Here is a 72,089-nt window from a genome sequence, read left to right on the forward strand (position 1 = left end):
CCCTCCATGTTAGAAGCAACTTACGTCCACCCCATTTTGATAATGCTTGTACCCTGTTTTGTTGCTTTATAACCCTTATGGTTTTTAACATCTGTTGGCAAATCCATATTCAAAAAGAAGTTGTCAGGATAAGTTTTGTTCTTCAACACAATCAGTATTCCATTAATGATGGACAAGGATGCCTCCGCACTTGGTTTGAAGTATTGGATACTACTCTTCCCTCTAACCCAGTCATAGGGGTGCAACTTGGGCGGGCCCAGCCAGAGCCTAAACCAATTCATCTCAAAACTTTAAATGGGTTGGGCTTGGATTTTCAGTCCTCGGGCCAGGTTGATCCCAAGAAGTCCAGCTTTTTAATTTTTTGGGTTGGGCCCGGGCCTAGCCCTTAGGTGATCCAAACTCGGCCCAACTATACATATTCACACATACATATATATACAAATTTTACATACATATTTACATATATACATAAATATGTGTCCATACATATATATACATGCGGTTTTATTGACCAACCTGACCCAGGCCCAAGCCCAACCCGAATGCATCAATCTCCTGGGGTTCCAGATCAAGAATTGTAGGAAATAATGCTTTGGAAATACCCAAATAAGCACAATCTCCTGGTGTTCTAGAAACTGCATAAGCTGTTTCAACTCTGTTCACAGAAAGAGCATAATAACACCATGTAATGATGCTGTGACTAAGAGTAGACTTTTCCGGATCAGGTGCGCAGACCAGAACCTCGTAGATATTGGTGGAGAACAAGACCTAAACAAGAGCTCTTAAGCCAAGACTCCGAGAGCATCAATCACATCATCGATGATTACCATGATTATCGGTCGAGTACTGGAGCCCTGGAGCACTGAACACCCTCCATTTCCGTTTAGAAGGAATCTCGATCATAATTGTAAGGTTAGATGAGAAACGGGAAAGGAAACCGCCTACCTCAAAGACTGGAGACTGGAGAAGATGCGGTGGGAAGAAAGAGCGTCAATTTTGTAATAGTTTTGGTGTGAATTATAGAAGCGAAGACTGGGGAAGCCATGGCCATTGAAAGCTTCAGAAGAAAGGAGAGAAATGGTGAACCAAGGAAGTTTCTTAAGCTATTGAAGATTATTTGTCTAGGTGCCTCGCCGAGCTCAAGGTCAGAAAGGGAAGAAGAACGGCAGTAACCATGAAGAAGAAAATTTGAAAAATAAAAGAGGGAAAATTTGACTAAAAAGGATAATATTAGGTTTTAAAAAATTATAAACGTCACGTAGTATCACATGTTAACGGATTGTGATCGAACATTAACAGACACTAACAGCAGAGGATGATTTAGTCAATTATTAGAAAACTTAGGAATACTCTAAGACAATAAGTAAACAGTAAGGGTAGAGTTAGTTAATTTCCTAAAACTTATGAATACTTTAATAAAATTTCTCAAAAATATCACCCCAATCAGACATTAAAACACAAGTTATGGCCTCCAAGTTCACATATACATTTATCATCTGATTTTCTAAAACCGGGACTGAATCATCAATTTTTCGGATTCTAAAATCAGAATTTAGGAGAGAAGGTTCTAGGTTCCAACATTTTAGTCAATCTTTTTTTTTTCTCTCCTCTACAAACATACTTTTGGCTCTCTCATCTTACATGTTCCACTAAATTAGTGACACAAAAAGGAATACACTTTTTAGTGAATTTCAATAAAATTCTTATGGGCAATAACAAGGAATTTTTATCTCATGAGACCAAGAGATGAGGGCGAACGGAGACTAGGAAAACTTTTCTATAGTGCACCTGCAGGAAGTTTGGTTTGAAAATTTCTCTTAATGTTAATGTTAAAAAACATGAATCCTATTTAAATTCCGATTGGATTAAGATTGAGGCAGTGAATTGGCCTAAAAAATAATGAATTAGGTTAAAATTAGAATCGGGGTTTCAACAAGTCGAATTTTATCGAGGCTGACACTGCCCCCACCTAGTAACATTTTTTCTCAAAATGTTTGGAGAACCAAGGCCCCCCCAATCCAATAACTTGCTTCACTCTTACTCATAACTTACGGCTTTATAAATTGCACCTAACTACTGGCAAATTTACAATTTAGGCCCTATTTATTCTAGGGTAAATTTCTAAAACTTCCTCTAAAGTTTTTGATTGTTGCTGAAACCTCTCTTAAAATTTGAAATTTGTAATCACCTTCCTTAAGCAAATCTTCTTTTGTTAAAATCCTTTAAAAAAAAAGACATGGAAATGTCTAAAATACCCATACAGGTACTTTTCACCAATATATTCGTTTTTCAAAATTTCTCTTCACATGAATCACTAGCCCTAACTTTGTGGCATAATCCTGCATGTACTTTTTTTTTTCTGCAACCATGCAAGAGCCACCTGGTTCAGTAGCTTTTTAAATGTCAAAACAGAAAATTTTGGTGAAATTGATAACTTTGTTGCGTGATTTTGGTACGACTTTTGTCATAGCTTGGGGCATGGAAAAGAAGAGGTTCTTGGGTTTTCTTGCTATTGACTTTAGATCAAATGGAAAAACAGGAACAGATTTATATTTGAAAATATAGATCCTGACCCTGGTTTGGCACTTTCATGTGTTCACAGCAAGATGAAGGAGAGGAATCTGACTTCCCCTCTAGGCTGGCAGCTTTCATCAAGTTTTTTGGACAGCTCCAATTTTTTTTTTTTTTGGAGACGGGTAAGGCTGGATTTGGAGCAATCATTAGGGACTCACAGGGCTTGGCATTGGTAGCATCTTTTGGTCAAGCTTCAGTCTCTTCTCCAATCCAAGCGGAGGCAATGGCCTTGATTAGGGTCTAGAGCTCTTAAGGTGTTTGAATTGGTCTAACGCTATATTGGAAAGTGATTGTGCAAACTTTTTTTTTTTTCGGGTTCTATTATCAATTCAAAGCTTGTATATCAGAATAATCTAGAACATGGTGTCTTTCTGTTTCTCCATGAAAACAAGTTTTTTTGCCGGTTCTATTATCAATTCAAAGCTTTGTATGCTACGAGAGATATATACAAATTCTATTGATTGGAAGTGTTGTGTCATGACTTGTTCAAGCTCTTAAGTCTGGTAGAAAGGGCCTTGTAAAATCTGGTTTTTGTTGGAAGCTGCCCCTCAATGGCTCAAGGAACTAGCTCGAAGGGACACTGTTGGAACTGTGTAATTCCAGTCTATATCTCTTGTGCTCCTTTTATTTTATGCATCTTTTACTACCAAAAAAAACCCCTTATTATCTCTCTTCTAAAAATGATTTATTTTTCAAATTTGCCCTCCATATCAATCATTCAGAGGTAAAGTTGCAATTTTATATTCTCTTTTGGACATTTTTTCGTGCCTGTTGTTACTTGTTAGCACATTCTAATAAAGGGGGTCTACTTGCAACTGTATTAATCTGTCAAAAAATTTAGGGGAAATGAATGCAATTATCAAACTTTAGGGGAAGTTTCAGTAATGATCAAAAACTTTAGAGGAGATTCTAGAAGTTTACCCTTTTATTGTCCAACGCTCATTTCTAATTGACTTATGAAAATAAATTTCTAGAATGATGTTTGGTTGAACCTTCAAGTTTATTTTTATCCGGAGTTGAGCAAGAAACAAAACCTATTTCTTGTCCAAATGCAACATGCCCAAAGATCTGGCATATACTAGTGGGGCCCTCTGCATTTGTAAAGAAAAATTAAAGGGAACCATACGACATTCCAAATGGGCATGTCATATCATATCTTTAATTCATTGATATACTTTATTTAAATAATTTGATAATTTAATGGTTTTAAATGCAAAATGGATGATTTGGTTATTCTCTTATCACCTTTTCAAAAAAATATATATGATGATGCACGATCTGATCCTTGTTGGCAAATAACTTGGACATCGGATTGAATAGGTTGCTTGGTTGAGCTACAAGAAAGTGATTATCTAAGTGTTCGGGTAGCTTGACTAGGGGTGGGCATTCCGATGCTTAAGTTAGCGAGCCGGTAGATGTTTGCAAGAAAGCAAGAGAGCTAAAGAATTGTAAGAGCTAAATCGCGCGTACCTTATGAGGTTGGAGGTAAGGCCCTTGTATAGGCAAGCTGCCTTGAGCCTCACGAAACGCATTTAGGATTTCTGGCATATCTAGTTCGGAGGTGGTTTCACGCCTGGAGGTGGACTCTACGTAAGTGGGTAACGTTTGTTCAATCCTACTCGAAGCAAGCGGGGTGATAACTGGTTCTTTCGATATGGCATCGTGATCCCAAGGAATCCGGAGGCGATAGCCCACTTAAGGGGGAGGTTGCTCAATACGTCAGGCAGGTCGCTAATCGGAACTGGGTCAGATCAGCGGAAGTAGGTCGCCACTTATGTTGACCCGAGGTCTTGCTTGGTTGTTCACAGTTCGGCCTACCAGAGTAGTGCCAAGGTCATCAAGGTGATTGTGAAGTGTCTAAAGTACTCTTAGGGTCTGCTTACGTGGTGTCAAGATGTCACTCTACTCTTCTGCAATGCCACACGTCATAATATCAATGGAGGACCAAATAACCTCTCATCAATATATTGGTATTGAGAACCATGATTTTGTCTAGCTGATTGAATCGGAAATAAGTTGTAATGAGAGCAACCAATTTCCTCCTATTGTATTCCTTAGACTCACCTAAATTACCAAAACTATGAAAATTGATTACCTTAATTTTTCAAACAAACAAAATTACAATAGTTAAATTATGAAAAATTACCAACATTACCAAAATTTATTTACCAAAAATAAAAAAATAGGAAATTACAAAATGAATCACAAATTTAATCTCCCATATAACAAAATTAATCTGCAAAAATTACCAAAATTACTTCACTTTCGGAAATTAACAATTCACCAAACTAACAAAATTACCAAAATTAATAAACTAATAATTTAATAAAGCTACCAAAATTATTCATTCATAAATTAGAAAAAGCTAATTTTTAATTTACCAAACTAAATCAAAATTAATTTAGTGAAATATATTTTTTGGAATATACCAAAATTTAAAAAAAAATCCAAAACTAGTTTACCTTAATTACCAAAATTACAATAATTATATTCCTAAAAATAACCAACATTACCAAAATTTATTTACCAAAAATTAAAACTTTTAGGAAAATTAATATACAAAATTACCACAATTAATACAAAAAATGAATAATAAATTTGTATTTCCATACAACAGAACTAATCACCAAAATTAACAAATTTAAAGTACAAAAATTACCAAAATTACTTCACTTTTATAAATTAATAATTCAAAAAATAAGCAAAATTACCAAAATTAATGAATTAATAATATTGTATTGGTTTGTTCAATCCATCCAAAATGATTTTGATTTGGATGGGCTTCAACCCAAAACCGGTCCAGTAACACCCTAATTGTCGTAGTTTTTATGGTTTTTATTTTTATTTTTCTATTTTTAGTGTTTGCGTTGTATGTTATGGTTTTCTAAGAATATCTAATATATTTCTGCAGTTTTTTTTTGTATTTTCTATTTTTTATAGGTTTTTATTTTATGTTTCATTCAATATGGACTGGATTGGACCCCACCCAATCCATTTGTGTTTCAATTGGATCAGTTTGGATTTAGACTGGATTGGGTCCAATCCATTTGTAAATGGATTCATGTTGGACCGGATGGCATTGGACCAAATCCAATATAATTTACACCCCTATATATCTTCAAGCTAGGATCATAATAAACTCCTTTGAGGTTTCACTTTAACAAAAGCACGCAGTTACCTCTCTTCAATCTTTGTCTTACTAATATTGAATTCAAAGTTACGAAATTATCCTTGGGAATCTTTCAATATAATTAAAATGTCATATTTGTCCTTCTAAATTTTACTAGACCTACCGTTTTTTATAGAGTAAATTTACTTTTACTCTTTTCAATCTAGCCAATGTTTTACGTCCACAACAATAAGTCAATAAGGTGGTAATTGCATTTTTTTTCAATATTATATGGGAGGTTTTGTGAAAATGAAATATCAGGGGAAGTTTTTATGATTGTAATAATTAAGTCTTTTTTATTTGTCCTAAAAAACATTCTTTTAACGTCATCATCCTTGCAAAATGCCTGTTCACTAAAATTCTTAATACATGGGAAAATTCTCAATTATTATCCTGTAATTTGGGCCTAGTATCACTTTGGTCTTCAAACTTTAAATTATCAATTTAGGCCCAGTATCACTTTGGTCTTCAAATTTTAAAATGTGATAATTTAGTATTTGAACTTTTAAAACGTGCCAATTTATTAATCAACTAATAAGTGGCATTTAAAAAGATATATATGTCGTTTTTGTCTCATCTAATTTTCTTTCTTAAACATTGATGAAAAATGAATAGTCTCAAATTTTTTAATAAAAGAGACAAAGATTTAGGATGATTCATTTTTTTTTTTCAATTTTGGAAGATTGATAAATGGCACTATTCCTGTCTACAAGCACCTCAGAAACTTGCTGATTTTGTTTTACCAAAAATAAATAAACTTTCTGCATTTGAATTCTTGAGCGATCAGCCGATCACATCCACACTCATCTCAATCATCGGCGCATCACTTTGAACCGTACCCACGGCCACGAGTATAGAAGGGAGGATTCATTAACTTCATCACAGCAGAGATTATGGTTTCTTCTCAAGAAAAGTTACGCAGTGATTTTGCTGAATTAAATCAATGAATGTCATTTACCGGAAAAATGAAAGTCGTGTTTTTGGCTTTGGTCTCAAGTCTGAACTCTGAACTTCGTAGCTTTCGTTTCCGACTCTCCGACCAGCTTGGTTTTTTTTTTCTTTTTTCTTCATTCTGTCTTATTTCAAAACTCAAAAGCAGCATTCATTGCCTGGATAGCGAGAGGCGGCCCCATCAATTTTTTACTTCCAGTTATGGATGTCAACTGATGCATGCTTGCCTGGGTTTGCCTGATAACCTTCTCGTGTTCTCAATTTCTTCTCCTGTCTTGTTTTGTCTCTTTCGGGATAGCCAGAGGGATAAGAGATGGGAAAATGGCAAACGTTCCTCACATGTCTTCCATTCGTTCCTCCCATCCAGTTTTCATGGTCCTGGAAGCACCAACTATCCTCATTCGCAGTTTCTCCACCTCAAAATTGCCCTTCCCTATAAACCCTTATCGTCTTCTTCTTCACTCTCATATCTCTTCCCTGCTGCAACCAGAACCTTCAACTCCACAAAAGACATTATCTTTTTTTATCTTTTCCGCTTTATCTTCATCTTCAATGGCCGCGGAGTTCTCCGGTGGGAGGAGGAATTCCAATACCCAACTCCTTGAAGAACTCGAGGCATTAAGCCAATCCCTCTATCAATCCCATATCTCCACCACTCGAAGAACCGCTTCCCTCGCCCTTCCCCGGACTTCAGTTCCTCCTATTTCATCTGCCGACGTTGCTAAACATGAGGAGAAGCTCGACACCAGACCCCGCTCCAGGCGCATGTCCCTGTCACCATGGCGTTCTCGGCCGAAGCTCGACGACAACGAGAAGAATGACCACGGAGACAGGGCTAGAGTTTTGCAGCCTGCCAAGAAGATGGACGACAAGGCAGTTTCTGCCGAGAAGAAAGGGATTTGGAATTGGAAGCCTATTCGAGCTCTTGCCCACATCGGTATGCAGAAGCTGAGCTGTTTGTTATCGGTTGAAGTTGTAACTGTCCAAGGTTTACCGGCATCCATGAATGGTCTTCGGCTTTCTGTTTGCGTCAGGAAGAAGGAGACTAAAGACGGAGCGGTGCAGACGATGCCATCTAGAGTTTTGCAGGGAGCGGCGGACTTCGAAGAGACTATGTTTGTCAAGTGTCATATCTATTGCACCAGTGGCAGTGGAAAACAGCTAAGGTTCGAACCTCGTCCTTTCCTGATTTACGTGATCGCAGTTGATGCAGAGGAGCTTGATTTTGGAAGGAGTTCTGTGGATGTGAGTCTTCTGGTCCAGGAATCTATGGAGAAGAGTCTTCAGGGGACACGAGTTCGGCAATGGGATATGAGTTTCGATCTGTCCGGAAAGGCAAAAGGAGGAGAACTAGTTCTGAAGTTAGGCTTTCAAATTATGGAGAAGGACGGTGGAATGGGGATTTATAGTCAGGCTGTGGGGCTGCTGGGTCAAAGTAGAGACTCCTCATCTTCATTTGCTCGCAAGCAATCAAAATCTTCTTTCAGTATTCCCAGTCCAAGGATGTCGAGCAGAATGGAAGCCTTGACTCCTTCCAAGGCTGGGACATCAGTAGATTTTCAGGGAATTGAGGACTTAAATCTTGATGAGCCAGCTCCGGTTCCTTCAACTCCTCCATCTGTTCAGAAGTCTGAAGTTTTGGAGCCTAAGGTCGAAGACCTTGATCTTCCAGAATTTGAAGTCGTGGATAAAGGAGTTGAGATTCAAGACAAGAATGGTGCAGCAGAAGTAAAATCTGAAGAAGCTCTAGACGAGAGGTCAGTTTCGAGTGAAGTTGTTAAGGAAGTCGTGCAAGATCAAGTCCATCTAACAAGATTAACAGAACTTGATTCCATTGCCCAGCAAATCAAAGCTCTTGAATCTATGATGGGAGATGATAATGTTAAAGCAGAGGATGAAACTGAATCACAAAGATTAGATGCAGAAGAAGAAACAGTGACACGGGAATTTCTTCAGATGCTTGAGGACGAAGAGGCTAAGGAGTTTCAACTTGATCAAGCCGATATTCCACCTTTCAAGTTAGGGGGAGCTGAAGAAGATAGTGAGGCTGAATCCAAGGTTTTCTTGCCTGATCTTGGAAAGGGCCTGGGTTCTGTCGTTCAAACAAGAGACGGTGGTTACTTAGCTGCCGTGAACCCTCTAGACATTGAGGTGTCAAGAAAAGAAACCCCAAAACTTGCAATGCAGATCTCAAAACCATTGATTCTTCCCTCGCACAAATCCTTGAGTGGGTTTGAGGTCTTTCAGAGGATGGCAGCCATTGGTGTTGAAGAACTAAGTTCTGAAATCTTATCTTCAATGCAAATGGATGAATTGATTGGTAAAACTGCAGAACAGGTAGCTTTTGAAGGAATAGCTTCAGCAATCATCCATGGGAGGAATAAAGAAGGTGCTAGCTCAAGTGCTGCTCGTACCATTGCTGCAGTGAAATCTATGGCAACTGCAATGAGTACAGGTAGGAAAGAGAGAATTGCAACAGGGATTTGGAATGTGAATGAGGAACCAGTGACTGTGGATGAGATTCTGGCATTTTCAATGCAAAAGATTGAGTCTATGACAGTTGAAGCTCTAAGGATTCAGGCAGAGATGGCTGAAGATGCTCCCTTTGATGTTTCTCCAGTTGTTGGGAAGCCAGGTGCAGTTGTTGGGGAAGATCCAAATCGCCCATTGTCCTCTGCCATTCGGATTGAGGATTGGCTCAGAAATGGGGGCCTGATCATCTCAGAAGGTGACCAGGGTATCCCTGCAACAATTACTCTAGCAGTTGTTGTCCAGCTAAGAGACCCAATTAGGAGATATGAGTCAGTAGGTGGTCCAATGGTTGCATTGATTCAGGCCACACATGCAGATACCAAAGGTGCAAAAGATGAGGATGAGCAGAGGTTCAAAGTGGCAAGTTTGCATGTTGGAGGTTTGAAGGTGAAGGCAGGCGGGAAGCGGCATGTATGGGATGCTGAGAAGCAGCGATTGACTGCAATGCAATGGTTGGTGGCATATGGATTGGGTAAGGTGGGAAGGAAAAACAAACATTCTCAGCCAAAGGGACTAGATTTATTATGGAGCATTTCATCTCGCATAATGGCAGATATGTGGCTAAAGTCAATAAGAAATCCAGATATAAGGTTTCCCAAGCTGCAATGGGTGTGAGGTCACTTTACCCTACACAATGTTTCCAGCATGTGTAGATATGTACTTGTTGATATAATTTTATTCATTTTGTAAGATTCTGTCTTGCTAGATTTTGTTGACAAAATAAAAAGGATAACGCTTTGTTCTACATAACCGTTAATGTTGCTATTTTGTCTCTCTGGAAAAAGCATAACACCATTCCTTAATAGGGTTGGACAGGAATGGTGATATGGGAAATGGCTGAGAGGTAACTAACTGTTTGGATGAACATGGCAGCAGTGGGTCACGGGCCTATAAGATTCCTTTTCAGGGAGACTAGAGAATTAGCTTCCTACCTGAAATTGAATATCACATTCAGGTGGGTTTCCAGATCTGCTAATGCCCTAGCTGATTTACTTGTTAGCAATGGAGCTGGAAGGCCTGTGGTACTTTGAGGAACCCCAGAACTTGGGTTATGTTATGACAATCAAAACTAAAGGTGGTCAAGCTTCTATGCATCTGTCAGTAGTTGGATGCATTATTTCAAATGTAATGGCAATTGAATCTGGCATTCGTGCTCCTTGTTTCTGTTCCTAAGGTTCCATTGTTCCTTGCTGTTAATTTCATACAGAGGATTCCTTAGTTCTTAACAAAATCCTCTGATTTTTGTTGCTGATAAAAATTAAAGGAAAAAAAAAAAAAAGCATTCCTTAGTTCTAGTAGGAATGTAGGATTTGCAACCCCTAGAGTGTCTTGTACACGTGTCTCTTTCTGTGTTTATTGTTACAAAAACATGCTGAATGATATGGAAGTGGACTTTAAGTTTGTGAGAAAGCTGCCCATCCCAATCCCACATCAATTTGGTGTCAGAGCATTTTGTTCTTTTGTTCCCCGTCACTGAGTCCAATTTTTGTTTTCTAGGCTCAGTTTGGAAGGAGTACAAATACATACAAAATACAAGGTTTTGCTTTTGCACTCCACATATTTGTATTTGTACTCCTTCCAAATTGAGCCCTAGTTTTTTATTATTTTTCATTCTTTATGCAGTCACATCTCCAGTCATCTTTGGTGGTTTTTTTGAGCTTAATAGATAGATGGTTTTGATTGCATTTATGATGAAAACAAGGTCCTGGAAGCTGATATTCAATGAGGTGAGATTGTTGCAAGTTTTGCAGTAAGGAATTGTTCAAACTCCCATTTCTGTTCCATTGATTTCTTTACTATTGTTTTTCCTTCTGGAAAGTTTTGAAACCCTTTGTTACACTACAGATCCTCTTTTATCTTATTGATGCATGTGTTGTAACAGGACGTGTAGGGAACTTTTCCAGTATTTGATTTCTGATCCGCAATTTTCTCTCTAAGGGGCTGTTTGCAGTTGTATCTGTAATTGCGATAATCAGTAACTTGTTGCAGGGGTGAAATCAACATCATCATCCATGCCTTATCCCAAGTATATGGGGTCGGCTACATGAATCTTCTTAATGCAAAGATTATGGGTATTGGCCCATCATGTTACTTTTTTCTTTAGTTTTTCTTCTGTTGGAAACTTTTCTGTTATATTGTTTTTAAATTCTTATTAATGTTAATCATGAATCAAGTAGATTGAGAAACCAAAGTTGATGTGGCATAATCCGGCTGCTCCTGTTGGAGACGATTTGGCTGTCAGCAACGACGAGAACTGGGGTTCCTACAAGAAAGGAGTCAGAGATCCCAGGGTGGCTTACCCAGTGGGGACACTCCGATGGCTAAGTTAGCACTTAATAGTAGAGAGCTTAAAGATGATATCAGAGAGTTAGAGTGCTAGAGAGCAAAGATTACGCATCATACCTTCGCCCCTGGGGGGTGAGGTCCTTATATATCGGAGTCTGCACGGGTTTGATAGAGTGGTTCCTGGATCCTCACTGTGATGGGATCTGTTTCCGTGTTAGGTGGGGATAACACCACCAACCGGTAAAGTTACCCATTTCTGCCTGAATCGGGAGTGGGTGAGCTAATATAGTCGTTACAAGGTACAACCCCATAAGATGCAGAGTATGGTGACGAGATCTCCGGGCTTGCAATGCGATGGTCGGTCTGACTAGGAGGCGAGCTACCCGTAAGGTGCCAGGCTGCCTGGTGGCGAGCTTCCTGAGCTCGTGCTCCTTAGATCCGACCTTATATGAATGCCAAAGTGCGAGGTAGTCCTGGATCGAGGTAGGCTTGTCTCAAGGTGGATTCTTTCTGAAGTGGTCCATCTGTCTGGGTTCGATCTGTAGCGGACTTGATATCGTTATCCTAGTTGCAATCTGATACCGGAGTGACTTCAGTTCGAGGTATCAGGGTACCCGAGGTTGCTTTGTAACAAACTGATCTGTCACTTGTGTCGAGTCACGTCCACATGCCGATCTGATCATGTTGAATTATCACTTATGCCGAGTCACGTCCACATGTCTCCCTGTTACGAGGTTGGACCAAATTTCCCTTCATCAAAAGTGTTGTGGACCTGAACCATCCTCACCACAAGGGCTACAATTGAAGGCAGTTGGGTAAAATTATGATCTATTTTTCTTTGGAAATCGAAATGTTTCTGTTTAAGTAGTACCCAAAATACAAAGATTACAAGGTTCCCATTATCCGTTAGCAAATTTCAGTTGTTTCATTCATTCTGTATTAATTAAAAGAAAAAAGGTGCAGAATTCTGATGCGAAGGAATACATTTTCAATCATCTTTTTGAAGTGAAATCTATGAAAAGATTTGATTTAGCAAAAGATGGAAAGATTTTGGAAACAACTTAAGATACAGGGTGGAGAAGTACCCGGTAAAATACCTTAGCATATTTCTGGGAGAAAATCCGTGAATTTCTGGGACATATTTCTCAAAATCACTAGCTTTCTTCTTCCTTAACTGTTTTTTAACATAAAATGCATACATCCATCCCACGGGCTCAGTTTGAAAACAGTACAAATACAAATATGTAGAGTACAAAACCTTATATTCTGTATGTATTTGATCTGTACTCTTTCTAAACTGAAAGTTGACATCAATTCTAGGTTTTGCCCGTTAAAAAACCGCATCTCTCTAGTCTACATAGATGGACTCATGGACTGTTTGGACTTTGGATCGATAAACAGTTAAACAGTATTCAAATACCACTCCCCAAGTGTATGCCAGTCTTCATCTTCAAATTGATTATCTTGTCTGCCATATCCTTTCGGCTGCCAGTAAAGTAGTAAACAAGTTAAGGAATGACCTTGATGCAGTTTCACACACTCATTTACCAGTTTTGAGTCCCCATTCCTCCAGATAGTTGCAGTTTCCTTTTCTCTTGTCATGATGATAGCGTCAATCTTGCTGAGCACTAACTTGATATCCAAGCATATAAAGCATACAAGATGCAGATATTTATCCTTCCCAACCTAACCCAACTTAATGTCAATGGGTTAGGATTGGTATGGGTCTCTTGTTCTGAACCAATTGTAACCGTACTTGGGTGAGAATAGGTTGACATAAATTCGGCCCAGTTAGACCACATGCCCAACCATGGCGCGGCTACAAAGGACAAATATGTTTGTGTTGCATCATCAAATCATCTCATTGGACTGTTCAATTTGATTGCTCTCTTGATGGATGAAGAAAATGGAATGCATTAATGGATGATTGACAAGGTTCAGAGTATGTATTGATTTGATGGAACAGAAAGATTAGGATAAGATGCATGAATATGCCGGGGGAATCTAATAAAAAAATGCATAATTATATCAATGACATAAGATTTAAGATTCAATTTATTATAAATTAAGATCTAAAGACAAAAAAGGCACAGTTTAGTAGTTTATGTGAAGTGTGTATGGCAGAGGAACTGAAATATGCATGTATAACTTTAACTCAAGAACATAAAAAACAAAAGTGTCATTAATACTTAAAATATTCATGTCAATTCTAATAATATCATTAATAATTAAAACACTAATTCAAATAATCAATTAATTATTATTATTATTATTTTTTTTGTCTAATCAAATGTATCAATCATCTGGTAGCCGTGGTATGTGCATCACAACCACGCAAACTCTATAATTGCAATAAAACATGGACATGGTTGTAATTTGCAAAAGGGACGGCTTTAAGCTCCTCTTTTCTTGTTACTTGGTTGCATTCGATGCATTTTCATTTGTTTACTGGTTATTTTGATTCAAGTTGCGCCCTTTAATTATTTTTTTGAGATTGATGAGTAAATAGGAAACCAGAGCATTGTTTTTGTCGCAATTCAAAACAAACCCTAATTGAAATGATAGAAACGAAGCTGAGACCGTAGGTTTTCCGTGGTATGGCCATGTTGTCCCAATTCCTCTGGAACACTGTAATCTGTGTAGTATGGTAACATCCAACCAAAAAAAATGATGAATTAAGGATAGAAACGATACTTCTGGTCGTATGGGTGTTTTTTGTATTTTTAAAATATCTACTTTCACCGAAGGGAATCAAGAAGGCAAAGCTTGGTGGGTCTCAAGCAATAATGGAGATTTCAGCATTACTTCGTGAATTGGATACAAATAGATTTACCCAATGAAAGATGATGAAAGTATGATGGAGATTTCAGTATTACTTCGTGAGTTGGTTTGGAGTATATTAATAGGATTGCTCTCCCTATGATAGGGACCCATAGAATAACAAATAGACACTATGTTCATTCGGGTGACTGAAAATACTTTATAAATAGAATGGTGGTCAACCCAGTAATATATAACAATACAATTATAATTTTCAGTCTGTCTTATTTTCTTGGGCATTCTCTTTGGTGGTTTGGTGGTTAACAAAGGTTTGTTAAGCGAGTGCATGCATATCAGTAACCTGTGGGCTATTTTATCTTGACAATTGATTTGCACTCGCCCAATTGCACCATAAAGGGCAAATGTGGTTTTAAGAAGAGTGACCAAGTTATGCCATTGAGCCCGTTTTGACACATCTTTCTCAGCTTTTCAATTCTATATCTATAACAACAGTGCTCTTTGGGTTTGGAAAGTGTTGATTGATAAGTTCCATTCTATCCTCTTTTATTATTATTTACAACACTATCTCCTTGTATTGGTGTCATCTCTACATTCAATAATAACATGTAAGAGGATGAGATATTCCCCATGTGTGGCTACAATGTTATGTGAATAGGTGTGGGTCTATTGTCATGGGCAGGAAATCTGGACTAAAAAATGACATGATAAGCTGCCCACATAGCATGCCCCAACATGAGGAGATATTCCCAATGCACAGAGGGGATGGGATGTGGGGCATAATTTGTGGGCAGCCAATCCGATCATGAAACCTAATCCACTGCAAGAGTGGTGGAAAATTTATCCCAAAATCTAAAAAAGTAACAAGAAACCCAAGAGCCTTAGTTTTAGAAACCAAGAACAAAGAATTTGTTCTTGTTCGTTAGAAGCTACTCCACTTGCATCAAATAAAAATAAAATTTGATGCTCCGCAATTCATGAAGGAGAGGCTGCTGCCACTGCATGCAGTGGGTGACTAGGGATGGCTTTGGTAGAACCATTAGTCTCTTCTCAAAAATATAGGTACAAGCACTATCTCTACATACTACAGCAGAAGCGTACTGGGCAGCAAATGAAGCAGTTCCATGGGCAGTGGAGTTTCAAAATGTGCAGAAGTCAGTATTGAGTATGTGTTTGGTTCAGTTTACGTTTATTGAGTAAACGCTGCCACATAAGTGCACCATCAGCAAACGCCTCATTATGTGCATCCGTAAGTATTTCTGCGTTCTTCTCCTGAAGAAACTTCATTTTGGAGCTTCCTGAAACGGATAAATATTTATTGGCACTTTGCTGATGTAGTGCCTAATAACGTCTGTGTCATAAATGCCTCTATTAATTGTTTTTCTTGATTTTCCAATCACACAAATACAAAACGTTTACTCAATAAACTTAAGTGGAACCAAACACCCTCTGAGTGAGATTCACTTCTGACAATATGTTGCATAAGAACATCATCATCATCGACATTCAAGAGATGACCGGAGGAAGCTGCAAAAGATTGGTGGCAAAGCTTAGTCACTCAAGCAATGGAGCTGATTCAGTTAATCAATATATACATCTTTTAGAGAAAATTTGTGGGGCTGCACTACCCCAAAGTGTTGTTGGTGCTCACTCTATGTTTACCTGAAAAAAAAAAAAACTACTTTTTCGCTTATGATTAAAGATGCTTCCTTCGTTGAAAAGTAACTTAATGAACTGTACTCACTACTCAGTACAAAGGAACCACAAATTCCTTTAAAACCTCTTAAAAGCCTTTGCGTTTTCGTCAGGATTCAGGAAATTTTAATTTGGATAAACTTTTACTTTTTACCTTTCGGATGTGCAAGAGAAAAATTGAGCTAGCCAAAAGCATCATTTGTAAGAAATGCTTTCAAAAACATAACAATATGAAAAGTGAATACACTTTTAAGCCTAAAATTTGGTTTCCATGCTTTTGTGCTTTAAAATCACAAATCCTGAAGTTATCTAAATGCAATCAAGTTAAATTCCTTCTGGGTATTACATAATACAAAATTCAGGAGAATCCGAGGTAGGGAGAGCCTACATTTCTGCAATTTTGATCCCACACCTGCACCTCGATTTGTGGAAGTACACTGAGTGATCAACTCCACTACTGGGTCATAGGCAGTTAAATTCCTTCTATGAGTTAGAGCCTGGCTGGCCACATTTTTGGAAGATAAGTCCCTGTGTTGGGGGATTTTGCTTTGGGAGGTGAAATGGTTTATTGTCCCCTGCTCTAAAATCTAAAATCATTTCTCCTTGGGGGTTCTCAATCTCTGCTTCCCTTTCCTTGAGAACGGTAGGTGGGTTTCTTGTTCAACTAAAAACAGAAAAAATGGTCTTATCATATGAAAATTTCCTCTACCTGCATTCCCTTCAACCAAGATTTTCAAAATGGGCTCGCTCATCCATTAATTAAAATGAACCCTTAGTATTGATGGGTGAATTACATGGTTGGCGAGTTGGTGAGTTGTGAAATGAACGAATATAAAGCAGGAGAATTATTGTCATATCAAAAGTGATTGATATGGTACACTGGTCTGTTAGAATTAGTATTGTTAATAATGGGTGCATGTGGACCACTTCTATCTATCATATCATCAATATCATTGACTTGACAATAAAAGAGTAAATTACAAACCGTAAAGACCCCTTTCAGCACTTTTGTCTATGGCTGCCAATGGATCAGGTCTATTCCATAAAACCAAACTAATCAAACTAAATATATTGATTTCGATTCTGTGATTTTGTTCTGGGTCGAAGTCGGCCCTAATGTTAGAAAATCTCTTTTTTTTTTGTAACTTTTATTATATTTTATATCTAAAAGAGTGAATTTCGTAAACAGTACAGTACATAGATAATTATGGTTAAAAACCCATATTTTATCAATGGATAAATAATTTATCATTCGTAATTAGTAATTATAGGCGCCAATATTGTTTTTTAAGGAAGCGCCATATATAATTGGGTTAGGCCCAGTTGTTCCGATTAATAATTGGTTTGATTCTGGGTCTTTCATATTGTCTTGATTAATAATCGGAAGGAACTAGTGTACCTTGTCACAAACCACACCTGATCCATTGATAGTGTTACTTTTGCCCCCTCCATTAACGGGGTTGATGATAGAGGGTAAATTACTAAATTGTCCACTTGAGACAATAATGGGCTGAGATTAAAAAAGCCATCAAAATGAAGATTATGGTCACGCCTCTTTTGAATTGGATTACTGTGCATCTAAATCCTTGCTAGAGAAACAGAATTCATCATCGAAGGGGTTTAGCCCAAAAGAGATATTTTGTTTTATCACGAACATTTTTAGCATTTTGATAGTTTTTCTCTCAACATGGGGCAATTTTATAATTTTACCTTCACATCATCCCCATTAACATTGTTGAGTGGGTGGGGGACAAAACGCTCAAATCCAAAAACTTAAGCCCCCTTTAAGAGTTCTTGTATTTTGTATATATTTGTATTTACATTCTTTTCAAATTGAGCCTAACATAATATAAGGTTTTGCACTCCTTATATTCCACTACTCCTTTAAACTGAGCCTTAAGTTTTTTTTTTTTTTGTTTCAAAATAATTTTTTTTATTCAGAGAACTAACTATAAATATATAACCACTCGGTGTGTACAAGGTGGCAATTTGTAATTTACGTTGGATAAAAATGTCTCACAGGGAGACCTCAAATGTATTGAAAAAGTGAAGGGGAGTTTTGATATGATATCTCCGAGTCCCCACCCTCCACCCACTCGAAAAAGATGAAAAGCCCACTGGCCACACAAGATAAAGACGTATCGGCCTATTTATACAAATCAGCATGGGGCTGTTCTTTCTTTCTTTCTTAATTATTTTTTTAATAGACAAAATCCAAGAATATTCCTTTGCAACCCTTTTCATCTGGTGCGATCTAACTGTTCTCTGTTGAAGGATCATTTGGCTTTCAGTCGGACGGCGAGCAAGGTGGATCTGCAAAACAAGATCAGAGAACCCAGGGTGGTTAGCCCGATGAGGTCGCTCCGATGCTTAAGTTAGTAATCTGATGCAAGCTAGAGAGCTTTGACAGTTTAGAGAGCTAGAAAGCTAGAGAGCAGAAAAATCACGCGTACCTTATGCCATCGAGGTTGGAGTCTTTATATAGTTGAGTAGTCGTGGGGCACACGAAAGAGTTCCGGGGTATCCGGGATGTGGAGGTGGAGTTCGCTCCGCTTCCGAAGGAGCAGTATACAGGTAAAGCTTATCTCGTTCCACCTCCGATTCCAGCGGAGCCAGGATAAATCCTTCTCATGATCCCGAAAAAGTCAAGGTCTGTTAACTCATCGTGATCTCGAGAGATTCGGGATTCGTTGGAGAGACCTCTGGAGTTGGTTACGTAGGAGTCAGTTACGTGGCACTTCAAGTTGTTGGTTCCAAACTGGCTTGGATACCGAGGTGCCTCAATGCCGAGGTGAGCCTTAAGCCGAGGCGGCCTTTGTGCCGAGGTGACTGAATACGCGAGCTTAATTGTTGCGAACTAAGTTTGTCAGGCTGAGTTGTCATCTCTTGGTCAGGTCATGTCCACGTGTCCCCTTTTTACTAGGTCGGGCCAAATCATCCTTCATCAATTGCCCCCCACTCCCCAAGCCAGGGATCTCAACTCGGTACGGGGAGTTCATGACGAGTCCAGGTGGATTTGGCACGAGGTCCAAGTGGCTTGTCAGGCGAATTGTTGATCGGACCTGTTCAGTCGCCCGGCTCAACCAGGAATAACCCAAGTTGCGTCTAGTCTATGCACGGACGTCACGCCATCTATAAATTCCGCAGATGTCAAAACATGCGCTAAACCAATTTCAACATCGGGGGTCGCACAATAAATTTTCCTAGGAGCCGTTGGATCACTTCGATCTCGACCGTTGATTCTCGGACATAGCGCCAATAAATAGGGGGCCCGAGACTCATTTGCTTCGCCACAAATTCGCTAGCCTTCAGTCTGAGGTCACGCTCAAATCCTTTAGCTCGGTGTCTCTTCAGTTCGGTGTTCTTTCGAGATCGTCTTCCTCTCCCCGGTCTTTCCTTTGGTGAGTCTTCCCTAACTCTCCTTTCTGATTCTGTGTCTTTCCATGTCTAGCTTTAGTTTTGATAGTCTTTTAGATGGGAGTGGTGAATTTGCTGGGGCCGAGGTAGGTACCTCGGCTCAGGTCGTAGATCGCCATACCGAAGAAGTTACTTCAGGTCAAGATGCGGTCCGCGATCCTCCTGAGGTGGAATCACCCTGGGGGAGCGAGAGGCCTCAGGTGATCTGGCGTCCACCTCGCATCGAGGTCGACAGCCAGATAACTTTGGACAGTCGATAATGACGGTGGATAGGCTCCTGTCCCTAGTTGCTCGGTATAGGCTTCCGAACAACTTAGTCTATAGTACTCCCCTAGGTAACTTTCCTTGGGAGCACGGTCACGACGAGATCGTGATCTTCGAGGAACAGCTCATAGCTGGTCTTCGTCTTCCACTTCACCCCTTAATAGTCGAGGTCATAAAGCTTTTCAACATTACCATTGACCAGTTGCACCCGAACTCCATTCGTAATGTAGTAGGAACAACCTTCCTTTTCCACAACTACAACCTTCCTCTCGATCTTGATATCTTCTCTTCCATTCATTCTATAAAGAAGAACTCGTCCTGTGTTCTACCCGAACACAGGCGAACTTACTACCTGTCCCCACATTCGGGCTACAAACTCTTGCACGAGCTCCCAAACAAGGTCTCGACCTGGAAAATGCGTTACTTTGTGGTCCGCAACACTGAGGGGTGGCCTTTCCCGACCACTGGAGGGTGGCCATCCAAGACCCCGGTGTCTGGTTGGACCTGAAGACAAGGGAAGCGCTCCGATCTTGGGCGGATCTTGTACTAAAGTTTGTGGACTATGTGACCGAGGACAAGCTCGTGCAGGCCGGTCTGAGTCCAGGTAGGTCGTCATCTGTTGTATTTCCATTGCTTTATCTTGGTATTGTTTCTAACTGTGCTTTTGTTGCAGCCATCATGAACATCCCCACGACCGAGCTTTTTGGAAATATGAAAAAGGGGAAGAAGAAGCGAGCTTCGAAAAGAGTTCGCGTTGAGTCTCCGCAGGCTGCCGTTCCAGAGCCCGAGCAGCCATCGTCCACCGAGCAACCTCCCGTGATCGACCTGGTTGAGGAGGAAACCGGAAAGCTCTCCCCACCTCACGCGCCCGAGGAGGGGATGTCTTCGAAGCCCACCCCTGCAGCTACCACTTCTTCAGGCAGCGATGAAGCAGTTCGGAGCATTCTGACTCCGAAATATAGCCTTCTCAAGATCCAAAGCGCAGTGTACGTCGAGGAGGTTGTTGGCTGGGCCAAACTATCGATCGCTCAGCTCGGAGCACGAGCAGCTACCCACTGCATGGTGGTAGGTTTTCTGACTTAACTTCTTCGATTTTGTACTTAGATTCTCCTGTGCTAACTCTTGTTCTCTTCTCTTGGCAGGTGACCTCCGCTATCCACACCCTGACTTACCAGTCCGAGGTGCATCTGAAGCGAGCTCTCGCGGCTGAGTCTTCTTCCCGCGAAGCTCATGCCGAGCTAAACTTGGCACGCAATGAAGTTAACCAACTGAAGAGGGATGCGCGCACTAAGAAGAAGCTGATCACGCTACTGATGTCCGAGAAGGAGGAGCTCGCGAAGCAGAAAGCAGTGCTGAAGAGGGAGGTGGAGAACCTCGAGGCCCACATAAAGGAGCGGACTGAGATACTCCTTCAAGCAGTAGAGGAGGCCAAGGTCAAGGCCATCGAAGAATACAAGGCCTCGGAGGAGTATCGGAAAGAGATGATCAAGGTGGGAACTGCGAGCTACTGCAAAGGCTTCAAGCTCAGTAAGTGGTTGACCCGGCGCGAGTTCCCTCAGCTCGATCTCAATACCATTACCACCTCAAGGATTACGAAAGAAATGGCCCCCGAAGCTGCTAAAGATCTAGACTCCGAAGCAGAAAGCGACAGTGACCTGCTCGATGACGTCGAGGAGACCAGTGCTGATGAGAGCTGTATGAAGATGGACCCTCCTACTGAAGCCTCGGACAAGGGCGAGGAGCCCCGAGACGACTAGAAGTCTCCCAATCTTCTATACTGTGTACCCCGGGCCTCCGAGCTCGGTTTATAGTGGAAATTTCTCTTTTTTTTTGGCTTGTACTCAAAAACTTTTCATCAATGAAATACAAACATTTCGATTATCTTTGTGCAAAAATGTTCTAAGTGTATATAACTCCCGAACTGGCGAACTAAACCAAGTAGGAGTAGAAATGTGTAGGTTACCCCAAACTGTCGAGCTACCGAGCTGGACTACAAGTAGGGATAACCGAAATAAAATTTTTCCAAGTGTAGGTTACCCCGAACTGTCAAGCTAACGAGCTAGACTAGGAGTAGGGGTAACTTCGCATATTGTATGCCGAGGTGGGCGGACATTGTAGGGTATATACCCGACATGTCTGCACACGGGCTACTCGCTTAGGTGTCGGTTGTCCCTTAGAGCTAGTGGGATCAACCTGTTGTTATATGCCGAGGTGGGCTAGATGTCGTAGGGTTCATACCCGAAGTGTCTATGCCTTAGGCATGAAGGCTGATTTGCCTATGCTGAAGAGGTGACTAGGACTTGTCTGCCCATGCCGAAGGGGCGACTGGGGCTTGTCTGCCCATGCCGAAGAGGCGACTGGAACTTGTTCGTAGTGTCGAGGTCATATGTCAGCTCGGCATCATGGCCCTTAGGCTTCTGGGAGTGACTCGCAGTCCTCTCTCCAGTTCGGCGATCATAAGTAGTATCTTCTCATGTTGTTGACGTTCCACACTTGAGGTACTTGCTTCCCTTCCAAGGTCTCGAACTCGTACGTACCTTCCCCGAATACCCATCTTACTCGACACGGATCTTCCCAATTCAGTCCGAGCTTACCAACACCAGGCTCAGGTACCATAACCTTCCGAAGAACCAGGTCGCCGACACGAAAGTGTCGCTTCTTGACCCGGGCATTATAGTACCAAGCTACTCTCTGTTGGTAAGCTGCAGTCCGGATGTATGCCAGGTCTCGTACTTCTTCCACCAGGTCTAGGTTGGTACGGAGCTCGTCATTATTTGTCTCCTCGTCGTAGGCCTCCAAGCGCAGCATAGGCACCTCAATTTCTGTTGGGATCACCGCTTCCATGCCGTAAGTGAGATTGAAGGGAGTCTCACATGTAGCGGTCTTGATGGTGGTCCGGTAGGCCCATAGCACACTAGGCAGTTCGTCTACCCACATTCCTTTGGATCGAGCTAAGCGAGCTTTCAGTCCACAGAGTATGGCTCTGTTGGTGACTTTTGCTTGCCCGTTCGCCTAGGGGTGTGCCACCGAGGTGAAGTTTTGCTGAATTCCCATCTCAGCACTCCAATTCTGAAACTTGACATCCTCGAATTGCTTCCCGTTGTCGGAGATGAGTACCCGAGGTAGCCCGAAGTGACAAACTATGTTCCTCTAGAAGAAGTTTTGTATGTTGCGGGCTATTATCGTTGTTATGGGTTTCGCTTCCACCCACTTCATAAGATAGTCCATTGCTATGACCAGAAATCTCCTCTGTCCTGTCGCAGACAGGAATGGGCCAAGTATGTCGATTCCCCATTGTGCAAAGGGCCATGGGCTGGTGAGGTATTTGAGGTTGGCAGTAGGTCGGTGGGGGATGTTGGAGTGCCGCACACTTGTCGCACTTCTTAACGAGCTCAAGTGTGTCTGCCTTCATTGTGGGTCAGTAAACCTTGTCATAATGCCTTCTGGGTGAGAGCCCTGCCCCCCAAGTGCCCGCCGCACAAGCCTTCATGGGTGTTGCGGAGAACGAGCTCGACCTCTAAGGGACGCAAGCAGCGCAAATAGGGGAGCGTGAAAGATTTCTTGTACAACTGTACGTCTATGATGACGTACTTAGCCGACTGGTGCTCTACCCTTCGGGTCGCATTGCGTTCTGCAGGGAGGGTCCTGTGAAGCAGATAACTCACGAGCGGGTCAATCCAACTCGACTCTGCTTGTGCTACAGGAGCGACCTCTCCTGCCCCCCCGAGAATGCTAGGCCGAGGTAAGTATCTCTATGTACACGATCTGCACGGTGTTGCTGCTAGTGCTAGTTAACCGGGATCTGCCTTATGAAGTAGGAGATGAAGTCGTGCAGTATCTCCCTGACTTTGGCCAAATAAGCTGCCATGGTGGGGTCACGGGCTTCATATTCGTCGTTGACTTGGTTGACCACGAGCTAAGAATCGCTGCATATGACAAGATGCTTGGCCTTCACTTCCTTTGCTAGAGTGAGCCCGGCGACTAATGCTTCGTTGTTCGATGTTGCGAACCCGAACCGGAGCGCATATTCCAGCTTCACCCCACTTGGTCCGTACAGAATTATTCTTGCATCGCTTCCTTGTTGGTTGGATGAGCCGTCAACGTGGAGGATCCAGGGCTCCTGGTCCCAGGTCGGACCAGCTCTAACCGGGATTGGTGCCGCACTGGTTGAAGCTTCCACCGTGTGCTCGAGCTCGGCCAGATCGAGAGTTGTGGTACTGAACATACATTTTTCCACGAAATCGACCAAGGCTTGGGATTTAATTGTCGTCCGAGGTTCGTACCGGATGTCGTACCCACTTCGTCAATATGCCAGACACCTCGGGCTTGAGCAGGATGTGTCTCAGAGGCTTGTTGGTGAGGACGACGATGGTGTGGGCTTTGAAGTACGGACAAAGCTTTCGAGCTGCTATGACTAGCGCGTACGCTAGTTTCTCGATCTCCGGATACCTTGTTTCAACATCCTGCAAAACTTTGCTAACATAATAGATGGGTCGTTGGACCCGATCTACTTCTTTGATCAGTACCGAGATGACCACATTGTCACTCGCGGAGAGGTACAACTTTAAAATATCCCCTTCCTCGTGTCGGGTCAAAACTGGGGTACTAGCTAAGTACCTTTTTATCTCGTCGAAGGCGAGCTGACACTCCGCGGTCCACTCGAAATCTTTACTCTTTTTAATGGCCTTAAAGAAAGGTAGGCAACGATCTGCCGACTTAGACATAAAACGGCTCAGAGTGGCTATCCAACCATTCAGCCTCTGAACCTCTTTCAGTTTGTGGGGTGGTCTCATATCTAAGATGGCCTTTATTTTTTCCGGGTTGTCTTCGACGCCACGTCGGTTGACTATGTAGCCCAAGAATTTACCCGAGGTGACCCCAAAGATACACTTGTTAGGATTTAATTTCATATTATACTTTCGTAAAATTTCAAAAACATTTTGCAAATCGTTTAATAAAAATTTTGAAAATTGGGTCTTAACGACCATGTCATCTACATAACATTCAACTTTATTGTCGATTAATGGCTCAAAAATCTTGTTTACAAATCTTTGAAAGGTTGCCCTGACATTTTTTAGTCCGAAGGGTATAACCTTATAGCAGTACAATCCGAGTTCAGTTATAAAGGTTGTCTTTTCTTCATTGGCAGGGTCCATCCTGATTTGGTTGTAACCAGAGTATGCATCCAGAAAGCTCAACAACTCATGCCCTGAGGTCGCGTCCACTAGGCGGTTGATCTTGGGTAGCGGGAAACAATCTTTTGGGCAGGCCTTATTCAGGTCAGTATAATCGATGCACATGTGCCATTTACCGTTGGCCTTTTTTACCAGAACTAGGTTAGCTACCCAGCTCGGGTAATGGACTTCCTTGATGAAGTCTGCCGCTAAGAGCTTCCCGACCTCTTCATCGACTATCCTCTAGCGTTCCGGGGCAAGGTTGCGATTTTCTGTCTAACTGGCCTGATTAAGGGATCGGTGTTTAACTTGTGAGTTACAATTTTAGAGTCTATTAGGGGCATTTCTGCCTAGAGACTGATGGAAACTGAGGTTGCCCCCTAGAGACGTTCATTTCACTGCTCTGTCCGGCATGACTGGAAGATGCCATTGATTTCAAATGAAAGTTGTTGATTGTGAAGAAGGCTTTTTGAACGTGTTCCCACAGACGGCGCCAATTGATGTGGCGCGATCTGGCTACTCCCTGCTGGAGGATGATTTGGCTTCCAGTCGGACGGTGAGCTAGGTGGATCTACAAAACAAGATCAGAGAACTCGGGGTGGCTAGCCCGATGAGGTCGCTCCGATGCTTAAGTTAGTCCTCTGATGCGAGCTAGAGAGTTTTGAGAGTTTAGAGAGCTAGAGAGCAGAAAAATCACGTGTACCTTATGCCATCGGGGTTGGAGCCTTTATATAGTTGAGTAGTCATGGGGTACACAAAAGAGTTCTAGGGTATCTGGGATGTGGAGGTGGAGTTCGCTCTGCTTCCGAAGGAGCAGTATACAGGTAAGGCTTATCTCATTCCACCTCCGATTCTGGCAGAGTCAGGATAAGTCGTTATCGTGATCCCAAAAAAGTCGGGGTATGTTAACTCATCGTGATCTCGAGGGATTCGAGATTCGTTGGAGAGACCTCTGGAGTTGGTTACGCGGGAGTCAGTTACGTGGCGCTTCGAGTTGCTGGTTTCGAACTGGCTTGGATACCGAGGTGCCTCGATGCCGAGGTGAGACTTGCGCCGAGGTGGCCCTGCTCCAAGGTGAGCCTTAAGCTGAGGCGGCCTTTGTACCGAGGTGACTGAATACGCGAGCTCAATTGTTGCGAACTGAGCTTGTCAAGCTGAGTTGTCATCTCTTGGTCAGGTCATGTCCACATGTCCCCTTTTTACTAGGTCAGGCCAAATCATCCTACATCACCTTTGTTCCGTTTTATGAGACCACAGGGTCACCTTAGATCTAGTTCAAATGTCCACATATCCCCTTTTTACTAGGTCCGATCAAATCTTCCTGCATCACCTTTGTTCCGTTTTATGAGACCAAAGGGCCACCTTGGATCTAGTTCAATAGTGTCCACCCCTAGAATTTGCTGTAGTTAGCGTATTAGGGTATTATTGGAAGCTTTTGGGAATTCACATATGTGCCTTAAAAACGCACTATGTGTTATTGGGAGATGTTTAAGATATGCTGTGGAAAGTTTATGGGGTATGCTCTGTGGGGGCACCGATGTGAATTCAGTTTTTAGTGGGGGCAGATAACTTCAGATCTTCTACCCACAAGAACTCTGCGTAAATCTAGTTAGAACACACTATGTCAGTGTATTGGAAGCATCTCACCATACATAATACTATATAAAATGATGAGATGTTCCTCATCTGTGACTGCAATATTACGTGGGTAAATGTCGATAGAGTTCTGGCCTTGGGGCAGATCCGGTGTAAGACTAGCATGGCCCCTGTAAAAGGACGACACGCACAGTTTGGGTTTCGAAATGACATGAATAAGTTATAATCGCTAAGATGTATATGTGGGGCGCATTGTATGGCGAGCAGATGTGAACTCGGGAAGGGGGAAGTGATTAAAGAATAGAACACGTAAGCTAAGATTCGTGGGTGGGGATAGAACAGGAACAGGATACATATATAACTGAATCATTGACATCAAGTGAGGTGAGGTGATGTCGAGTGACAGACATCTCAACGACTGAATCATTGACATCAAGTGAGGTCATTGGGTTGAATCGATGAATCATTGATAGATATTATGGCCATGGGTGAACAGAACACAGTTATAGTCTACTACACAACTGGCTTATCCGCCCCTGTATTAGATTTAGTGCGCAGCCTGTGCCCAATCAAAACTGCGTTTTTTCCTTTTTTTTTATTTTATTTTGTAAAGGATCAAATTTGAGTTTGAGTTGCAGCCATAAAATCCTATGAGACACGTGGCATTTCTTCTGAGTTTGCCAGATCAATCCACCTAATTCCCAGATTTCAATTTTAGTTTCAACTTGTCATTTGTATTGTATTATTAGTGCTCTAGCGACTAGGCCACGAAAACCCTTTTTTTGGTAAATCAATTTGTTTGTCCAAAAAAAAAAAAAAACGAAATCAATTTTGTTCAAAATTTGTCCATCGATGAATGATCCGGACAAGAATCGTATATTTGTTGCTTTAACGGTACTTCTACGACAGCGAGGACGGGGACGATGGCACGATCATTTGGACCTTTTCTTTTGTAAAATATAAAATCTTTCCCTGTATTTTCTGACAATTTTATAAACATCTTCCTTTGTGTTTATAAATACTTCTCTTTGTTAGCTTTGCAGTAATGGAGGTATTAAATTTATCAAAATAACTCTTTTTCACTTGCGCTCGGATCCACTACCCATAAATTGTTCCCACGTCCCTATCCACAGGATATAACAGTTGCACATTAGTAATCTCACTTTTCATTTATAGGGGATGTTCCAACAATATTTTCAAATTATCATTGACTCATAGGATTGAACTGTTCAGCTCGAGAACCATCCATACAATCGATTTCATTTTACTCTAAACTTAGTTATTGCCCATATCTAAAAACTGGTGGTTAAAACAATTCCAATCCCGAGTTGGTTTTTAAAACATTAGTTCCCAATACACTATAGTGGTGTTATGTGAACAAAGATATGGGAGCATGCAGCTTCGAACTTTTCCACTTGAAGCCCACTACATGTCTGCATCTTTCTTCTTCTTGATAACCATGATAACCAGAAGACAGAATGCCATCAGAATGACAACTCCGGTTCTTAGGAGCTGGTTAAGAAACATTGTTTCCAAAAAAACCCGAGATTAGACGATCAATATCTCTTCCTTCTTGTTTAGGAATGGCAATGGGGTTGGGATTACATTCCCCATCCCCGACCCCGACCCCTAAATCATCCCCCATCCCCCATCCCCGTTGGGGAAAGGAATTCTCCTTCATCTCCAACTCCGATAAGGATGAATTTTCCATCGGAGACCCGAATCCGCAATTACACAAAAGCTAGTAGCCACCGGCTGAACCTGAAATGGTTGTTTGCAGAACCTCATAACATATGGTAATAGGGATAAGGAGATCTGAAGAATTTTTTCGTAGCTATCTCTTGGCATTAATCAAGAAATTAGAAATGAGTTTGTACTTACCAAGTTGCAACTTGTGAGTTTTACAAGAACTTGCAAAGTTCTTCTTCAGATCTAAATGAGAGAGAGACTTTAGACTTGTGAGTAGATTCAGATCTAAAGTAGATAGACGAAGAAGGAAGCTGGAGAGAGAGAGAGAGAGAGAGGACCATTGCGAGTTGCGGGTCTGTGGCGTTGATAGACGAAGAAGGAAGCTAAAAAACTAGGGTTTTGAGTACCAACGTCCGACGCTCAACAAGCTATGGCAACAGTGGTGGTGGTCGGCGACGATAGACAAAGGAAGAACTAAGTTTTACCTCTGTAGTATGTTCTTTCTTCTTTGAGTCTTTCATTGTCCTCTATCGAGTCATTCGAGTGGTAGTTTAGAAGAGAAGAGAGTCAAGAGATTCTCAACGCTGGAGAGTTTTTTAGTTTTTGTCTTTTAATTAATTATTAATTGAAATTGCTATAAAATTATTTGTTATCAAATAAATAAATAATATATAATATTATAATATCAATATTATATACATAATATATAATATTATATATATATATATATATATTAACCGGGGCCAGTGCAGGGATTGCATTCCCCATCCCCGTCCCCAAACCCAATCGGGGATTCAGTGATAACCCCATCCCCGACCTCGATCCATCAAAGTACTCCCATACCCGACCCGTTGGGTCAGGGAGCCCGGGTACCCGTTGGGTCAGGGAGCCCGGGTACCCGTTGGGGACGGGGAAATTGCCATCCCTTTTCCTAGTGGAAAACAATAAATTTTGATTGATCTGAGCATGCCTAGTGGAAAACAATCAATAAGCATTAAAAAGAAAAACAGAAAAGTTGCTTTTAAAAAATTCAAAAGAAAAGGTTGAAACTTTTGGTTTATAAACTCAGTACAAGACTTAATTGCAAATAAAACCTGCGGCTGCCGTTGAAAACGACGCAAATAGAGTGAAAATGCAAATATATAGATTGCATTTTGGTTTCGGTACTTATAAATATAAAATTGGGTTAATTTTGTATTAATAAATTTATTTTTTAATAAATAACTTTAAATTATAATAGATGCAAACATAAATCTTGACAAAATAATATACTTTTTTTAACAAAAGCCTATATTGAATGTAAATTTACTTTTTATGTAAAATTACATCTTATTTTTATGTAAACATGTCTTCGAAATTGTATTTTATGTTATTATCAATGCATAAATGCATTCTACCTAACACTAGAAAAAGTGGATCAAAGTGCATATTTACATTGAACCGGCATTTACACTCTATTTGCACCATTTCCAAATGCATCCTTCAGAATTTTTGTTGAAGGAAAAATGTAGGATGATCATTATACAAAGTATGAGAAGTATAAGATGGCAAGAGAGAAGAGTAGACACAAGGAAATAAATGAAAGGGTGACGAGTGGCATAAAATGGTTCGAGCAATCGGGTTGGTAGGTTTCTATAACATTCAAAACGCAGCGGAGGTTTATATGATTGTTAGAACATGTGGGACATGGTTGTTTGGTGGATTTCTATAACATTCAAAACGCAACGGAGGTTTACCCCTCTATATTTAAACTTAACGATAAAAAATGAGGGCAAATAGGGTAATTGGTTCTTGATACTAAATGAGTTGAAAAGAGGTAATTTAAAGATATTCAATGCATTCAATCCTCTCTCATTAAATTCAACATTTAAGTTATTAACTTGCATTCATACTCATTGAATCATATATTTAAGTCTTTTTTATTTATTCTCATCATTAAGTTCTATTAATTAAATCCATACTTAATAAATTAATAATTCCGATAACATAAAAGCTTATACCTTTAAAATCTACCTAGCAAAAATAGTGTTTTCATCAAAGTGGTGGTAAGGAATTAAATCATTTTGGGTCAAATGGGTTAATCCAAGTTGCCAAGATTAAATAATAAAATTAAAAGATATATAAAATGAAAAAAAAATAGAAATTAAAAAAAATTGGGAACATTTTTAGCATATATATTAAACAATAATAAGTATGTTAAATAAGAAATGCTTTTGTTAATGATAAAAATGGAATATAAAATTTAAAACCAATTGGAAATGAAAATATTTTCCTATTCTCTCTCATTAAATCTTATATTTAAAATATATTTTTCTCATCATTAAATTATTGCAATTAAATTCATAATATTAATTTTAATAGTATAAAAATAAATATTTTAAAAAGTAATTTGAAAACAAAACCATTTTCTTCCCTCCCGGTGGTGGGCAAGCAATTTGACCACTTGGGGTCAAATGGATTAATAAATAATGCCATAATTAAATAATAAAAAATTAATATAAATAACTATGAAATGTAAGAAGTATTTCTATTAATGATGAAAATGAAAAGTCAATTTCAAAACCTACCTACAAATTAAATGATGTCATAGTCAAATAATAAAATTTTTAATAATAGAAAATGCAAAGAGTCACAAAAATAAAATAAAAAAAGATAAGAGAAAATTTTGGGCACATATCTAATGTTATATATTTATAAAAAAATAAAATATTGGGTACATCTCTAATATTGTACACTCATTATATTGAACAAAAATAAGTTTTATACATAATAAATAATTTTATCAATGATGGAAATGTAATACACAATTTAATGTCAACCTAGAAATCAAACAATTCTTATTTTTAGATGGTGGGTTAGTGGTTTGAGTAAAATGATACCATAAACAAATAAAATTTAAGTGTGACAAGTAAAAAATATTTTGTATAATGTAAATGAAATATATAATTTAAAGAGAAAATTATAGTCAAATTCGGTTGTACATTTAAAATTAGGTTGTAGGTTAGTCCACAAACCAACCAAACTCTGAAAACTGGCTCTACATTTCAAATTATAAAATCCCCCCACCATGTCATCAAAGGCTTATGTGGTTGTTGCCAACTTGGGACTTTTATTCCATGTTGGACACAGCAGAAAACCTATATCGAAAATAGGTTTTCAGTTTCTCTCCCACTCCCTCTATCTCTCGATCTCCCTCTCTTCTCTCTCTCACTCTCAAAGTCATCTCCCGATCTCCCGCTCCCTCTATCTCTCTCACTCTCTCTGTTTCAGTCTATAGCCAAATCAAAACCTCTATCTTTATTGTTCTCCCTCAATCTTTGTCATTCTTCTCTCCCTTACTCTCCATTTCAGTCAAAATCTCCTTCTCCCATTCATAGCCAAAAGTTTCTTGTGAATTTTATCAATTTGGTGTAATAAATTTTGAACCATACCAAGTTGGTCTCATGTTCTTTTACACGATCTGATTAATACCATAGAAGTGTGTAAGAAAATAAGAAAAAAAAAATGAGAGAGGGAGAGGGAGAGAAACGGAGGGAGAACGATAGAAATTAAGGGAGGAGAGATCGACTGAGAAAGAGAATGAGAGAGATTGAGGGAGAACGATAGGTAGAGAGAGAATGAGAGAAATCGATATAGATAACGTAAATACAGAAACCAAAAACCATTTTTATTTATTTTCAAATCACATAGTCGTTGAGTAAATAAAGATGACTGTGAGTGAAAGAGTGTGAGGGAGATTGAGAGAGAGAGAGAGTGAGACACTAAAACTTTTTTTTTTATTTTTCAATCACCCAACATTAAAAGGCAATTTCAGTATAAGCTTTTTATTGCGTCCAATATGGATTAAGAGTCCCATGTTGGCAATAGCCACATAACCCTCCGATGATATGGCGGGGGTTTTTATAACTTGAAATGTAGAGCTGTTTGTTAGAGTTTTTTTGGTTTATGAACCAACTTGTAACCAAATTTTAAATGTACAGCTGACTTTGACTATAACTTTCCCTAATTTAAAACTAATCCAAAAGCAATGCTATTTCTTATCTAGATTGTGGGTTAATGATCCAACTTAAAAAAAAACGCATGATGCCATAATTGAATAATAAATATTTAAGTTTATTTTTAATCATATTGTTGTTTTTTTTAGTTTTCAATTTCTATCTTAACTATGATATATCTAAAATTCAAGTAATTAATGTGAATAAAAGTTTCCCACGTGCAACGCATGTGCTTAATTACTAGTATAGTATAAGAGATGTTTCCAATGTGCAACTGGATGAATGTGATCAACAATGTGTTTTGGTCAACAGATCTGAACTCCTCTAAAGAGTAAATCCTAATTCGGCATTGAGGGATCTACACTTAGGTAGAGGTGAGCATGGGACAATTTGATTTGGTTCCATGGCAGAATTCAGAACCCATCCTATAGGGGGCCATTTTCAAGGTTTTTGAACCTACCTTGTGAAGGTCGGTTCCATGGTCAGTTTTGACCTTGACAGTTTTAGGGTCAGTTCCAAGGTCTACCCATAAAACCTGTTCTTCCTTTACTCTCCCCCTTAGAGAAAAGACATTTTTTAAAAATTAGATTTTCAATAAATGTAATATATAATTTAAAACTAATACCGTCTTTATTGATTAAATTGAGTAATTTAATATGTAGATTATCATAATATATTAATATATAGTTCAAAACTTATTTTATAATTTAAATTTTATAAATATTATCTTTTACATTACTTATTATACACATTCAAATTTAAAATGAAAACAAATGATGAAATGAAATCACTTAAGTATCTCAATGGTCAATTGAGACCAATGCCTTTCTAACCACGAGTGCTTTGGATTCAAATTTGCACATCCTCGAAATTATTTTGGGGTTTATTTCAAGGTAAGTTTGGTTCCAAGGCCAGTTCTATCAAGATCGATTCATTGGTTCGGTTCAGGTAGGATAAACACTAGACCCTAGAACTAGCTTGGGTGGAGATCGATTTCAAGAATTTGAGATTAATTTCACTCGATTCAAAATTCTCAATATAGGGCCCCCACAATTAGGGGTGGATTTGAGTTGAGCCGAGCCGAATACCTAGTTATTCGAGCTCAACTTGCCAAAAATAATGTCAAGCTCAAACTCAACTACAAGCCAAGCTTCATATAAAAAATAAAAGTTATACATATAGAATTTTTTTTTATTTTACATAAAAAAATAAGAATTATAAAAATTATTTATTATCATATATATATATATAATATTTACTATTATACATATAAAAATTGTTTTTGTTTTACATACAAGAAATAAGAATTATAAATATTATTTATTATATATATATATATATATATAAGCATATAATAAAAATTTTATATATATATACATACATACATACATATATATGGCTTGATTAAGCTCCGGAGTGTAAGGAGCCTAGCTTTACTGGGCTTAAACTCAGTTCAATTAACAAATGAACGTATATATCAAACATATACCCAGGTATGGCTCAATCAAGCTTGCAAGCCTAACGAACCGAGTTTTACTAGGCTTGAACTTAATTAACAAATGAACCTATTTATCAGACTGGAGCTCGGATCAAATTTCAATTTAAACCGAGCCGAATTAAATTTTCACGAACCGAGGTGGAATAACTCGTCGAAAGCTCCATTCGTTCCCAGTTACCACCCGCCACACTCTTTGCAACCGTGCATGGGAACATCTCCCTTGTACTCCACGACTAAGATATTCCTAATGTACAGCTGAAAATGACTTTTCACCGTTTTACGACCGGTTGTTGGGACCACCGTTGGACTAGATCCGGTCTCTACTTATTCATCGTTTACTGGCATTAAATGCCCAAAAAAGCTAAAAATGGGATAGATAGAGCAATAAAATGATAAATGATAGTTTACAACAAACGATGCTTGAGACATTCCTTTTTCTGCTCTCCCCACGGCCCACGCAACGCCGCAAGTCGCGACGGATATCTCCCTCTACATCTACTCTCTCCGATCTGCCTCTGCTGACTCGCTAACACGTACTACTGAGGCTGGCATTTATGGTTTTTCTGTAGGTCTCACCATTAAATAATAAATTAGGGGGTGTCGTCAATCAAAACTCAAACACACAAAATAATTAGTTAATGAGCTAGTAAAGTTTCCTAATGAGATTTTAAACTGCATAATAATAAACAAACATTGTAATCCAGCTTATCGTTCCAAAAGCAACAAACGTAGATCTATCTGATCTACTCCAAAGTTTAAAGTCCCCATCCTCCAATCAAACCACGTGTCCCCCTATATTCTCTATCTAACAGCCAATGTATGAAGTATGAACCATTTTGAGTTTTATTGTATGCATTGCATGCATGCACGACGCCCCACGAGGCCACAATTAGTTTAATTTAGCTGGCGTTCCCTAGTCTATAAATATTATTGATGGGATCGTTTTGGTCAAAGTTATGTATCGATGGGGGCCGTTTACAAAATAGTATAGGTAAGGATAGGTCATATATCAATTTATCGTTCACAATATTTTCTCGTGGATGGTCCATACTGTAGTTTAGATAGTTTGTGGAAAGATTTCAGTGTAATGCACCTGTGTTATATTAGTTAAATTATTTTCATTTTATTTAATCTTTTAATAATTTTTAAAATTTTATCAATAAAATAATAAATTTTAATGTTAATTCTAGCCCAAGTCCGACGGTTCTCCTTCTCAATTCTTTTTTATTATTTAAATATTATTTTTTATTTTTTAATATTTGAAATAATGTTTTTTAATTATTTAAAAAATGCAATTGTTGTCTACATATTGATGCATTTTTTTTCAATTTATTTATCATATAAAATGCAACAATTAGACATTTATGATCAACTATATAGATCTCTCATAAAATGTATATGAAATACATAAAATCAAAAAGTGTACAGAACGCCGTCGTGGATGTGGTCCACACAATCTATCCACAATAACAATTGTGGACTGTGGTGTAGTGTGGATATGTCCCTGCCATAGGGTGTGGTGTGGACCATACCAATAGCCCATTTCTTTTTTAATCATAAACATAAAATGATAGAAATTTGGCTTCCGTTGCCCCCTGTTTGAGCAGCCTTTACAACCTTACATTGGGGATATTTTTCTATTCATATGCTTTATTTCGTAGAAAGATATTAGTGATGCAAGGTTGCAAGAGGCTATTGTAAACACGGGCTTGTCCTAACCGAAGCCGATCTTTAAACATAAACATAAACGTGAGTTGATGAACGTATCCAACCTAAAAACGCTCTTAACAGCATAAGCTATTGCCCCTAACAGCCAAAGTTTATTAGTTTAGACTACACACAGCAACGAACGGTAGTTATTCTGTGCAACTATGCATCCGTATTCACATGCACCCGCATGGTTGCGTGTACTATAAAGCAGGTAAAACCCGAGTAACCCATCGACCGATTGAACCGGAATTGAGCGGTTTACGGTTCAGAGTCCAGGTTATTTTATTCTTATGAAGTAGATTAACCATTTGTGCCGATTTCGGCATCATGATAGGAGATGCATGGTTCTAAATTCTAATAATTTCACATGACATGGTCATGTAATTCATTATCTCCTGCATCATGCCACGGTGTCATGTCTCATCATGTGATAATTCAACTTAAACATTGGGCGAAGCGCATCTGAGCTAAGCAGTAGCTACCTACGGAAAAGAATCTACTAGCAATCAGACGCTCCCAATACGAGTCCGGATCTTATCCTGCCGTCTTACCGGCGCTTCATACGCACATTCATTCATTGTGAATATCTTCCGTACGTATTTATTAGTGAATATTTACGGGAAATATTTCCAATGCACGATGAATGTAGTTGGAAGGCGCCCATTTGTGTGGAGTAGATCCCGTCATTCCCAATACTCCCAACAGCCCACTTCAAGTCATACATTAGGAAATAGGAACATCTCCCCGTGATTGACAAGGGAGATGTTCCCGATGTCTGGCTGTTATCGTTAGTTGGAGAGCTTGTTTGTAGCAGATCTGAACTTAGTAGCTATCAATTTTTTTTAAGGCAAACAGTAGCTACCAATCAGTTATGAGTTTTTGCATAAAAAATCAATTATAAGTTTTATTGGGCTCTCATTGAGTTGGGGGGTTCTTATTCACGTAAGAGTCCAGATCTTGCTATCTACGAGACATTACATACATCCAGAATATCTTACATGAGCAACAACATGTGGGAGATGTTCATGATATACGGCAGTATGGTCTTGTAACCGTTGTAGGGTATCATATCTGAGCTCTTATCTTACTAACTTGTATAATTGTATTTTAAGAGTTTGTCTTGAAAATAAAATTCACGAAAATTTAGAGGCCGTTTTATAAGTCTTTTTTGAAAGATATCTTAAAAGTTCTGACGGACAAAAGATGATGTGAGTTTTTGCATCAAAACCTTAATAGTTTGAAGATCGTTTGGTTAAGATGCATATATCTGCACGTTTTTCTGCATAAAAGATGAATTGAAAAAAATGCAAAAATATCCATTTGGAGTTTTTCGAAAATAACCCAAAATAGGCTTTCCACATCTTTTTGGGGCTGCGGCTTTCAATGGCTAGATTTTTCCCAACCAAACGGGAAAAGACCTAAATGCGGGCTTCCGAGCTTCTAAAAAGTCAACAGCCCACGTAAAAAGATGTGTCAAACGGGGCCTTAGATTACAAGGCAATCAGAGAAGAACTAGAACGTTACAATTCAATGAAAAAAAAATATAAACTCCTTTGATATTACAAGGCAACCATACAATGATAGATATATCAAGATTTTAAAATTTTAAGGGTTTATTTTGTTCGCAGTCAGAATTAGAATCAAAATCAAGATCCTCTAGATTTGGAATTGAAATTAGAATGGTCTATTCTTATAGTCTGTTTGATTTTGATTCAGACAGGAATGAGAATGATAATTGAAATAAGTAGAAATGTGATTTCGTTCTTAAGGGAGAGGCAGGGAATGACCATTCCCTTAAATCGTAGAATGTCATTTCAGTAGGAATAAGAATATGATTCTAATTCCATCCAACCAAACAATTAGAATTGGAATAACTCATTCCGATACCCATATTCCCACGAACCAAACGGGGCCTAAAATTATATTACCCTTGCCCATTAAACAATAAACACCGCCTCATAGCAGGCTTTGCTTGTGTCAAAGAAAAGCAGATTTCAATAAAAGAGCAACAGCCATATTATTTAGGGTACTCCATCTACCTCTTTATTAAAAAACAAAAAATGATCCCTTTCTATAATTATGAAAATAAAATTCAATGCATAGTAGTAATTTAATATTTGAAATAATTATTGCATAAAAACAAATGAATGTAATTTTGTTAATAAAAAATGGTTAAAAAACATCTGTCAGCTGAAAATTCAATTATTTTGGAATATTACAGAGATTGAGATACACGTTTACTCAATAAATTATCGGAAATAAAACATTTTAGAAGAATTATGTGGATGATTCAAACTACCCAAAATCCAATTCTACCATTTTCACAAATGAATGTTTTGATAAATACAGTTCCAAATATATATATTTGAAAAAGTATATCTCCAAATATGACGCCTTGCGCATGACTTGTATGGTACTTATCTGTGAACTGAAATGGCACTTATCTGTCCTGTCTAGCTTTTAGGCTAAAACATCCCGTTAAATTAGGAATTTTAATAAAGGAAAATTACTAATTGATACCAACAGTTCTAAATTTTCCACCTTAAAATTAGGCAATATTGGAAATCTTCCATTCATGGAACTTGTTATCGTTGGGCCCCCTTCCCCTTCCTCACTCCTCTCCTCTGCCCTATCAAAGCCCAAGTAGATTTTTTTTCTTCCTTTTTTATATTTTAGAATTAATAATTTTTTGTTTTTTCATCTTTATTTAACGCTTCTAGAAAATTAAAATTGTCTCGATCATAATGATGGCGAGAATATATGGAAGCAAACCTTTTCTTTTTCCTTTTTTGCATTTTTAGCTAATGTAGTATTGAAGTGTATATGAAAATAAGACAATGGGGGGTTTTTAATTTTTAAGAAAAATTAGTGGAACGAGATTTATACATCATCCTATAAAAAATTACACATGTAATTAAAATCATTATTTTTTAATAATTTCCCTATTTAATATTCTAAAAAAAAAAAATTACACATGTACAAGCTGTTTTTGTCGCGTAGTGGTGGAGGATCCAATCACGGTCACGGGGAGGGCAGTTCCTCACGGAATCTTTTTCCTTTTAACGAACATTTTCGACGTTTTTTGGTTAAGAAGGAACGAAATTCGCGGATTATTAGACTTTAAATGCCTTTGTAATAATGTATTTGTTATTTTTATTATTACGCTGTTGTCATTTCTTTAAATTAAATACTATTTCCCGCTTTTTTTCATAAAAATTTGTACAGACACGTCTAGACAAAGACAGACAGTCTCTCACACACACACACACTCTCTTGTAATATTTCGGTCCATATAAAAAAGGGAACAGAGCAGCTTATTAACCTAAGCGCAGGCACGTTCCTCGTCCGGAGCTTATGGTTGTGGTTTGCAAGTGGTAAGGCAATCTGCTCCTCCATCTAACCGCCCTTTGACAGGTAGATACGCTCAAGAAAAGGAACAAAACAAAGCGAATTAGGGTTTCTAAACATCTTCCAACTGTTGAATCTCCAACAGTTAGTGAATCACTTGGCTTTTCTTTTTTCTTTTTCCCCATTCGATTTTACAGACTTCCGTTTTCTCTCTCCTTATTTACTGGTCTTGCAAAGATTCCAGTGATTTAAGGTATTTTCTGGTTAGGGAATCTATGATTTTACAGATCTAATAAGCAATTACCAGTGGAATTCTCAACTACTTATATTACTGGTTCGAGGCGATTTAATCGGATAGAATGACGGAAAACTCCAAATAGTGGACTGGGAGTAGAGTTTCCCTTGTTATAATAGAAAATACACGATTTCACCAATCTTTGGCTCCATCAAGTAGAAGAGAAGAAGAAGGAGGTTTTGTCGACTACGAAAGGTAGACGTCGGAAGATTCTCGAAAAGTACAATATCTTTTTTAACTGGTTCGACTGGAAAAAATTAGTGACATCGAGACTGATCGTAAGTGGATGATTGCTGGACTGTAGCCTCGGTTATCTGAGATCCGTAATCGTTTCCATTTCAGAAGCTTGAGCTTCTACCGAATTTTCTCGTTTTTCCTTTATTTTTTTTCCTTTTTCAATCTCGGAAGCAGTACATGCCTTACGATTTCGCTTTCATTCTAGAAAAGGAAACCAGAGGCCCAAAGTTATTGATGCAGTTGTCAGCTCATATTCTTAGGGATTAGCATCGGTTTCGACTAAAATCCTTTGAACTTTTCTCAGTTACATAATATAGAGTTGCCTCAGTGAGCCTTTCGATTGATAAATTATTCAGCATAAAATCTCTAGTCGGTGTTCTAGCAGTAAACTCTATTTACTAGACGTCTCTCTAGTTTCCAGGCTAGGAATTGATAGATTCACGAGGTGACTCTGAACCCGGGCCATCTCTTGACGTCCTTAAGCAAGTATTATTGATTCTGGTGATTATTGGCGGTTTCGAGCATTGCAGATGAACTTCAACTGCAATCCTGAACTAAAGCGAGGATCTGCAGAGTGAGGGGTCGTTGGAAAAGCATACGTCTGTTGTTTTCGGTTTTTCATGAACTTCTGATTCAGTATAGTTTTGTCTGGATATGAAGATCCCCTCAAACAGTGAGCTTGCCGTATCGATTTGTGTGTGCAGCGACGTAAAGATTTCATCGCATCTACTCTATACTTCTGATCTTGTTCGGATTCTTTAGCTTTTCAATGACATTTGCTGGGTTTCTTGTTCGAATTCACTGTCCCTGAACCTGAAGCTCTAAAAGGACTTCACTTACCTCTCAAAGAGGACTTAGGTACGTGTTATTGGTGTAGATAGTGTTTTGAGGTAACTTGCAAAATGCAAACCCTAGATGTGCTCTGAGCTATGTTGTATTTGTTGGTATCGATGTCTGCTTCGTTCTCTTTAGATATTCTCACCAGATTACTTTCATTGATATTCTGGAATTAATCCATAGTCAATTTTTTTTTTGTCAACATGTTGGCCGTTTGTTCAACTGCGTGGACAGGGGGAGGAGGTCCCCTAATTTTTCATTCAGTGCTGGAACTGGAAGCTTACAGATTCTTTATTACTTGTTGGTCGGCTTATATTTCCTCTCTATTGTCTTTCATTTGTTCTATTTTCTTGCAGGTTAAGTCGGTTGGTGAATAGTAGCGCTCAATTACAGGAAAGATGAAAGGGGCCGTCTTTGTTGCTATAGCTGCTGCTGTTGGTAATCTGTTGCAGGGATGGGATAATGCAACAATTGCAGGTAAACTTTTTCATTACTCAATTGCTCTTTTGTTTGGAAAGTGGTGCTTCAAATCCAAAGTTTATGGATGCAGATTCAGAAATTGTGAGGTTTTGACTTATATCTTACCAATTTACATCTCATTATATTCTACATCTTTGAGGTTTTTTGTGCTTTTGGTTTTTTCCCCTTTTCTGTTTCTTCTTAGTTGTCAGGGCTTATCTTCAATTCTTCATACTGTACCATTAAATGCTAGATATTAAACCTCATTCTTGAAAGAAATTCTGCAGGAGCTGTTCTTTACATAAAGAAGGAATTTCAGTTGGAAAGTGAACCAACTATAGAAGGACTAATTGTAGCCATGTCTCTTATTGGAGCTACGATTATTACAACATGCTCTGGACCAGTATCAGATTGGCTTGGTCGGCGTCCAATGTTGATAATATCATCAGTTCTCTATTTTGTCAGTGGCTTGATAATGTTTTGGTCTCCTAATGTTTATATTCTACTCTTGGCAAGGCTTCTAGATGGATTTGGAATTGGTCTTGCAGTCACTCTTGTTCCTGTTTATATATCTGAGACTGCTCCATCAGAAATAAGGGGACTATTGAATACCCTTCCACAGTTCACTGGTTCTGGTGGAATGTTTTTGTCATATTGTATGGTGTTTGGCATGTCACTTACGGATTCACCAAGCTGGAGGTTGATGCTCGGGGTTCTTTCTATTCCTTCTGTAGTATACTTTGCATTGACCATATTTTTCTTGCCTGAGTCTCCACGGTGGCTAGTGAGTAAGGGAAAGATGCTTGAGGCAAAACGGGTTTTGCAAAAATTACGCGGCAGGGAAGATGTCTCAGGTTTGCTTTTTCTTTTTCTGGGTGCTGCTTTCTGTTACGTAATTGATTATTTTGTGCAAGGCTCTAAATAATTCCTTTTCATGGTATCTTATATGATTATATGGATGCTTTAATTAAAATCTAGAATGTTTTGTATAAATAATATGGAATTAATATACATGTGGGGAATTTCCTATTCGTGTATATGATTGGATCTACATTGGTTACTGGCTTTTTTATTGGATCTACCATTCTAAGGGCCAGTGCTTGGTATGGTGGTAAAATCTCTGTCTGATACACTCAATGCTCAAAAAAAAAAAAAAAAAAAAAGAGTATCATGGTATGTTACACTTTGAACATATGCACCCATGTTAAATCTTAGTATTTGGTGTATCGAACCCCCTCTCCTGACTGATATGTATCACTACTTAAACACAACATGCGGGTTTGAGTCTGAGAGTGATGACTTGAGGTTAGGTCTGCATCCAGCTCACTCCTCTGAAGACCTTTTATAGGTGAGAGTCGTGAGACTACATTGGGTTTATTAAAATTGGGTTTTTCTGATTTTGGCCTCCAAGGCATATTTATTTTTTATTTGAACAAATGCAAGAAAAATGCTTTATTACTTATGAAAAAATTCATTAGTTTTTTTTTTTTTTAATTTTCCCTACTTATTTCTTTTCCCTGTTTAAACCTGATTACTTCATATTCCTTCCCCTTCCCTATCTAAGTCTCTTTAAAGTTTTCTATATTATTTGTATTTCTAAATATATTGAATTCTATCTGTCAAAACTGGAATAAAATTTTGAAAGTTCATGGAAACCTTGATGTTGGCTTATTTCAACACAGCTAAATTCAAAAGAATTGGTATATTCTTAGATTGTAAAGTAGATCTACAATAACTTTGCAGATGCTGCAATTAATGTGTTTAATTGTTATGTGCAAGAGATGTCATTCGCATCTTAGCAAGTGATCCATGTTGACCTTCGCCTTGATCATTTCTCTGATAGTTTGGACGAGTTCTCTTTTAAGCACTTAATTCTCTTTGTTGTTGCAGAAGATAAGTAGAATAAATCATAAGTAAGTGTTTTTGGGCTTGCTCATTTTGTAGCCATGTAAAATAATTATTTATGCAATTGGCCCTCTCTTATAACTTTAATTCTATGATGTTACAGGACTTGTAGGTCTTCCATGTAGTTAGATTTGTCAAGGCAACACAGCAAGACTGGCAATAGTGGGGTATCTTGCCTTCTAGCCATTGGCTTTTGACAAAGTGCACCTAGGCAATGCATAAATTCTACAATAGAGTATAATCGGCAAATTTCTGGGTTTCTAGTCAACAAGTTAAACAACCTTTTAAAAACAAGATTACAATTAGCATCACATATTTTAATTAATGATGAGTTGAAGTCAATAAGCATGAAATTGTTAACAAAACAAAGAAATAAAGGAGTGATTGTGGCAATTCCCGGGTTGAGAAACAGATTGATACAAAAATATACCAATTACAATGAGAAAAATAGATATTCTAATCACCTAGGGAGCAAAGAAATTTGGAGCAAAGCACCTTTTCCGGTTGCATGCAAGGCACAAAGATAAAAACAAACATAAAAGCACCTATTGGTTGCATTCTATCTTCTCTTATTTGAAATATCTTACTGTTGGGGAATTTTCTCTTTAAATTTCCTTCCAGGATGCTATCAAAGGAGATTTGTAGATGATGCACTGTTTGTCCTTATGGACTAGTATGCATATTAAATTATACCAATAAAAAAAGTATGTATATTAAATTGTCCATATATCATGATATCATAACTATGGTTTAAATGCATAAGATAACGTAGATAAGATTTACAAATAAGAAATATCCACCAGGAAATGTAATTGAGGGGATCCTCATTCTGAATTCTATGTTTATACCAATAATCACTAGAAAATCTCATGTTATAACCGAAACAATTTAAAAAATTGTGCTTTACATATATTGATCCTACCATCTGTGGTCAGCTAGTTGCCCTTTCTATTCTATTCCCTATTACTGGTGTATTAATCTATACCAGGACATGTTAGAGATGTTATGTATTTTCCTTGTTTTTGAATGAAAATATTTATTACTTCTACTGCAGCCATTGTTTTCTTATTGAGAACTTTACTAGCTATCCATCATGGGGATTCTTAAGCTCCTTTAGTCTGCAGGTGAGATGGCTTTGCTGGTTGAAGGTCTTGGAGTTGGAGGTGAAACATCTATAGAAGAATACATTATAGGCCCTGCCAATGAGCTCGCTGATGACCAAGAACCAACTGCTGAAAAGAACCAGATTAAGTTATATGGGCCTGAAGAGGGGCTTTCCTGGATTGCCAGACCTGTCACTGGGCAAAGCACTCTTGGTCCAGTTTCCCGACATGGAAGTATGGAGAGCCGTCAGAGTGTGCCCCTTATGGACCCTATGGTCACCCTCTTTGGCAGTGTCCATGAAAAGCTTCCTGAGATGGGAAGCATGCGAAGCATGCTCTTCCCCAACTTTGGCAGCATGTTCAGTGTGGCAGAGCAACAGGGTAAAAATGAGCAGTGGGATGAGGAGAGTCTCCGGAGGGACGGTGAGGATTACACATCTGATGCAGCAGGGGATGATTCTGATGACAATTTGCAGAGTCCACTTCTCTCACGTCAGACAACAACTATGGAAGGGAAGGACATGGTTCCACCTCCTGCTTCACATGGTAGCATTTTGAGCATGAGACGAAATAGCAGTCTTATGCAGGGAGGGGAGCCAGTCAGTAGCATGGGTATTGGTGGTGGTTGGCAGTTGGCATGGAAGTGGTCTGAGAGGGAAGGCGAAGATGGAAAGAAGGAAGGGGGATTTAAGAGGATCTACTTGCATCAGGAGGGTGTCCCTGGATCTCGGCATGGGTCTCTTGTTTCACTTCCTGGCATTGATGCCCCTGTAGAAGGTGAGTTCATCCAGGCTGCTGCTCTAGTGAGCCAACCTGCTCTCTACTCTAAGGAGCTTATGGAACAGCATCCAGTTGGACCAGCAATGGTTCACCCATCTGAAACTGCTGCTAAAGGGCCAAGGTGGGGAGATCTTTTTGAGCCTGGTGTCAAGCATGCATTGCTTGTTGGTGTTTTGATTCAAATACTTCAACAGGTAAGGAACAGTTTCTACTGAAGTGTCCAGAGTTCCACTATTCTATTCATTCCCCCAGATGTTCAGGTTCACCTAGGATTAAAGGTTCTAGGTATGAAAATGCTATTTTTATCCAGCTGGGGCATTGTCTTCAGTATTTTTCATCATCATTGGCATATTTTAGTTTTTCTTCTGTTCTTATTTTGTTGCCTTTAATTGGAGTTGCTCTTTATTTTTATGGAGTACATGACAGATTTAAAGCCCAGGAATAAGCCTTATGCAAAGTTTTCCCATAATTTTAATGTTCTACATTAATGCAAAGTTTTCACACACACACATGGTTTTACATGGAAGGTCCATCCACTTATAAATGATCTTGTTTTTAATGAAATAGCATAAGAATTGGTTGTGGTTAGGAAGTTTCTTATGGTGTTATCAAATGGTTTTGTCTGTTATCTTTTCTATTTTGCTTGGTTCAAACTCTATCCAGACTGAAGGAGAAGCTGTGTAAATTTCATTCTGAAACTATCAGACCTAGGGGTGTTCATTAGGTTGGTTTGGTTCGGAAATAGAACCCAACCAACATTTTGGTTAGGCCACTTTCATGAACCGAACTGAAGTAGACTTGAAACCGAACCAAACCAAACTGAAGTTAAATTGGTCCGGTTTGGTTAGTTAAAATATAAATGTATTTTATATTTATATTAGTAATTATTATTAAAATATATCAATATTTATAATTAAAATACGTATATGTTAATATTAATATTAATATTTATAATTAAAATATAAATATATGTATTTATTTTGGTTAATTTGTTTTTTGGTTCAGTTTGGTTGAATTTTTTCTCAAACCAAACTGAAAACCGAAGTAACCAAACCGAATTGGCTTATTCAGTTTGGTTCAGTTCGGTTTTAGTTTTATAACCAAATAACACCCCTAATCAGACCTAGAGTTATAAATGAAATTCAGTTACTTTCGCTTTTGCTTTGTTTTGTTGTAGTGAGGTTGCACAAAGTGATTGTTTTATGTGTTTATTTCTCTTTTTCTTTTTTTTCTTATATTCTTATTATCTCTATGTTTATCATACGTGCAGTTTGCTGGCATAAATGGAGTTTTATACTACACACCTCAGATTCTTGAACAGGCAGGAGTTGAAGTGCTCCTTGCAAACATGGGTATTGGTTCTGACTCTGCCTCTATCCTTATTAGTGCAGTAACTACTCTCTTGATGCTTCCTTGCATTGCTGTCGCAATGAGGCTCATGGATATTTCTGGTAGAAGGTAATTTATACTTTACTTTTCTGTTTTCCTTTCCTTTTTTTTTTAAATTTTTCCTTGGTTTAACCAGAACTCCTTTTTGAAATGCCCAATATGTCATTTATTTTTTGGGTTTCTCTTAGTGTCTTCTGGTTGATCTTTTGTTTTTGATATTCCAAGAGTATATATGCCTGTTTAAAATCCTTGCCTTTTCACATAAAAGCCTGTTAAGATATAGAAGTTATAGTTCATACTTGTTGGTTGTGGAAAAGCTTATATGGATACAAGTACTTGCTGGATTCAAATGATGCTTTATATAAATGTTAAAAACATGATCAAGCAATCTGCTGGATCATATTGATTACTCATACCCTTTCTTGCAGGCGTCTGCTACTCACCACAATCCCTATCCTGATAGTCTCCCTTGTGGTTCTAGTCGTTAGCAATATTGTGACCATGAACAGTGTCGTTCATGCCATACTCTCAACCATAAGTGTGGTGGTCTACTTCTGTTGCTTCGTCACAGGTTTTGGGCCAATTCCCAATATACTCTGCTCAGAGATATTCCCCACACGGGTCCGTGGGGTCTGCATAGCCATCTGTGCCCTTGTATTTTGGATTGGTGATATCATTGTCACATATACACTCCCTGTGATGCTTACCTCCATAGGCCTTGCTGGTGTTTTTGGAATCTATGCTGTTGTATGTTGCATCTCATGGGTGTTTGTCTTCTTGAAGGTTCCTGAAACCAAGGGCATGCCCCTTGAAGTTATTACAGAGTTCTTTGCAGTTGGTGCAAGACAGGCTGCTGCCAAGAATGACTGACGTGCTCATGAAGAGATTTGGAAATTTCCATTCGTCAGTTCAAAGGCATTATGAGCTACTAGATACATCATTTCAGTTTCAGCTATAATGCCAATGGTGTCTGGAGTTGAAGAAGTATGGGAGATGATTTTAGTTGTTTTAATCTGAAAAAAGAGAGGTGAGCATCAAAAGCTGGAAATTATGAGATAAGCGGTTGGTGTATTAGAGTTGGGTTTTCTTTTTTACCTCATTGAGGTGTTTAAAAGTAGAAAACTTTGATTTCTTCAATTCAAATTTCCTCCTTTTGTCTAAATCGTCATTTAAAATTTTTATCAAATGAGCTGCTAAATTATTTGCGTTTCTATGTATATGAGGAATGCTATTACTGTCGTTAATAGATGTAGTCATGTAGACATGTATTCTCAGTTTCTCACCATCATATGAGGAATGCTAAATTATTGGATCGCGTGTGACTTCACCAGGACGGTGGAAGTAGAAGCTTTGATTGTTGAATTTAATCTCATATAATAGGTAAGAGTGATGTAATCGTGTAAGTCTTGATGGTTGACAGAAGGCCTTTTTGCTATACTGTTTTCTGGATGTCGTGTATCCTGCCTGACCTCTGGTTCTGCATGGTTTTCACTGGTTCTGGTGCCCTCAACACCTTATTTATTTGTTACTTGTTAGAGACTTGGGGAGCAATAATCTTAGCGTGGAATAAAGATTTTAGCTAATTTGCTTATAAAAGGATTCAGTTTTGACAGCCCAACAAGAAAAAATGTGTACATCGTGAAGAAGGTACCCAATTATTGAAGATATTCAGAGCCTAGAGTCGAGACGGCAACTTCCAGTTTGAAGTTATGCACAAGCACAAGTATTGAAAAGGAAATCAAGCATTGTAAAGCATATGATTTATTTATGTAAATAATAAATATGATGGTATTTGTTGTAAATTAAAACAGTAATTTAATAATTTATAAAAATATATTATCTTTGTCATCAGATCTATTATAATTTTTAAGATACATATCATTAACAAAGTCATAGATTTGAAATCTAAAAGGTCTATAATTAATGGGGTATAAAAATTGATTAATTGCACAATCAGCACAAGTAATGAAAAGTGGGATTTGGTGGGCTCAATGGCACAATTGAGTATGGCTTTATGAGATATCAGTCAATAATATCAGTTGATACCAACTGATACATGCATATGGGCACGGGAGGAATGATGTCAAAGTAGACCATTCAATCTATCCCATACCCACACCTAGGTCGCCTTAGATATAAGGTATAGTTAAAAGCAATGTTTTAAAAACTGATCCGGAGGCGGAATCATTTTTGCCTCCGGGTTGCAGGTCACAGGTTTGATTGAATGCTCTAGATCGTTTCATGTCATCATCATCATCATATATATATATATATATATATATATATATATATATATATATATATATATTATTAATAAATAATGTATAAATATTTTAGATATGTTATATGTATTTTTTATATTTAATTTATATTTTTAATTTTTTTATTTATAAAAAATATTAAAAATTGTAATTTGAGACAAAAAAAGTTTTTTTTCCTGAAAATAGCGGGGCAAGGCGCCTACAGCTCCTTGGGATGCATAGATCTTGAAAAATTATCCAAAATAAAAATAAAAATACACCAATCAGACATTGGAGTGCAAAGTTATGGCCTTTGAAATTTTGCATACATTGAGTGCAAATGGGTCAATGGTTGAACCAGCCCAATCGAATGGCTCTTAAACCAAAACACTGGTTAAAAGGAGTCGGATCTGCTCACATTGACCTTACAGTATGTACTAGCCACACGTTGGAAACATCTCCCGTAGGGGTGCAAATGGATCTAATCCTATTTGGTCGAATTCGGATCACCCTCCTATACAATCCGATGTATATTATATATTTATAAATATAAATATATAATACACATATATGTTATTTATTTATTTATAAATATATTATTAATATTATATTTTTATAAATTTGTTATATTATTTATTTTTTATAAGAAACATGTATATATATGATGAAATAATTAAAAAATACTTACTTTATTTAAATAAGTATATTTTAATTTTCTTTTAATAATTTAATACTTTTTAAAGAAAACAAGTAGGATCGGATCAGATCCGAAGATCCGACTTACCGATAGGATTTGAAGTGGGATTCAAGGAGTAAATATAATAAATAAAAACCCATTGAAGGCAATGTCTATTAACAAAAACAATCAAATTTCTAAGCTTTCTAACACCACAAACCCAAGAACTATAAGCTTTCTAAAGTTCAAAATGGTATAGAAAAAAGAATCATCCAAACCAAGGTTTTTAACCGTTCTGGGTTCGGTTCCCAGGTTGAACGTTCCAACTGTCTGGCCCGAATGGATTGTTCGCTCAGACAAAAAAAAAATAAAAAAATAAATAAAAATGGCAAAAATTATTGTTCAGGTCAATGGTTCAACAGTTCAATCGTTCAGATGAATGGTTCATTGACAAAATTAACGGTTTTTTGCCAAAAAACGGTTTTGGGGTGAAATGGAATCGGTCACCTGAGCGGTTCTTGGTTTTTCCAGTCCAACCATCCAGTCTGTTCCAGTTTTGAAAATACTGATCCAAACACTTTTTTTTTTTAGCTTATTGGCTTCAGCTCTGACTCCTATAAAGAGTGAAAGGAACAAATCTATTTGATTCCCTACATTCAGGGTTGGAGCTAGGACTTTCTCTTGAAGGGGGCAAAAATTAGTAAACATGGATAAAGGGGCCAAAATATAGGTGAAAGTTATATGAATATGGTATTGTGGGGATTTTGAAGGCATGGAGTGAGCACCCCCTAGCTCAGCCCCTGCCAACATTAGACTGTTTGGTGTTTTCCATTTATACCTCTTCTGAAAGAACGTTGGTTTTTTGAAAATATATTACCTGCACTCGTCTGTCTCTTTGACTTTCCTTTGAAAATAAGTGCTACCAATAAGCCAAATTGCAAAGCTTTTGGAGGTACTAAATCCTTTTCTTCTTTCTTTAAATGTCTTCTGGTTTGGGGATCTTTTTTCAACAGTAGAAACAAGTAATTTCTTTGAATAAGCTGCTTGTTGGGTGATACATATGCTCACAGCTTATCTTTCTTAAGCATGTAACAAGCAAATTTCAGTCTAAATAAGCTGCTTATTGGGTGTGGGTCCAGCCCATATGAAGGGCCCACCCCACCTTTTCTTACTCCCAAAAAGGCTCCCACCTTTTTTTTTTTTTGATTTGGTGTGCTTCCATTTCTTAATCACTTAATTGAAAAAAAAAAGAAGAAAAATAGAGGGAATCCAGGGTTTTTCTGAGTTTTGAGTTTTGTAAAGAAGAGAAAAAAGAGTTGGTTTTTATTCCATTCAAGATTAAGTTCGGATGTGTTTTCAATCCCATTCTTAATGTTATTAAATTCTGTTCAAGGAGACAAGAATCTCACTCTAGTTCAGATAGGTTGTCAGTTTGTCACTTCCTTTCTTTTTAGTTTCATATTTACAATATCTTGGTGAGATCCAAACCGTTGTTTTTGTTGAATCTACCTTACACTTGGTGATGTTAATGTTGTACTTATGAGCCATGGATAATTTCCTTGATGTTTATAAACCTCTAGTTGCAACTAGGGGAATTGTTGTACCTATTAATTTCTGAATTAGTGAAAGACTTTTGTGAATCATAGGTCCCGTGGTTTTCTTCCAATTTTGAGGTTTTTCATGTAAAATTTTTAGCATGTTATTGTGTGATGATTGTTATTTGTATTTTATTATTTATTTATTATCATTATTATTGACAAACTCTTTAACACGCAAACTTGAGGAAAAATTTTTTATTGTCATAAAATTGCTTTTTAACACTCTTTTCAACCACTAGTGTATCTTTCCCAACACTGCTTTGGGTATTCAATCGGATTAGGAGGAAGAATGGAGAGGGTGAGATTGATATAGTTTATTGTTTAAAAAGAAAACTTCTTTGCATACGCTAACGGGATGATTCCTAGCATCACACGAGAGAAAGAAACCAACTCGAGTAGGTTACAGTTGGTGGAATTTGATCCATTGTTAGTTTACTTCCAAATACTTGAAGGGTACCAGCCTAGAAAATAAATGTGGATGGCAGGGCAGGTCATCACTCACGCGTCTAGGCGTGTCTGTGTGTCTGGTGTTATCATTCGGGATTCCGCTGCTGCTTTTTGGGTAGAAGCTTTATGGGGATGTAAACTGGATTAAATTTTAATCAAGTAATAACGGGACCGTGTCATGTTTGGGAAGTGAAAGTTAAATAATAGAATGAGTCATTTATTAAAATATTCCTTATAGTTTCATAAATTTATTAAAATCTATCCTATATTTAGTATTTTACTAAAAGACTATTTATAATTTGTAATGAATTTAATCAATCATCCATTAGATGATAGTGGAAAATGACATCGTTGACCCTAATGCTCATTTAAATAAATTTAATCAAAATAAAATAAAAATAAAAATATCATTTTTGTCCTTAATAAGACACGGGCAACTATTCTATTAGTTATATTTGGTCAATTTTGTTTTATGTACAAAAAAGTGTAAGGGTATTTTTGGAATAAAAAATCATCGGCCTAATGGCAAAATAAACATTCTTTTATGAAAGGTTGATTAAGTAAGTTGTAAAATATATGGGATGTTTTAGTAAAATGAAAACTATAAGGTGCATTCTAGTAAATGACCCTAATAGAAATACATAAGAGATACAATATTTTTATATTTTTAAATTTTCAAATAATTAATAATTATTCATATTTTATATACTACCTTTAATACATTTTTTATAATACAAAAATAACAATAATTAATTTCAGTTAGGTTTATTCATCAAATTGATGAAACTAACCAACCCGATCAACTCGACCTGAGTTGGTTGGTTTTCTAGTATTTTAGGTTGGCTTTGGTTCAAAAAATTTCCTAATTCGACCAAGTTAGACCAGTTTCACTTTAGCCATTTGTAAATCGACCAAAATCGAATGACTTAACCATGGATATATATATATATATTAATATTTTATATTTTAAATATAATTTTTAATATAGAAAAATAGGAAATTTCCCATATTTCTTAGTCTAAAATGTTTTATATCATAAATCTAATTTTTAAATTTATTTTTTAATAATTGCACTATAACTTTTAAAATTAAATTTAAATTTTGAGTTTAAATATTTTGAACCGACTGACCAAACCAAAAAATCGACCCAAATCGGTACACCTTGAGTGGGTCGATTTTCACAAAAAGGTCAGTCGGTTTCAACTTACCAACTCCCCAATCTGACTATGTCAATTTGGTTGGCCAAATAGCATACGATCGAACTAAACTAACTTATGAACACTCATAATTTCAGCTAAATTAATAGTCTCATCTCTAATAAATAATAATAGTTTAATCTCCAATAATTATTGAAAATAAATTGATAATGAAAAATACAATACTTACAAAAATATAATAAATACTAAAAATATATTAACTTAGTCAATAAATAGTATAATCTCAAATAATAGTTTAATCTCTAATAAATATTAATGAATAAGTTATAATAAAAAGACAATAAATAAAATAAGTACAATAAATTAAATTTAAAACTTTCAATAATAGTAGTTTAATCTCTAATAATTATTTAAAGTTTTCTGCTAAATAAAAAAACAAAATAAATTTATACATAATCATTGAAAATACATTTATCATAAAAACAATAAATAATTACTGAAACACAATAAATACTAATTTTAGTATATATATAATTATATAATAAATGTAGATTAAGAGTTTAAAATTATTATTAATAAATATTATTTTTTGAAAGTTATTTTCATGAATTATTACTTGATATAAGTGAAGTTAGTTATTTAAAATATCATGTAAAAATATTAAATTATTATTAATTTCAATATTATGTTATAATTATTTTTATACTTTTCAGAATTTTTAAATTTATTACATAATTTCTTTATTTTAACTATTTAAAATCTAGTTATGTTAAATATTTTGTTATTTAAATACTTAAGTAATATGTAAAATATTAATTGTTTATTGAATTTAATTATCCATAAAATCATAATTTGTACTATTATTACATAGTTTCATTGTTAATTTTATAACATATTAAATTACTTCTAATTTCAATATTATGTTATAATTGTTTTTCTACTTTGACGAATTTTTTTAAATTTATTACATAATTTCGTTATTTTAACTATTTAAAATCTAGTTATGATAAATATTTAGTTATTTAACTATTTAAATAATCTATAAAATGTTTAAAATTTTTTGTTATTTGAATTTTATTTATTTAAAGCTATTACATATTATTAAATATTTGAAGAACATTTAAATTGATAATCCAGAAAAAACATAATTTAAATTTTTAGTACATAATTTTGTGATATATTTTGTAAAAATATAGAATTATTTTTTGTGTTTATAATAAATATTTTGAAGTTATTATATAATTTTGTTAGAATATTTAAATAATTCTTAAATTTTTAATCCAAGCTTTCTTTAAATAGATATAGATAAAAAGTAGGGGGGATGATAAATAGGAATTACAGATAATTTAGGAGAAAAACTCTCTACTAAATTGAAGATAAGTTTGGAGATAAATAGGAATTAGAGATAATTTTGGAGAAAGTGGGAGAGGTAGTTTAGGATAAACTTTAGGAGAAGAGATAATTTAGGTTATTGGTAAAGTGCATGAGATTGATAGAATGTACGGGAAATCAGTAATGTTTATTTTATATTATATACTAGTGAATGACCCTGTACTAAGTACGGGAAATCAGTAATGTTTATTTTATATTTGTTAATATTTTAAATAATTATTAAAATTTCAAAAAATAGCTTTTCAATAATTATTAGAATATAGATAGTTTTCTTTTGTTAGGATATTTAGAGGGTTAATGATTAAATGAGATTGATAGAATGTAGGTAGAAGTGGTTGTGGATAACCACTTTTGCATTTTCTGCATTTTTTAGGAATGGATTGAAAATGGTGGTAATGGGTTGTGAGCTTTAGCGGCAACTTTTCAAAAAATGTCATGTGTCTAGCTTTACAGAAAAATGAAAAGGCCATGTGTCTGAATGGTTGTGGTTTGTGGCCTTTAGCAAGAATTTCTTATAAATTGTCATGTGTCTAGGTTTCTAGAAAATGTTTTAACAATAACTTCTCCAAAAAAAAAAATGTCATGTGTTTAAATTTGAAAATGCCACGTGTCTGGATAGTGGGGGATTGTAGCCTGAAAGTCTTCATTTAATATATATATTTCAGGTTTCAAAATAATTAGTTATCATTTTTCAGTTTTTAACTTTTTTCTTGGAATATATACAATAATTAACTTTTACAGTAATTACATTAATTTATAAAAAAATGTGAAAATTTGAAAAGTCTGACTTATTGTAGATAATTATTTTTAGGGAAATTGTCTAAAACTCACCATGAGTTTTCAGCATTTCCCTTAAACTCACTACAACTTTTCAAAATGTCTAAAACTCACCATGTCAGCAAGTTTTTATTTTCCAAAACTCACCTTTCGTTAGTGCACCGTTAATGCTTCTTAACAAAGGTGTCCATGTCAGCATAAATAACGAATTTCATGACCAAATTATCCTTGAATGGCGAGTTAGAGGAAAAATGGTCTTTTTTAGTTTTCAATTTTATTGTTTTTTTTTGCATTTTTAGTATTTTGTTATGATTTCCAATGTTTTTTATAATCTGTTTTTTTTTTTTACATTTTATATTACAATCTATAAATTTTCCTGTATTTTTTGTTATTTATTTGTAATTTCCATGCTTTTTTATAATTTTTGGTGTTTTTTCTACAATTTTTATTTTCTTATTTCATTTTTCAATTTCTATAGTTTCTATAATTTGAAAATAATTTTTGAATTTTTTCTTTTTTTTTCATGTCTAAATATTAAAACGATAATATATTAACACCCGTTAATTTATTTTGTATATATTTTATAGTTAAGGTTAAAATGGTAATATATTAACACCCATTAGTCCATTTAACGTCAAGTTAGTGACATGGTGAGTTTTAGACATTTTGAAAAGTTGTGGTGAGTTTACGAGATATGCTGAAAACTCATTGTGAGTTTTGGACAATTTCCTTAATAATAATAACCAAAATTTCAATATTTATAAACATTTTGAATAAATAATGATTATTGAATATTTACTTTTTATATTTATTTTCAATAATAATAATATTAATTATTATACTGAATAATTAAATATTATAATATTATAATATTGAATATTTGCTACAATAAGTCTGAATTTATAATATTACTGAAAATATTATTATTTTCAGTAATAAAATATTATTACTTAATTTAAAATATTACGTTGGTAATTATTTTCAGTATTTAGTAAAAATAAGGGAAATTGTCCAAAACTCACAATGAGTTTTCAGCATTTCTCTTAAACTCACCACAACTTTTCAAAATGTCTAAAACTCACCATGTCACTAACTTGACATTAAACAGACTAACGGGTGTTAATATATTACCATTTTAACCTTAAATTCAAAAATTATTTTCAAATTATAGAAAATAGAAATTGAAAAACGAAATCAGAAAATAAAAATTGTAGAAAAAACCCCAAAAATTATAAAAAAACACAGAAATCACAAATAAATAACAAAAAATACAGAAAAATTTATAGATCGTAGAAAATAGAAAAATGTAAAAAAACAAAAATTATAAAAAACATTGAAAATTATAACAAAATATTAAAAATGCAAAAAAAAAGAAAATTGAAAACTGAAAAGGACCATTTTTCCTCTAACTCGCCATTCTAGGGTAATTTGGTCATGAAGATTGCTATTTATGCTGACATGGACACCTCCGTTAAGAAGCATTAATGATGCACTAAGGGAAGGTGAGTTTTGGAAAATAAAATGTTACTGACATTGTGAGTTTTAGACATTTTAAAAAGTTGTGGTGAGTTTAAGGGAAATGCTGAAAATTCATGATGAGTTTTAGACAATTTCCCTTATTATTAATAAGTGATGATTATTTATTAAGTAATATAATTAATAGTTATTTAGTTATGAATTAATAATTAATTATTAGTTAACTTAGTTAAATACGTTAATTAATTGTTAATGTAATTAATTAACAATTAATAAAACCGGTGTAGATCGGTTTTAAATATCATTAATAATTAATGATCAATTATTAATTAAAGTAATTAATATTAAATTATTATTAATTATCATTTTATGTAGTCATCTACATCAGTTCAAGAAGTCTAAACTGGGCTGGTTTAATAATGGGTTGGATCTATGTAAGAATGCACATAATCCAACCCGAATAGATGAACAGTGGTATTCGATACGGTCGACGTTAACCCACCGTGGAGTGAGTTCTACGGCCGGCCTTTCTGTCCCATTCAGGCCAAAAACATGTCGGAAAAGTCTTCGACGACTGTAGACAGTGAATGAATGTAAAAGTTGTAAAAAACGGTGAGAAAATGGAAAAAAAAACCGGCACCATATGAACCTAAATACAGTGGCAGGAAAACCAAACTTGGGGTGAGTTTTTGTATCCATTTCACTCCCAAAATAAGTGGGAGAACGTCTACAGTGGAACTGGGAATCTGAGAACGAAAATATTCTATTTTTGGAATGATATTTATGGGTTTCTGAAAACATGAAGTTGCAAATCGACAAATCCATCTTTAAGAGAACGTCTTGAACTTTTGAGATTTTTAAGCTAAAAATCAATGAATTTAACTTAAATAAAGCCTTTATCAACACAAAAAGAGGACAATTTTTAAGGATTCTCATTTGTTTCTAATAGGAAATGTTGGAGAGATTAAATCCAATGTGTTTGATTAATCAATTACATGATAAATTGCACATGTACACTTGATTGAAAAATTAGTTATTCTCTTATAAAATTCAGTTTTGAACTTGTCCCACATTGAAAAATTATAAGCTTTATTTTCATTATTTTAATAGAAACTGATTTATACTCCTTAGAAATAATAGAGGAGAATATAGATTTACTTGATGTAATATTAACCATTGATCACCACAATTTGATCAAGTGTGATCAATATTAGATTCTCATAGAAAACCCAATCTCCTGACTACTCTCCTCCTCTTCTTCTTTTCATTTCTTTTTTCTCCTTTTCTCATCATCAACCGTCAGATCTTTGCCGATGACAAATGCTCTCTTCATCTCGAAATACAACCAAGAAACAAAAGACCCCAAAGGAAATTTTCGATCTCAGAAATCTGGGTTTAGGACTCTTTTCATTCGCTTCTTTTTACTCGCTGATCCGTAGCTCTGCTCTGCAATTGGCTTTGATTTAATAACGACAATTTGTCTGATAATAGAGAATAGAATAGAGGTCTCCAGCCCTAGTGCTGATTAATTTATCTTGTATGATTGAGTTATTAAATTATTAGGACCGGGATTTGACGAAATACCGAGATGGACGGACATTTGTGTCTTTTCACATTTCACTTTAATGGTCGGTTAAAAAAGGGGATCATGTCCAGGAATCAGGCTTAGGGTGAATTAGGTGAGAGTGTGAGACTACCGGTCGACTATTTACAATTTACAAAAGAAACAGTCGGGAGATCTTTCTCTGGGCAGCACACAAAGGAAAAAAAGAAGTGGCTGACCTGCTGATCTACGTCTGCTTGTTAGGGTTTTGATATTTCGCGCGAGAAGATGGGAAGAGAAATGGCTCCGCAACTCGATAGGATTGCTCTGGAGAATAGGCCTGGTATCTTTGTCATTGGATCCTCCAACGTTGGCAAGCGGACACTTCTCTCCAGTTCTCTCTCTCTCTTTCTCTCTCTCTCTCTCTCTCTCCCCCCCCCCCCCGCGCGCGGCAATCTAAACCATTTGATGGCATCTAGGGGCTTTAATTGTTTCGTTTTCCTTTTTGTAATTGACACCTATCTGTTGATTTTGTTGGCAGTTTTCTTTGTAATCTAATTGGTTTTGCTTTTTCATGGCAATCGAATTCAATTACAGTCAGTGGTAAAATTCAGATGTCTGGATTTTTTTTTATTCCGGTCATTTGCTTTTACTCTCGTGGAACTGATCTTAAGCTGATTGAACATTTTAAGTTTGCAATTTACGAATTGTTCTGCATTTAATTTTAGATATTCTTGGTGCATGGGTGCTGCTCTCCGTTACTGGATTGTTGAAACATGGAATCATTGAGTTTGGGTTGTAATTTTGTGGCTTCATACACTGTTTTTTTTTTATTGTCTATAACGAAACTTACTGGAAATAAAAATCTACTTGGAAATATATTTTATTTATTTATTTGTCTTTTCCTTTTTTACTTAAAGCAGTGGCTTTTGGTCCAACACAAGAGTTCGAAATTAGTATCTCTTTCCTTTTGATTGATTAACCCCCCTCAAGGACAACAAAATGAAACAGAAAATTCAAAAACAATAAGAATGCATTGTTTTTGAGTGCATTGCATTTGTGATTTGTGGCCTCTTTTTCGACCTAATGGATATCTTCCAGAGAAACAATCTAATTCACATTAAAACATGCAAGTAACGTTCAGTTATGTTTTTATTTTTGTTATGAGCTGTTTTGTTTGGTTTGACCTTCACTGTGCGTCCTGCTCTAACTTCTTATTCATAGGTATATAGTACTTCTCTTTTCTTTACCGGATTAATTGGCAGATGGATCCAATGTTTTTTCTATTAGTTTAAGCAACCAGGAACTTAGGTTTTTTGGTTTGTGCTTTCTCTCAAACTTCTACCTTTGTTTTGGAAATACATGCTGTATGCAGGTATTGATTATTTGGTTCTTTTCATTCTTTCTTTGTAGAACTTTAGGAATTTAGTAGAATAAGAACTATGTATTGCAATGGTGGTCAGTGAAAATATGAATATATGCTTCAAATCCTGGTATTTCCATATTTGGCATGCTTTAGATTATTATGCCACTCTCTAGACTCTAGTTACTATAATGTGGTAACTACATTTGTTTCCATAATTTTTTACTATCATTTATGAATTAAGTACTTCTTACCTCGTGACTTGCCAAGTAACTTATCATTGCTTGGGTCCTACAAAGCATTGGTTTTAATTCCCTTTTTTGATTGATAATGCTTAATTCATCATTTGCTAAACACAACCCCTCCTGGTACATAGCTGTTGAGATGAGCACTTTCATCAGGATGGATGCAAGTTGGGCCAGGTTAGGTTGGGTTGAGGTCAACCTTAACCCAATCTGAGCTATTGAACCCCCAATCTTAACCCTAACTTAACCTCAAAACTTGGAGTTGTGTTGGAATTGGGTGGCCCAACTTTTTTACCTCCTTTTTGCCAAGCATTCTTATTTCCTAGACTCAAGCGTTGAGATCAATTAACTTTTAATGTAAAGGAGATAATTATCATGCTTTGGAAAAATTGTCTTTGCTGCAAGTGGAACATAGGCCCTTTTAGTATATTCTTAACTATCCCCCATATTTTTTGCATGTCCAAAGATTATAACAAATGCACTGCTTAGGATTTCATTAGGTATCATTGCCCTACAAAACATAGTAAGGGCCATTACCCAATGTTGTCCAAATCATCTAGGGTGATAATCTTTGGAAGGGTGTATTGCTATGGACCTAACCTTTGCCATTTTCTTATATGAAGTAGCTGCTTTCAAATTTGAATCCTTGTACTCATGCTTGTCAGCCCTAGCTTTTTCCACTGCTCCAAGCAATGACCCCTTGCCCTACAAAAGCTTTGTCATTTCATTGTTTTTTGGCCCTGCTTCTCTTCATTACTGAATTGTTTATACAAGCACATAATTGGATAATGTTGATAGAAGGAAAAACAGGAAACTATGTGCGTGCAAGTGGTTAATGAAATCTAGAAACTTTATCTGCCACATGGTCAAAGTGCCAATTAGTCATTGATTAGTTGGCATTTTTCTTTCCACCCAGTCAACTGGTTAGATGTTTAGAATTTAAGTATTTTTATTCACCAAAAAATACTTTTATTTGTTGCAGCAATGTTTCTTATTTCTTATTGCATGTTTAGGCTTAGTGCATTTTTTCCTTTTTTTTCTTGAATGTAGGGCTTCTCTCTGTGGATTTTGAAGATGCCTTTGGTTCTTCATCCGAACTATTTTTCCATGGGTATGTAAATTAAGGTTTCTCTACTCAAGAGGGTATTTCACATGTGTTTTATAGTTTGGAACCTTGGTATTGCAGTAGTAATAGTTTATACTTTCTTTGAAATGAGGAAACTTTGCATCTGAAGTGCTAATACATGGTTATTACTGACCAGGTGGACTATTGATACAAAGTATTATACAGCTGATGTTTCTGTATGGATGGCTCATCTTGATGAGGAGTTTTCTGTTGGGATGTGGCCAATATCTAATCAGTTGGCTGCCCTGGTGATGGTTTTTGACACGAGCGATGTTAGTCTTTCTGTTTCCTTTCTCTTTGGTTTATTTCTGAAGATTTGATCTCCATATGGGAAAACCTCTATTTGTGTGGTCTCTTACGTAATCTTTCTTGTACTGATATGATTTACAGCTAGCATCTTTTACCGCTCTCCAGCACTGGGTTTCTCGCAATGATATTCAGAAGTTTGACATATTATTATGCATTGGAAACAAAGTAGATCTTTTACCTGGTCACTTTGCTCATACTGAATATAGAAGACACCTGCAGAAGCGTGGAGAATCTTTTAGTGATCCACATGCAGAGTGCTTAGATTATGGAATTCTAGAAACTGAGGGTAGTAGTTTGCTGGGGGATGAAGAGCCCTCATGGGAGATTAGGAGATCATGTCTGGAATGGTGCTGTCAATACAACATTGAGTACATTGAGGCTTGTGCATCTAATGCTGATTTTGACAGATGTAAGTTATTAACTCTTATGTTGAATCACAACTCAATATTGTTTTTCTTCTGTGAGCTAAATATGATATTTGTTTAGTCATTTTAATGTGGAGTATGCAGTTGTAAGTTGCTTTTACTTCTAATTATCAATATCTCAAGGGATATACTCGTCTTGAAATACATTTATAATTCAACTACTAAAGCAATTCCCTATATGATTAAAGCTTTTCTTTCAAGAGGGGTGCCCAAGGTGTGATTCTTTACATGTAACTTGAACCCATTTGGCATTTAATCCCACATTGGCAGCATGATATTCCCAAATGCAAGAAGTCATTTTATTGTGGGAAATTACCTACATCTATCATGATGTCAGTAACAAATTTTTCTATTAACTGCCAAGCAATTTCTCAGCCACAAATTAGAATAATCCAGATCAATAAGTAATTAGGGATTGAAAACTTGTACTTAATGCAGATAAGTAAATCTGCAATCATGATTCTCTTTGAATGTTCTTCATAGTTGGGTTTGAGATTTGGGGAAGATATAGGATCTTGGGGCAGGTTGTCTGCTAGAGATGGCAGCAGCAAAAGGAGAGACAGAAGGGGAAGGTTAAAGACAAGTTTAGGTCTTCTCTCTGCTGCAAATTGCAGTAGCAGAGGGAGAGGACAAGAGGGGAAGGAAAGCCTTCGCTGCATTAGGTTTGAGAATTTTTAGTGAGCTTCTGCTGCTATTTGCAGCAACAAAAAGGTGAGATTTTTGGACCATTTCTGCTGCTATTTGCAACTATAACAAGAGAAAGACACTGTCATCATTTAATCTCAGTTGGATAGGTCTCATTCAATAGATCATGCATATAAAAATTAAGTAAGTTTAGACAAGGTTTAACTATCAAGATTTTGAAATATATTTGAGCATTGGCAGAATTTCTTCCACTTTCAAACAAAGTTGTATATTTTTCTAAAACTCCATTTGACTTTTACTGACAGATTTTAAAACTTCCCCTGCAAATGATTATAGTTTGCTTCAATTATCTTCTTAATAATGTAGAACTGCACACTGCAACCTATGTATGAACTTGCTGTTGATCCATTTAAACATTAAAGCCATTCCTTAATGATTGTAGCTTTGCTTCAACCATGCAACACTCTGTATTTTCCAACCAAGAGCTTTTGTTTTGGGTTTATCCATGTCATTGCAAGTTCAGTCATAACCCTTTTAAATTCCTGGATCACAAAAGAACAAAAGAAAATAGGCTATAAATAAAAAGAATTCCAAGTATCCTACTTTTCTTGGACAATGGGTCAAGGTATGGAGAATTTAAAAATTAATAATAAAAGAAAATGCACTAGACACCTTTAAGACTGAGAAACTCGAAGAAGAGCATACCTAACAATGGAAGAGCATACCTTTCTCTAATGGGAAACTCGAAGAAGAAATGGAATGGAAAACGTGACAGCAGATTGCTCCAGTATGTGACTGTTACTAGTGAGAGTTTAACAATAGTCTCTTTTACACCAATACGTTTTTGAACATCAAATGTACTGGCCCACACTGGCGTGGATGAAATCACATGGCCGGTATATTGCGAGATATTCAAATTCAGTCCATGATACACAGAGTACAGTTGGAAATATGCTACACCATGAACCATGTATCAAACGTTTTCATGGTGTGGTGTATTTTAAACGACTCCATGTATGGTAGCTCCATGCTTCCAAACAAATGTGATGCAAAGTTAAATGCGTAATGGCAATATATATGATAATAAAAGATTAGTTCCGTAAAACTTTGTCCTGTTTAGGAATCTGGATGAAATCGCAAGCATCAATACCTTGAGCTTGGACTTGCATCCTTACGTTACCTTGCAATGGTTCACTGACAGTTCACTTTGTTTTATTTGAAGAGAGATATAGTTTCTTTTTCACTGTCTGGTCACATTTTATTTGGTTTTACATATTTTTTGAACTGTCATCTTTCATACCCATGGAATAAAAATGGTGGTTTGACAGGTTTGTCAGTTAATGGTGATTCACAAGGAGTTGAGAGACTCTATGGGGCTCTTTCTGCTCATATATGGCCTGGGATGATCCTTAAATCTGGCAGTAAGATAGCTGAACCATGCCCATTTGAGAAAGGAGGTAAAGGCTGCTCCTCTCCCCCCCCCCCTCCTTCCCTCCCTCCCTCTCTCTCTCTGTCTGCTGAGATACTTTTTATATCTTTGTGCTCCAGATTTATCAGAAGAAGAGTCCGATTATGAGATTGAGTATGAAATCTTGTCTGCGGGTTCAGCCGAACCTTGGGATGAAACAGAAGTATGGGTCTCTGCAGATGGTTCAAGTACAAATACTGATAAAGAAATACTGGTTACACAGACCATGGCAGTTGGAGAACATGATCGAGAAAATAAAGTGAATGGAAATGATGGGCTGCAACTTTCAACATCTGAACCTTATCTGGAGGCAGTTTCTGAACGGAAAGTTTGGGTCTGTGCGGATGGTGCAGGTACGGATACAGATCCGGATAAAGGAGAACCGATTACCAAGAGTGTAGCAGTTGAAGAACACAATCAAGAACATGAAGTGAATGAAAATAGGGATGAGCTGCAGCCTTCAACAGCTGAGCCTCTTTCACAACAAGTTTCTGAAAAGGAGCTGACAACTGAATCCAAAGAAACTGAAAATATCGTGATGGCAGACGATGGAACTCATTTGGGGTTGGAAGATTTGGAACAGTTAATGTCTGAAATTGGGAATATGCGTGCCAGCTTACGGTTGATGCCCGATTTCCAAAGGAGGGAAATGGCTGCAAAGTTAGCTATGAAAGTGGCTGCCATGTTTGGGGATAGCAGTGGCGATGAAAACGATTTTGACTGAAAACTAAGCAACTGTAACCTAATCACCCATATGTGATGGATAATCAGCTTTGAATCCCTTGGAAGTGATAATCCGAGTATATTTAACAAGCAATTTTTGTTTGCATGATTGGTCAAGCAGACGAGATTCCTATAAATTCATTGGAGTCGAGGAGCTTATCTTCTGGAGAAATTGTGTGGAGAGTAATTCAAATGTGGCGCGTTTGCATTTTCTAATAATCACTCATTTGACTTACAGGGGCCTGTTATGAGGAGGAATTGTGGTCGAGGCAACCACAAAGGATAAATATATGGAATGCCTGGTAGACCTGTTCATGGCCAGGCTCGGGCTTAGTTTTTGCCAAAATTTGACTGGACCCTGTCGAAGTCCTAGCCCAAAGCTGTATAAAATGTTCATGGGCCAAGCTTGAAGCCCAGCCTGTGAACAGTCTAGTGCTGTGCCTAGGGGTGAAACTTGAAGAAAATTGCAGATTTGCAGCTGTAGCCGAGATATCTGGCATGGATTCTCACGAAAAAAAAAAGAGCTGTAGTTAAGAACCTTGTTCTATATATTAAATGTCGTTGCTGGTGTTGAATAGCACTTTCGTCAATGAGATGTCTTCTCTTGTTCCCCTCGAAGAATTTTGTTATAGGCTAACGTTAATGAGATACTAATAATTCTGTTGTAGTGGGCCAGATCTGTGCAAATTCAGACTAGCCTCCAATCTCTAATTAGGTACAGGACAAGTGTCCAAATCAACCTTTGGAGCTAGAACAGGATTAGCCCTCGTGCAAGGTCATGCTGGGGACTGAGCCCAGCCAAATTCTGGCCCTACAGTTTGAACCTTGGCCTGGCCTTAGTTTCTAGATAGGCTGGAAAAGTCTTAAGAGCGTTCTATTTCTTGTTAAAAAACAATAGAGCCAGCGGGACGTTATATTCAATCTGGTCGGAATCCGATTATTGAACTTGGTTGATATTTGATAAAGGGACTAAATCATGAAACTAGCTTTCATCTTTCTAATTCTGGATTATAATCTTTGGTTTTGTGTCTGACTAGCCCATCAGATATTATTAATTTGGTTGTACTCGAGTGACCGTTGATTTTTTTTATGGGGTAAAGGATGACCGTTGATTGATGCAATTATAAAAGTAGTGTTTGGTTCCATTGCCACCACATTGGAGTCGCGTCAGGTTTTGAAAAATTGGAAGAAAAAAAAAAAAACACATTGACATATGCTGTTTGGTAAGACGTTTTCTTGAAAAACAGCCCATCTCAAATAACACCATTTTTTGCCGATGTGATGAGCTATTTGGTTCCGGGCCAAGTTCCCATATCTCAGAAAATGACAATGAAACCAAACTGCACCATGTATAAAGGTTTTTTTTTTTCAAAAATCACAAAAAACACAATGCTGTTTTTAAACAAATAAATAAACGCAATAGAACCAAACACCTTAAAACCTTGCGCTGACAATCATGTGAATATAAATTAGAATCGAAGAGAAGTGACATCGTGCAAAAATATAGATGGAGGTTTTTCTTTTAGATGAATAAAATATAGGGAAATTCCGATTAATATTATGTACTTTAGGCATAGTGATACTTTGATCCCCAAACTTTAAAACGTGACAACTTTGTACCTGAATTTTCAATATGTGCCAATTTATTACCAACTGTTAACCAGCCATTAAGTGGTGTTTTAAAAGATACAAATGTCCTTCAAGTTTCAACTCAGTACCTGAAGTTTCATCTAATTTTCAAGAAAGTTGGGGTCACCAGAATGCCCACCGAGAAGTGACTCCAACTTTCTTGATTAGAAGAGACAAGGATTTGGGGTTGTTCATTTTTTGTGAACATTTGAATGGTTGATAAAGAAAATTAGATGACACTTAAAGGGCATGTATCTTTTCAAATTCCACTTGATGGATCTTTAATGGCTGATTAACGGAACGTACCAGATTGACACATTTTGAAAGTTCGGATACTAAATTGTTACATTTTAAAATTTAGGGACCAAAATAGCACTAGGCCCAAAATACGGGATACTACTTGAAAATTTTCCCTATATCTGAAAATAGGATCAGTGTTCCAATTTCAGACCCCGAGTAACCGGCACCAGTATTAGGTAATGACCTTTATCCGCTTAGATATATGATTTTTAATCCATTTCCACACTTTCAAAACATCAGATATAAATAAAACCCCATCTTCCGAATCCTATTTCACTTGATTTGAGAATAACGTACTTCAGAGTTCGGACCAGTTTCTTTGCCACGAGTTTTTTATTTTTCCTTGTGTGCTGTTATCAGTTTCTTTGCTTCTAATCTGTCATTCCGTGTCATAATTATGGAGTACACAGTGATTTGGTTTTCACAAAGGGAAACCAGATTCGATTAGGCTTTCCAGCACTCCACATTATCGTGTGGTCTAACCTCCTTAACCACCACGTGAAATGCAAAAATTGAACCGGACCAATCGGTTAAATCAGCCTATGCAGATTCATCAAAAAAATGAGTCCGGACCACCTGACAACAAAATAATTTACAACACTTTTATATTAGATTCCAGTCTCATGATGAGATATACCGTGTCAGATCATGTTGATAGAGTGTTGGAATGTATTTTATTGACAAAAGATCCCAACTCTTCAAAAATAGTCAGATAATGCAGAGCCCGTAAACCTACCAAACATGTCCACTCGATAAACCAATCCCAGAAAGGTGAGTTGGATGAGAAAACACTGAATGAGAAACCGGCACCTGAAGCAGTATACTCATGTGCATGATCCTCCTGCAGGGGTTATATAGGGTCAGACCACGGTTGAGAGGGTAATCGGGATTTAAACCGACCCCTCTGAACTAGTTTTGAAAAAAAAATGAATAAAACATAAAAAAAAACACCAATACAGACAGACAGGCAGGGTGTATCAGCCTATATCGATATTTTGAACCTTGAATAAAAACCACCTTGAAATAAGTAGAGAAGGCGAAGAGATCAACAACCAATCCAAATCTTACGGTTTTGGTATTTGGAGAAATCCTAGCTTGAAATTCGTATGGAAGTCCTGAATGCTGGGTTGAATATAAATTATGTACTGCCAAGAAGGAATAATATAGTAGACTTATCTTTAAAGATGGGGTCTATAGCAGAGAGTAAAACTGTAAAAGCATGGCTTTTGAACCACCATTGACCCAGTTGGTCAGACTGTTCAGCCCGAGAACCGTTTAAGCAACTGGTTCCGTTTTACCCTAAACCCAGTCTTTGACCAAAAACCATTGAATCGGTCAACGACTCATTGACCTGGGTGGTCAAACCATTAATCCATTTGACCTGTTCAATGGCTTTGACTGTTTTTCTTTTTTTATCAAAACAGGCTGTTCATTCAAACCGGATGATCAAACCATCAACCCAAAAACTGATGGCCAGAACAGTTCCGGTTCTGGGTCATTTTTTAAAACAGAGTAAAAGTTATAAAACTATGATATGAGGAGACATGGAGGCCAAGGGTCTCTCGCCATAGGCCTAGTCTCCCCTTCTCTCCTCCACACATGTGAAATATTAAAAACCCTCTCATGTCTTAAATTTCTCTATTAAAATCTATCAATACTCTTCTCTAATAAAATCATTCTTAATCCCTCGTTCTCTTCAATAGTCAATATTTGTGACATCTCCCCTCCCTCTATTAAATCCCTTATTTCCTATTAAATATCTTTGAAACTTTTTTGACCCTCTTTAATAAAACATGGGTATACATTAGATAGATGTGTAGGGTTAAGGACCAACAATAGGCCAACCTTGAACATGAACCTTGGCTCGGAACCATATCGATGTCAAAATCTAAATTTGCCAACTCAAACCTAACCAAATTTCTATTCATCCCCATGCATTTGCATGGGTTTGTTGGATATAAAACTGTGTAAATTTCCATTTATGCACTTGAACGGTTGAACCACAAGAGTTTTGTGAGGCAGGCATAAGACACATGGAGTTCGTTGCATGTCTTCTAACATTATCTCATAGTTTTCAAGGCACCAAGGCAAAGCTAGGTGATAGGGGAGCGCCTTGTCACCTAGACGGCACCAAGACAATGAGTATTTTATAATAAAAAAATATAAATCCTAGGATAGTTCCCTACTTTCATAGTAATAACTAATAAGCAATTATCTTTAAGTACTAATTACCATAGTCCTCATGAAATATGCACCCCATATCAAAAAATAGAAAATCAGCATATTTATGAAAAAGAAGAAAGGAAAGAAAACATACAAACCATAAGGCTGAGCGGCTGAGCCCTTGTTTTGGTCCTAGGAAGAAGATGATGATGGAGTCCTATTGATTGTTCTTGTGTGCCAATTGGATAAAATCTTCAAATTACTTCTTACTTATCAATTCAGGTTTTAAAGTCTTAAAGGGTCAAAGACTATGGGGCTGTTTGATAACAGCTGAAAAAGCTGAACTGAAAAGCTTATTGCTTTGTCTTTTGGTGAACAAATTTTTAAGGAAGTTGTGGGTTCCTTAATGGTTGAAACTGAAATTGGATTGATCACTATAACCTTAAAAGTTTTATTTATTTATTTATTTTATCAACTACAGGACAAAGCAGCAAGTCTTTTCAGTTTGGCAACTTCAGTTGTTATCAAATGGACCCTATGACTGACGTGTGTTGATTGAACCCAAATAAGAAATAATAAAAAAAACTAGTATAAGAAATAATAATATTAGTGCTATAAACCCACAATATGAATAGTTTAGTTTAATAATATCAATTGTACTACTATTAATAACATTAAAAAAAAATATACAAAAAACATTATGTAGTGTCTAGCATATAAATATCTAGGCATTTGGGCCAGGTGACCCTCCAAAAGCGCCTTACCGCCTAGGTGACAACTATGCATTATCTCCTCCTGGATGGAAGATTGAGAAAGAAACACTTGCATGAAGAGAGGCAGTACAGAATCATACCGAAAAGGTACAGACCTAAAAAAGCTGTACCCAATATAAAGCTATAGTCAAATGACACCATACCTACAAATCTGATAACCAATCAACCGGTATCATCCAATTGGTAACCAACCAACTGGTATTCATTCAAATTCAAGTGGGTTTCTGATTGGTTAAAGCTTTTATAGTATTATTATACCTTTCTGGTATCATAGATATTCCCTAAATTAAAACATATAAAACACTAAACTTTCTATTTACAACCCACTTCATACTATCATTGTTTGAATACATGTGGATGGGCCTCAATAAAATCCAAAAATTTTCAATATTCTTTAGGAATAGATACCGATGTTACAAACATTTACTAGCAAGTAGATCAATCAAAATGTACCTTGCTGTTCCTCCAATGGTGTACTTGTCTCAGATAAATTGGAGGTCCTATCTGACTTGGAAGGGCTACAATTACTACCTTGATTATCACTGGGCTTTTGTTCCTTCTCTTGTGTGGAAAGTGACCTGAATGGCCTCTCAAAATCTCTAGCAGTGCCATGATCGATCACCAACTTATTGAGTTTTTGCTCCTGAAAAACAAACAAAAATTAGCACTTCAAAGAGTACTGTGAATTTGTGAATGCGTGTATTAATGATTCATTTGTCTACTGAATATAATTTTCCAAGGAAATTTTCACTTTCCTTCATTTTACACACACAAAAACAGGAATAAATTAACGCACACAACACTATATAACTAGAATAAATTTTAAGAAATTACAATTATCGGAAATTCAAAATTTATCCTAAGAATTCAAGGTTCTTTATTCACATAATAAAGACGATAAAGAGAAATGTTCCCTCAAAATATCATGTGGATGTCCATTTCAACACATCTGTCAGGTAGAACACCCATTTTCAGATGCCCATACCAGTCATGCTGTACATTAAATGTAAGTGCCATGACATGAGAAGCATCAGAAGAGTTGACAATTTCAATAAATATCAATGCAGTCACTTAAAGTTACTTTTCTTTGAAGGGTATAAAGAAAGTCTTTATTAAAAAAGAAAACTGATTACATGCAACAACCGGGTGTTAACTGTTAAGATAACACCCACCCAACAACAAGACTTCAATAACTCCAAAAGCACAAAACTAAAGGGAACAAAAGAAAGCCTCCTCAATCAAGAGGATTTTAATCATCTTCTTCAAATATTTCTCTTGCCCATTGCTTTCCTTGTTCCATGCCTCTCCTCCTTCCCCAACAATAGTCTTCTTCAAACTCTCTTCCCTCTTGCACCTTTTTAAACGCTTTGAAAGCCCTTAGAGTGAACTCCTCTCCACAAAAAAAAAAAAAAAACAAAACAAAAACTAAGCTCTTGCCAATCCTCACATCCCTGTCAGCCGAACACTCAATCTCCACTTCCCCCCCTTTTCTTCTGCACTGGATGATGATGTCACATTTAGATTCTTCTCACTCTCTCAATCTCCCTCTTCCTCCTTTTCCTTAAGCTCTGAACTTGTCTCTAAACCTTCCTCAGAAGCTGATGGCCAATGCAACTCCACCCCCTGTAGCTTGAAACTCGGCTTCCTGGACCTCAACAACCATCTTCTTCTATGAATCTCTTTTCTTATAAACTTTCTTAAATTTGTTAGTAGGACCAGCTCCAATCAATCCATCTTTCAATCTTGAAAAAACTTTTGAAACATGAACTTAGAAACTGATACGGAGTATCTATTTAACTTGTCAGCAACAACATAGAAAACTGAGATTTTTTTTATCTTTCACAAATTTATATAAAATTGGTTTATGTACTTGTTTAATGCATGATATTTGCATGCTTATTGTACCTAATGTATGCAAACCATGTAGGGACACATATATATAATGGGTATTTGGCCAATGGCCATGCATATAAACACACCCAAGTATATGTATGCAATACAATTATATCATCATAAAGTGGGGAAATATACATTCATGCCAAGTTCTCTATGATAGACAAATGGGTTCGACTATGATAAATGGTGGGTTTTGAGGAAGGTTTAGAGACAAGGGAGGGTGAAAACCCTCACAAATGTACAAAAAGGTGTGATTATAAGCATCCACAAATCACATACAATATGTCAAAAAAATGATATAACTCCACTGGTTCCTAAAGCACTTGATTTGCACATACGAGAACATATTCAGGACCCTAACCCATCTCATTAGTGTCCATTAAGCCTGTTCGTAGGCTGCGCTTGGTTTCATGTTTTGCCAAATTTTGAATGGGCTCAGTGAGCCTGAACCATTGTAAAGCTTAGCCTGACGAACTGCCCATGAATAGATCTAGTGTCCATTCTGCTTTTCTGATGAAAGCTTCCAAGGATGAGGCCTTGGCCTCAAAAACTGTTTTGTAACTTTTGTTCCTTTCCTTCCATATAACCTGGCAGATGATAGAGAGTATAGAGTTCCACAGCAGCTTACCCTGGCTGAGAATCTACCCACTCTCCAACTGAAGGCCAGCCATACTAGGGGAGTTGCTCACTATCTCAGGAACAACCAAAGAAAGTGACTCCATATGAAGTACATTACAGGGCATGGATAAGCAAGTCGCTGGCCAATTCACGTGCCTCCCTACATAAACAGCACATACTCTCCAATTCCATACCTCTTCTAAGCAGGTTATCAATGGTTTGAATTTTCTCCCAACCAGTAGATCACAAAAGTTGTCTTGGATGGACCTATACTCCCCAGCTCCAGGACAAAGAGACCTTCAGAAATGGTCCAGTGAGAACTTTGTAGCATGACCTAGTCAAGAAAAAACCAAATCTCTCTCAAATCCAAAGTCTAGAGTCCCTAGAATGGATATCCAAGCAGACAGCACTCAGTCTTCTCATTAAGTCTTCTAGCAAATCCACCTCCCAATCATTCAGATTCCTTCTAAAATTGGGACTCCACACCATCTATTGGAAAATGTTCAATAGAGAGATGGATACTCCTGGCACAAAGTGGCCAATCAAAACAACAAATATACATCCAAAAAAGAGTGTTCTCATTCCCCAGTTTCATCCTAATGTGTTTCTGAAACGCTGCTTTCATCTTCATGATCAGCATTTCAATCTTAAATGTAAATACTGCTAGCAACACAAATTTCACTATTTTTTATATGGTTGCCGTGATGCTGTCAGAGTAATGTCATTCAAAATTTATTAAGGGTAACTACAAGTCTACAATCTATACAATGAGTTAGCAACTAGAATTCTACCAGAACCCCTTTGTGAACATATAGGGATCCACCATCCAGGCAGCCCCCCCGCCCCCGAGAGGCTTCATAGGTCATAACCAGTCCCATTGTTTATCAAAACATCCAATCCATTAGCTCTTTTCTTCCTGGACCAGTCGCCCTAATTTTCTTCTTGGCATACACTAGTAGATCTCCAAGATGTGGCCCTGATTGGCCTTTTTTTTATCAGTAAAAAGAAATTTCATTAATGTAAAGAAATTACAGGGGTTATAGTTTATGAGTAGCCTCGGCTACCCCTTCACTCTTACAGTTGTGGAATCCCCTTCCACAACCAACCTTCCCACCCCCATCTCCTTAGCTTTTTGTATCCCATATACCATTGCCTTCAGTTCAGCTGTAATGGAATTTCCAATTCCAATGGGACCCGAATACAGCCCCAACACATTTCCTCTTTCATTTCTTATAACCCCTCCGATTCCAGATCTTCCTGGGTTTCCGAAACTGCTGCCATCAAAGTTCAATTTGACAAAGCCTGGTTCAGGGGGCACCCACTCCTTCAAGATCTTCTTTTTTGCCGAGGAAGAGAAAGCAACTAACCTCCAATTCCTAATCATATCATCCACTGTAAAATTTGAAAATAAGTTCAGTA

The 72,089-nt window shown here is 37.0% G+C and overlaps 4 protein-coding genes and 1 pseudogene across 10 annotated transcripts in view; 3 read left to right on the plus strand and 2 right to left on the minus strand.

Moving 5' to 3' along the window:
- The window catches only part of LOC148791173 (uncharacterized), a 679-nt pseudogene extending 398 nt beyond the window's left edge, over positions 1-281 (minus strand).
- Positions 282-6,543: 6,262 nt separating this feature from the next.
- On the plus strand, positions 6,544-10,381 carry PMI1 (plastid movement impaired1). Its single transcript, XM_010267957.3, has one exon. It carries the CDS (start codon positions 6,914-6,916, stop codon positions 9,839-9,841), a length of 2,928 nt encoding a protein of 975 aa, XP_010266259.1. The 5' UTR covers positions 6,544-6,913; the 3' UTR covers positions 9,842-10,381.
- A 28,271-nt stretch (positions 10,382-38,652) lies between these two features.
- Positions 38,653-46,949, plus strand: LOC104603804 (monosaccharide-sensing protein 2). Of its 3 annotated transcripts, none has more exons than XM_010267955.3 (6): positions 38,653-40,066; positions 40,402-40,522; positions 40,792-41,358; positions 43,534-44,486; positions 45,563-45,750; positions 46,110-46,949. In XM_010267955.3, exons 2-6 carry the CDS (start codon positions 40,444-40,446, stop codon positions 46,549-46,551), a joined length of 2,229 nt encoding a protein of 742 aa, XP_010266257.1. In that variant the 5' UTR covers positions 38,653-40,066; positions 40,402-40,443; the 3' UTR covers positions 46,552-46,949. The 3 variants fall into 3 exon arrangements, with proteins under 3 accessions (XP_010266257.1, XP_088743813.1, XP_088743811.1); XM_088887687.1 differs by having other exon boundaries at positions 46,465-46,843; XM_088887685.1 differs by having other exon boundaries at positions 38,658-38,702.
- Positions 46,950-57,111: 10,162 nt separating this feature from the next.
- Positions 57,112-63,881, plus strand: LOC104603803 (GTP binding protein). Of its 2 annotated transcripts, XM_088888078.1 has the most exons (7): positions 57,192-57,381; positions 57,529-57,590; positions 59,646-59,706; positions 59,858-59,993; positions 60,112-60,439; positions 62,429-62,557; positions 62,649-63,881. In XM_088888078.1, exons 4-7 carry the CDS (start codon positions 59,904-59,906, stop codon positions 63,290-63,292), a joined length of 1,191 nt encoding a protein of 396 aa, XP_088744204.1. In that variant the 5' UTR covers positions 57,192-57,381; positions 57,529-57,590; positions 59,646-59,706; positions 59,858-59,903; the 3' UTR covers positions 63,293-63,881. The 2 variants fall into 2 exon arrangements, with proteins under 2 accessions (XP_010266255.1, XP_088744204.1); XM_010267953.3 differs by lacking the exon at positions 57,529-57,590 and having other exon boundaries at positions 57,112-57,381.
- A 1,646-nt stretch (positions 63,882-65,527) lies between these two features.
- MCD1 (multiple chloroplast division site 1) overlaps positions 65,528-72,089 on the minus strand; it is a 9,637-nt gene continuing 3,075 nt past the window's right edge. Inside the window, exons 5-7 of one of the 4 annotated variants that reach the window (XR_016076767.1) lie at positions 68,610-68,799; positions 65,957-66,061; positions 65,533-65,796 (exon numbers count right to left, since the gene is read on the minus strand). Coding sequence is in view for 3 of the 4 variants with exons in the window: in XM_088889062.1 (XP_088745188.1) it covers positions 65,774-65,796; positions 68,610-68,799 (213 nt within the window). In the remaining variant the exon portion in view is untranslated. The other 3 variants (XM_088889062.1, XM_088889061.1, XM_010267951.3) reach the window with 3 other exon arrangements.

The sequence above is a fragment of the Nelumbo nucifera genome, chromosome 5 (assembly GCF_055504915.1).
Source record: "Nelumbo nucifera cultivar China Antique chromosome 5, China Antique-T2T, whole genome shotgun sequence".
Classification (NCBI taxonomy): Eukaryota; Viridiplantae; Streptophyta; class Magnoliopsida; order Proteales; family Nelumbonaceae; genus Nelumbo; species Nelumbo nucifera.

Coding starts and splice junctions, on each gene's coding strand:
- LOC104603803 (XM_010267953.3), top strand. CDS start 57,276: ATGGGAAGAGAAATGGCTCCGCAACTCGATAGGATTGCTCTGGAGAAT. Junction 57,382..59,645: donor CAAGCGGACACTTCTCTCCA/GTTCTCTCTCTC, acceptor TCTTGAATGTAG/GGCTTCTCTCTGTGGATTTT. Junction 60,440..62,428: donor TAATGCTGATTTTGACAGAT/GTAAGTTATTAA, acceptor GTGGTTTGACAG/GTTTGTCAGTTAATGGTGAT.
- LOC104603804 (XM_010267955.3), top strand. CDS start 40,444: ATGAAAGGGGCCGTCTTTGTTGCTATAGCTGCTGCTGTTGGTAATCTG. Junction 40,523..40,791: donor GGATAATGCAACAATTGCAG/GTAAACTTTTTC, acceptor GAAATTCTGCAG/GAGCTGTTCTTTACATAAAG. Junction 41,359..43,533: donor CGGCAGGGAAGATGTCTCAG/GTTTGCTTTTTC, acceptor TTTAGTCTGCAG/GTGAGATGGCTTTGCTGGTT.
- PMI1 (XM_010267957.3), top strand. CDS start 6,914: ATGCTTGCCTGGGTTTGCCTGATAACCTTCTCGTGTTCTCAATTTCTT.